Here is a 64,937-nt window from a genome sequence, read left to right on the forward strand (position 1 = left end):
ATAATAATGTCTCTCTCCAGTGACCTAACTTGGTGTATAAAAGCACCTCTCGATTTATGCCATAATTGTGTTTTCTATATGGTTGAATAGATAGAAAAAAAATCAAAGTAAACCAACGGAGGTTTAGGGGTTTTGTTACTAATAAGTTTATCTATCTATCTACCTATCTATCCATCAATATCTCTGATGCCTGTTCCAATTGGAACTCCCTCAAAGGGGTAGCCACAGCAACAGAGTCTCCATAACTGAAGACCTCTGGTGTCACTTCCTAGCCATTACTGCCTCATCTTTAAAAGGCCACTGGCAAAGGGCAACTCTAGTGCAGTGTTTGCAGAGGCTCCTATCTTATCTTCCTAATGACCACTTCTATCTAATGCTTCTATTTACTACTTCTATCTAATGTTTCTACCTAATGTTCCTGCCTAAATGTCCCTGCCTACTACTTCTATCTAATGTTCCTACCATTTTGCCAAAAGGCAGGCTAGCGCAGAGTGCTCACCGCAGAAAAATCTAGAGTTATGAAGAATAAGTTGTGTAAGTCAAGTGTTGTCAAGCATTACAAATGACACAGAGAGATTGTATGTTTGTAGACAGAATTCCAGTAGTCCACATGTTAGTGAGGCAGAAAGAAAAGACAGCTACCTGGGTCAGAGGAGTGCAACTTGACAACCACTAAAATGCTGGCTGATTATGCAGATGTCACTAACCCTCCTGATACCCAGGCAGGTACTTCTGGCAATATACCACCCTGGTCATTGGCTGACTACCAAACTACTACCTTCTAATGGGACAGTACCAAATATCATTACAGTGAAAAACTACAGTATACATGTGCCGGTTAATATAAAATACTATAGTGCACATGCTCTACAATAAATTCTAGTAAATATGAGCAGAAAATAACAAACTAAGTTTCAACACTTACATTTACTGCTGTTCCTAAATTGCTTGTTGATGCGGATGGAGAGCAAGTGAATGCAGTAGTTATTACGGAAGTAGGTCATCTATGTCAAGTGATGAGGTTGGTGAAAAGGAGGAGAATCTTGAGACAAATTCTTCACACAGTACTCCTTCAGACCTACATGGAGCTTTGTGGCAAAATAATCAAAGAAAACTTTGCCTGTTATCCACTGCTTCAGAACAGAATAATAGCTGACAGGCAAAAACTGCTTTCTGTACCTCTTACGAGTCCTGTGATTTTCCAATTGGTAGACTATTATGGTTTAAGCTTGCAGTTGCCTTGAGCACTGCCACCCTCAGGGCAGCATGATGTGACCTTTAGCTGGTTTGAATCCTGGTACAGTCCTCTCTTCACAGAAAATGCAAGTTCTAGAAGGCATCCTTTTTCAAAATAATGTGGTCTTGTCCATGATAAAAATCAGCTTAGGAGAATAACCGCCTTCTTCAATAATAGTCTTGAGGGTTCCATGAAATTTTTGGCAGCTATGACACCAGCAGAAGCAGCCTTAACAGTTATCTTGATGTTGTGGTAATTGAAGCATTTCCTAAGATTCAAATATCAACCAAAACTTGCTTGCAATATCCTCTGTTGCTCCTTCTTCCACTACTAAGTCATCATGTGGACTCTAGGTCTTTCTTTGTATCACATCCATGCTGACTGGAACATTTCTGGAGTTTGGAGCTTGATCCATGTGCTCAACATTCGTTTTATTCTTTCCATATTCAAACTTCAGGAGTGCGAGGTCTTCAATGCACTGATTACTGTTCTACTCTTAGCACTCTCCTTGACCTTTTCTGCACTATCACAAATATATCATAAAGTAGATTTACTAAGTCCAAGGGCATGCTTAATATCAGCTGTTTATTGACCTCTCTCATAACAAGTAAACAAATCCATCTTAACCACATTGGTGATGTCCTTACACTTCTAAGCACCCCTGGTACCAGAACTTCAAAAGATGCTTTGGTAGCATGATGCATGGGGCAAAACGTGCAACATACAGTATACTGCTGCATAAAACACTGTAGCACTCTGTGCCTATAGCTGTATCAAAGCACTGAGGACCACAGAGTAGGAAGCTGCAAATGAGAGTTGAATGAGTTTCAGTACACATGAGTGTGAGGCATGGCTATGTGATGTCACCATGACTTTTTAACATATGTATGGAAGGAGTGATAAGAAAGATGAAAGCAAAAACTAAGGAAAGGGGATGCAGAGATGGAAGGTGGTGGTACAGTATGGTGGCTTGTGATACTGTGTTGTTTGCTGAGAGTGAAGAGAAGTGTCAGATACTTGTGTTTTATGGTGTGCATAAGCATAAGCAATTGATGGTAAATGTGAGGAAAAGTGAAATAATAATCATGTTTGAAAGGAAATATTGAAAGTATCGAATTTTCAAAGACTCTTTGAGTGAAAGAAGAGTGTTACGAAACTGTTATATATATGGTTGTATACATGTGGAGAGAAAGACTGGAAGAAGTGACAGATCATAAATATTTAGGAGCTAACTAGGGTAAGTCTAGTGACATGGAAGGAGAAATAAGGGAGACAGCAGTACAGGGTAGAAGACTCACTGTGTTCCTTAACAGAATAATAAAATGTAGAGGTGTAAATATGAAAGATAAGAAAGGATTAAGGGATGACCCATGCAGCTGAAACATGGAAATGGAATGAGTCACAGAGGTCGAGAATGCAGGCTGTGGAAATAAGCTATCTGAGAGGAGCATATGGTAAGGATAGAAAGCAGAGAGAAATGATGGGTGTGTATGAGAGATTTAGTGTGGCTGGTAATACAAAAGGAATTAATTATGGAGTGGTAGATTGGGTGAAACAAATACTTTGAGGTGGTTTGGTCATGTGGAAAGAATGCAAGGCTGGGAGTTTACATGGAGAGTGTATGATAGTGCAATCAAAGAGGTTGGCATGAAAGGAAGACCACCTGTGACATGGGGCAAGAGTGGAAGAGTTATGGAGAGAAATGATGTAAGAAAGCATGTTATGGTGTATGTGAGGGAGGCATGTAAGGACAAGGATAAGTAGAGACTCTTTTGCTGTAACCATTCCTTTGATGGGAGTTCCACAAGGAATGGGCATCAGAAATATAGGGAGGCAGAATTTTCTCATCCAAGTATCAGACCAAGTTTGAAGTCTGTTAACTCTTTTTGTCAGCTGATGCAATTCTCCTTACTTTTCACTTCCCTTATGGCCTTTGTATCAACTGCAAAGAAATTCAGGTAGGAGCCCATCTATTTAGGCAAGCCATTTATTCAGACCCTGTGGCACTCTGCTGGTCACCGTCCTACGACCCATTTGGAGAAGGCTAGAAAGCTACTCGAAAATACATCCTCTGTTCTTTAAAACCGAAATTATTTATCCACTGAAAGAATTTCCCCCCTTACTCCTGCCTGGTGATCTAGCCTCTTAATCAGCCTCCCATGCAGTATTGTGTACAATGAATTCTGGCAATCCAGATACAATGATCTACCCAGCCCCCTCTTTTCTCTAGAGTTGAGCTCACTTTCTCATAAACCTCATTAAGTGGTTGGTTACACATGATCTACTTGACTTAAAACCATGTAGACTCTCATTTAGATGATTTCTCTTTAGAAAATCATCCACCTGTTTTCAAATAATATTTTCCAAAACCTTAAAAATCACAGTCATTAGTGAGACTGGTCTCTTGAAGTGTCTCTTCCTGATCTCTTATAGGCAGGTATGATGTTTGCCCATTTCCATTCCCCTGGTACTTTGCCTACCTCTAGTAACATCTTGATCAGTATCTAAAGTGGTTTGTCTTACTTATCTGCACACATCTTCAATGTATAAGGTAAAATATGATAAGGACCATAAGACTTGAATTGTTCACACCCTTTTAGAATTGTGTCTTTCCTTCGAGATATCTTCTTGATCTCCAAAATGTCCTCCCCATTCCATCCTCCTGGTGTTGAGGATACTCTTCCTCTGTGAAAACATTTTTGAACTTTGTTTATTTCCTCACATATCCTTACATCAGCCTATACAATTCTTCCCTCTCAATCTCTTAGGACTGATTAGCTGCTCCTTGACTGACAGCTGACTCCTGATGAATTTTAAGAAAAAGTTTTGGATTCTCTCCTGCCTTGTACACATTATTTCTTTTTTAAATTTCTTTGTTCCTCTTTAGTTACTATGCTTTACTCATTTCATGCTTTCCTGTACCTTACAATTGCTGGCTGGCTGGAGTGTCATCGATATTTTTGACACCACATCTCAAAGCTCCTTTCTGTTTTGAAAATCTTTTACTAAACCATTCTTTTCTCATTACTACGATTTCTTCAGTATCTAAACTTGAGGTACCCATGTTTCTACTCTATTGTAACTTTCATTGAACCTCTTGCCACAACATTTTGGTTCTTGGCTACTGAACATTTCCTAATCTACATTACCATAGAAAGTGTTGAGGTACGTCTAGTTTCCTTGATTATATCTCCCTTTTCTGTCCTGTCTAAACTTTGCTCTTTTAACACATAATCAAACTTGAGCATTACATGGTCCTTTCTTCCAGCTTGAGTAGCATATATAATATCCTCAATATCTATGGTAGTATGTGTCAAGATAAGATCTAGTAATGATGGAGTATTGGCCCCTTTCATCCTAGTATGCTCACTTACATGCTAATATAAGAAATCTTACTGCATACAATCCAAAAATTTCTCTTCATAACTCCCTATCACCATGTGAGTCCAAACTCCCACACTTTATCACTAAATAATGGAAATCCCCAACTAACACTACTTTACCTCCATGAGTGAGTGTGCCAGCAGTTTTGATTCAAGAAAACTGGTATTAGTGGAGTGGTTTGTCTGAATGTGAGAACGGGTAATGTGGTAGTTGAGGATACAACTTGGTGAGTGTTCAAACTACAGAGGCATAAGTTTGTTGAGTATTCCTGGGAAATTGTATGGGAGGGTAATCATTGAGAGGGTGAAAGCATGTACAGAGCATCAGATTGGGGAAGAACAGTGTGGTATCAGAAGTGGTAGAGGATGTGTGGATCAGGTGTTTGCTTTGAAGAATGTATGTGAAAAATACTTAGAAAAACAGATGGATTTGTATGCAGCATTTATGGATCTGGAGAAAGCAGATGATAGGGTTGATACAGATGCTTTGTGGAAGGTATTAAGAGTATATGGCATGGGAGGTAAGCTGCTAGGCAGCAGTGAAAAGTTTTCACTGAGGGTGTAAGGCATGTGTACAAGTAGGAAGAAAAGAGAGTGATTGGTTCCCAGTGAAGGTTGGTATGAGGCAGGGGTGTGTGACATCCCCATGATTGTTCAATTTGTTTGTGGATGGGATGGTTAGGAAGGTAAATGCAAGAGCTTTGGAGAGAAGGGCAAGTATGCAGTCTGTTGGGGATGAAATGGCCAGGGAAGTGAGTCAGTGGTTGTTCGATGATGATACCGCTCTGCTGGTTGATTTGAGTGGGAAACTGCAGAAGTTGGTGACTGAGTTTGGGAAAGTGTGTGAAAGGAGACAGTTGAAAGTAATGTGAATAAGAGCAAGGTTATTAGGTTCAGTAACGTTGAGGGACAAGTAAACTGGGATGTAAGTTTGAAATAGAGAAAAACTGGAGGAAGTGAAGTGTTTTAGATACCTGGGAGTGGACCAAGCAGTGGATGGAACCATGGAAGTGGAAGCGAGTCACAATGTGGGGGAAGGGGCGAAGGTTCTGGGAGCAATGAAGAATGTGTGGAAGGAGAACACATTATCTGAGAGAGAAAAAATGGGTATGTTTGAAAGAATAGTAATTCCAACATTATATGGTTGCGAGGCATGGGTTATTGACAAGGGTTGTAAGGAGGATGGTGGATGTGTTGGAAACGAAATGTTTGAGGACAATATGTGGTGTGAGGTGGTTTGATCAAGTAAGTAATGAAAGGATAAGAGCGATGTGTGGAAATAAAAAGTGTGGTTGAGAGCAAAAGAGGGTGTATTGAAATGTTTTGGACATATGGAGAAAATGAGTAAGGAAAGATTGACAATGAGGATATATGTATCAGAAGTGGTGGGAACAAGGAGAAGTGGGAGACCAAACTGGAGGTGGAAGGATGGAGTGAAAGAGATTTTGAGCGATTGGGGTCTACACATACAGAAGAGTGAGAGACGTGCAAGGAATAGAGTGAATTGGAATGATGTGGTATACTGGGGTCAACATGCTGTCAATGGACTGAACCAGAGCAAGTGAAACGTCTGGGGTAAACCATGAAAAGGTCTGTGGGGCCTGGATGTGGATAGGGAGCTGTGGTTTCGGTGCATTGCACATGACAACTAGAGACAGTGTGAATGAATGTGGCCTTTTTTTTTGTCTATTTTCCTGGTGCTATCTCACTGAAGCAGGGGTTGACAATACTGTTTCCTGTGGGGTGGGGTAGCATCAGAAATGGATAAAGGCAAGCATGAATATGTACATGTATAAATATATATATATTTATCAGGTGAGGGTATTCCCTCAAAGGCCCAGTCCTCTGTTCTTAACGCTACCTCGCTAATGCGGGAAATGGCGAATAGTTTGAAAGAAAAGAAAAAAGAAGATTTATTTATTTATTTTGCTTTGTCGCTGTCTCCCGTGTTAGTGAGGTAGCGCAAGGAAACAGACGAAAGAATGGCCCAACCCACCCACATACACATGTATATACATACACGTCCACACACGCAAATATACATACCTATACATCTCAACGTATACATATATATACGCACACAGACATATACATATATACACATGTACACAATTCATACTGTCTGCCTCTATTCATTCCCATGCACCACCTCGCCACACATGAAATAACAACCCCCTCCCCCCTCATGTGTGCGAGGTAGCGCTAGGAAAGGACAACAAAGGCCCCATTCGTTCACACTCAGTCTCTAGCTGTCATGTAATAATGCACCAAAACCACAGCTCCCTTTCCACATCCAGGCCCCACAGAACTTTCCATGGTTTTCCCCAGACGCTTCACATGCCCTGGTTCAATCCATTGACAGCACGTCGACCCCGGTATACCACATCGTCCAATTCACTCTATTCCTTGCACGCCTTTCACCCTCCTGCATGTTCAGGTCCCGATCTCAAAATCTTTTTCACTCCATCTTTCCACCTCCAATTTGGTCTCCCACTTCTTGTTCCACATCCAGGCCCCACAGAACTTTCCATGGTTTACCCCAGACGCTTCACATGCCCTAGTTCAATCCATTGACAGCACGTCGACCCCGGTATACCACATCGTCCAATTCACTCTATTCCTTGCACGCCTTTCACCCTCCTGCATGTTCAGGCCCCGATCTCAAAATCTTTTTCACTCCATCTTTCCACCTCCAATTTGGTCTCCCACTTCTCCTTGTTCCCTCCACCTCTGACACATATATCCTCTTGGTCAATCTTTCCTCACTCATTCTCTCCATGTGACCAAACCATATCAAAACACCCTCTTCTGCTCTCTTAACCACAGTCTTTTTATTACCACACATCTCTCTTACCCTATTAATTACTCGATCAAACCGCCTCATATCACATATTGTCATCAAACATCTCATTTCCAGCAAATCCACTCTCCTGCATACAACTCTATCCATAGCCCATGCCTTGCAACCATATAACACTGCTGGAACCACTATTCCTTCAAACATACCCATTTTTGCTTTCCGAGATAATGTTCTCGACTTCCACACATTCTTCAACACTCCCAGAATTTTCGCCCCCTTACCCACCCTATGATTCACTTCTGTTTCCATGGTTCCATCCACTGCCAGATCCACTCCTAGATATCTAAAACACTTCACTTCCTCCAGTTTTTCTCCATTCAAACTTACCTCTCAATTGACTTCACGCTCAACTCTACTGTACCTAATAACCTTGCTCTTATTCACATTTACTCTCAGCTTTCTTCTTTCAAACACTTTACCAAACTCAGTCACCAGCTTCTGCAGTTTCTCACATGAATCAGCCACCAGCGCTGTATCATCAGCGAACAACAACTGACACTTCCTAAGCTCTCTCATCCGCAACAGACTGCATACTTGCCCCTCTTTCCAAAACTCTTGCATTCACCTCCCTAACAACCCCATCCATAAACAAATTAAACAACCATGGAAACATCACACACCCCTGTCGCTAACCTACATTAACTGAGAACCAATCACTTTCCTCTCTTCCTACACATACACATGCCTTACATCCTCGATAAGAACTTTTCACTGCTTCTAACAACTTGCCTCCCACACCATATATTCTAAATACCTTCCACAGAGCATCTCTATCAACTCTATCATATGCTTTCTCCATATCCATAAACATTTATTTATCTATTTATTTATTTTGCTTTGTCGCTGTCTCTTGTGTTAGCGAGGTAGCGCAAGGAAACAGACAAAAGAATGGCCCAACCCACCCACATACACATGTATATACATACATGTCCACACACAAATATACATTCCTATACATCTCAACGTATACATACATATACAAACTCAGACATATACATATACACACATGTAAGTAATTCATACTGTCTGCCTTTATTCATTCCCATCGCCAACCCGCCACACATGAAATAACAACCCCCTCCCCCCCATATGTGTGCGAGGTAGAGAAAGGAAAAGACAACAAAGGCCACATTTGTTCACATTCAGTCTCTAGCTGTCATGTAATAATGCACCGAAACCACAGCTCCCTTTCCACATCCAGGCCCGATAGAACTTTCCATGGTTTACCCCAGATGCTTCACATGCCCTAGTTCAATCCACTGACAGCATGTCGACCCTGGTATACCATATCATTCCAATTCACTCTATTCCTTGCATGCCTTTCACCCTCCTGCATGTTCAGGCCCCGATCACTCAAAATCTTTTTCCCGCCATCTTTCCACCTCCAATTTGGTCTCCCACTTCTCCTAGTTCCCTCCACCTCTGACACATATATCCTCTTGGTCAATCTTTCCTCACTCATTCTCTCCATGAGACCAAACCATTTCAAAACATCCTCTTCTGCTCTCTCAACCACACTCTTATTATTACCACACATATCTCTCTTACCCTATTATTACTTATTTGATCAAACCACCTCACACCACATATTGTCCACAAACATCTCATTTCCAGCACATCCACCCCCTCCGTACAACTCTATCCATAGCCCATGCCTCGCAACCATATAACATTGTTGGAACCACTATTCCTTCAAACATACCCATTTTTGCTTTCCGAGATAATGTTCTCGACTTCCACACATTCTTCAACGCTCCCAGAACTTTCGCCCCCTCTCCCACCCTATGATTCACTACCGCTTCCATGGTTCCATCCGCTGCCAAATCCACTCCCAGCTATCTAAAACACTTCACTTCCTCCAGTTTTTCTCCATTCAAACTTACCTCCCAATTGACTTGACCCTCAACCCTACTGTACCTAATAACCTTGCTCTTATTCACATTTACTCTCACCTTTCTTTTTTCACATACTTTACCAAACTCAGTCACCAGCTTCTGCAGTTTCTCATATGAATCATCCACCAGCGCTGTATCATCAGCGAACAACAACTGACTCACTTCCCAAGCTCTCTCATCCACAACAGACTGCATACTTGCCCCTCTTTCCAAAACTCTTGCATTCACCTCCCTAACAACCCCATCCATAAACAAATTAAACAACCATGGAGACATCACACACCCCTGCCACAAACCTACATTCACTGAGAACCAGTCACCTTCCTCTCTTCCTACACGTACACATGCCTTACATCCTCGATAAAAACTTTTCACTGCTTCTAACAACTTGCCTCCCACACCATATATTCTTAATACCTTCCACAGAGCATCTCTATCAACTCTATCATATGCCTTCTCCAGATCCATAAATGCTACATACAAATCCATTTGCTTTTCTAAGTATTTATCAAATACATTCTTCAAAGTAAACACCTGATCCACACATCCTCTACCACTTCTGATAACACACTACTCTTCCCTAATCTGATGCTCTGTACATGCCTTCACCTTCTCAATCAATACTCTCCCATATAATTTCCCAGGAATACTCAACAAACTTATACCTCTGTAATTCAAGCACTGACTTTTATCCCCTTTGCCTTTGTACAATGGCACTATGCACGCATTCCGCCAATCCTCAGGCACCTCACCATGAGTCATACAGACATTAAATAACCTTACCAACTAGTCAACAATACAGTCACCCCTTTCTTAATAAATTCCACTGCAATACCATCCAAACCCGCTGCCTTGCTGGCTTTCATCTTCCGCAAAGCTTTTACTACCTCTTCTCTGTTTACCAAATCATTTTCCCTTACCCTCTCATTTTGCACACCACCACGACCAAAATATCCTATATCTGCCACTCTATCATCAAACACATTTAACAAACCTTCAGAATGCTCACTCCATCTCCTCCTCATATCACCACTACTTGTTATCACCTCCCCATTAGCCCCCTTCACTGAAGTTCCCATTTGTTTCCTTGTCTTATGCACTTTATTTACCTCCTTCCACAACATCTTTTTATTCTCCCTAAAATTTAATGATACTCTCTCACCCCAACTCTCATTTGCCCTCTTTTTCACCTCTAGCACCTTTCTCTTGACCTCCTGCCTCTTTCTTTTATACATTCCCCACTCATGTGCATTATTTCCCTGCAAAAATCGTCCAAATGCCTCTCTCTTCTCTTTCACTAATAATCTTACTTCTTCATCCCACCACTCATTACCCTTTCTAATCAACTCACCTCCCACGCTATTCATGCCACAAGCATCTTTTACACAATCCATCACTGCTTCCCTAAATACATCCCATTCCTCCCCCACTCCCCTTACATCCTTTGTTCTCACCTTTTTCCATTATACTCAGTCTCTCCTGGTACTTCCTCACACAAGTCTCCTTCCCAAGCTCACTTACTCTCACCACTCTTTTCACCCCAACATTCTCTCTTCTTTTCTGAAAACCTCTACAAATCTTCACCTTCGCCTCCACAAGATAATTATCAGACATCCCTCCAGTTGCACCTCTTAGCACATTGACATCCAAAAGTCTCTCTTTCGCGCGCCTATCAATTAACACGTAATCCAATAATGCTCTCTGGCCATCTCTCTTACTTACATAGGTATACTTATGTATATCTCTCTTTTTAAACCAGGTATTCCCAATCACCAGTCCTTTTTCAGCACATAAATCTACAAGCTCTTCACCATTTCCATTTACAACACTGAACACCCCATGTAAACCAATTATTCCCTCAACTGCCACATTAATCACCTTTGCATTCAAATCACCCATCACTATAACCCAGTCTTGTGCATCAAAACTACTAACAAACTTATTCAGCTTCTCCCAAAACACTTGCCTCTCGTGATCTTTCTTCTCATGCCCAGGTGCATATGCACCAATAATCACCCATCTCTCTCCATCCACTTTCAGTTCTACCCATATCAATCTAGAGTTTACTCTCTCACACTGTCACATACTCCCACCACTCCTGTTTCAGGAGTAGTGCTACTCCTTCCCTTGCTCTTGTCCTCTCACTAACCCCTGACTTTACTTCCAAGACATTCCCAAACCACTCTTCACCTTTACTCTTTAGCTTCGTTTCACCCACAGCCAGAATATCCAGGTTCCTTTCCTCAAACATACTACCTATCTCTCCTTTTTTCTCATCTTGGTTACATCCACACACATTTAGTCACCCCACATCTGAGCCACACACATTTGAGGATGATGAGCACTCCCCGCGTGACTCCTTCTGTTTCCCCTTTTGGAAAGTTAAAATACAAGGAGGGGAGGGTTTCCAGCCCCCTGCTGCCATCCCCTTTAGTCGCCTTCTATGACACGTGAGGAATGCGTGGGCAGTATTCTTTCTCCCCTATCCCCAGGGATATATATATGTATATGTACATGAGTGGATAGGCCATTCTTCATCTGTTTCCTGGCACTATCTCACTGATGCAGGAAATGGCAATCAAGTATAATAAATGAAATATTAAAACCTTTTTCATCTGATTATGTAACTCCTTAATCCCTACTAAACTGAATTTCTTTTGTTCATACCTGATGACAGTATTTCTCAGATCGTGCGACTGTTGCATCATCAAGTTTTATATTTGGTCAAGGCTGGGAACATATTATGTTTGATGAAGCTATAGCGGGATGGTTAAGCGTTATAGTCTGCCATTGTTAAGAATATACCTTTTTTGATCATGCCATAGCTGCATGGTCAAGTTTATGGTCTGCCACTGCTGAAGCAGCAACATGGTAAGTTAACATTATAGTCTGCTACTGCCAAGAAGAAAACATGCTTGATCATGCTACAGCTGCATGGGTAAAAATATGTACCATGAACTTAATAACACAAAACTTCTGAAATCATTTTGTTTTTAAAAAAAATACAGGATTCATGATCACTAACAATAACGAAGAGGGCCCCTAAACAAGATTTGACTATGAGACACTCTTAAATAATCCAAAATTATAATGGACTAAATGATATGATACACATAACTTTAGTCAAAAGTTCCACTATGCTCTTACATCTTACACGTTTTCCTATTCTATTTGGACTAAATGATAACAATAACTTCACTCAGAAGTTCCAACATGCTCTTACATTCTAATATCTTCCTATTCCATTCTTTATAAACTTTCTTTACACTGTTCAAATTTTCTATACTTTTCCAACATACTATGTATAACATCAAAAACAAAAAATTGTAAAAATGTTTCAAAATACTTTAGTAACTAAAAATCCATTCATACATTCTAGGCATAGAAAAATAAAAATAAAAAGAATACTTATTTTCATCCTGAATAATAATAAAACCAAATTTCTTTTTTTTTTTCTTCAAATTTTGATGCGTTGGCTGAGGTAACACAATGCAGCAGCTACTCTTTTATCTTGCTAATTGGAAAACTATAATACAGGGTTGGTACATGAAGAATACCTTCACAATGATATTTAAACATCCAAATGTATACCATCAAAAACTTACAAATATTCTTACTTGCAGATATTTGTCGGGGATATATTAGTTCATTGTTTTACCGTATAAAAATATTCAGCTTGACTAGATTCTGCTGAACTTCATAATGTTTAGCAGAAAATGTTACTCAATTTGTTACTGTGACAAATTAATATCCTGACATTATTGGAACTCTAGGATTTTGGGTTCTTGAACACAGATATTAAGAAGAGGGTCTAAACCTTCAATATCACTGTTGCCTTACTAAGACTACCTCCATAATTTGAAAGGAGTGTGATATGCTTTGCATTACTTTAAATTCAAACACAAGATATAAAAGGATCTTGTTGTGATGGAGAAAAAGTTACATGACTTACTTCTGGGAAGCATATGACTGCAGTACATGATTATCATGCAAAAACTACAATCATTTGTGGGAGTTGTAGTACATACCTGCCACACTAATGTTTTGCCCAGAAGCATATGTATTAATCTATTTTGGGGAGATGTACTATGCAAACATTCCAACATCTAGTTATCCAAACATTCAGTGATTTGCCTTCTATAAAACTGATTGTAAAACATGATGATGATTCTATTACATATCATGGACTAAGAAAATCCAATATTTCATATCTTCTAAGGGAAAATAATGAATCACTCACTTAAAATGTGATAATGTGCAAAAAAGTTCAAAAAGGTGTATTCACACAGAGATAGCCAGTAACAAAATGTATAATATTTTGAACTGCATTTTAACATGTAGACAGAGAATCTGTCAGCCAACTGGAGAAGGGGTTACAATACTATCCATAGGAAGAACGGTGTGCAACAGTTCTGTAAACTCATCCTCAATTCTAGGTTAGGACACACTCTTTACTCTATCAAAAGCCAACCCATAAGAAGGCCAAATAAAAAAGCAGCCTTACATGTATATTTTGAATGATGAACTTTGACTCATGTTCCGTATGATGGGAAAAAATTAATCAAATGAGATTTGATCATATGCCTACCAAAAATACCCATATATAAAGCTTCATTAACACCAAAAACATTTCTTAATTTCCTTAAAAGGGAAAAGTGTAATAAATAAACCTCAATAAAAAATTCCTTTAATACAAAAAATTTCCACACTTTCAAAAGACAAAGAAGTAAATAACAAAGACCAATGTAACAACAGCACCAGCAGCAATCTTGGCAAAAGTTGACCGCATGTTCAAATACTGAGCATCTTTATGATACTTTTTTGAAATAATGGATAATCCAGTTGCCTTTGTTTCCAAATCTGAAAGAAATGAATGTGATAAGTTTTATATTATAAAACAACAAACAACGAATGTGATACGCATTTCTATGAAAACATATAATGAATGTGTAATATCAGTAATACAGGTTACTGAATACTAAATATTAAGAAAAGCTGCTCTACATACATTCTACATAAAGAAGGATGCAAAAAATAAAGCACTGTAAACAAAATGAGTTTCTTTGAGATGGATGAAACTGGGAGACAGCCTATTCAACTGGCAAACCATGTCTAATGTAGAAAGTGAATCTGCTGAACTCGGGAACTTTGTCAAAGATAATTTGCCCTACCAAACCAACAGAGAGCTGAAGAGGGAAGATGATGTACTTGATCTAGTCTTTGTATTCCAGGAGTTCTTATCAACTAATACATGGAAACATAATATGGCTAGGGTTGATTTTGATCTCAAAACCCACTCCCCTAAAAATGGTACCATTACCCCATCCAAAAAAGAGTGGATTTTATTGGGTTTCATGACACATTAAAAAGTTTCACTCTTGTTGGTTCTTATCATTATTATCATACTTTGTCGCTGTCTCCTGCGTTAGTGAGGTAGCACAAGGAAACAGATGAAAGAATGGCCCAACCCGCCCATATACACACATTTTTTTTCTTTTTTTCTTTTTTTGCTTTGTCGCTGTCTCCCGCGTTTGCGAGGTAGCGCAAGGAAACAGACGAAAGAAATGGCCCAACCCACCCCCATACACATGTATATACATACGTCCACACACGCAAATATACATACCTACACAGCTTTCCATGGTTTACCCCAGACGCTTCACATGCCCTGATTCAATCCACTGACAGCACGTCAACCCTGGTATACCACATCGATCCAATTCACTCTATTCCTTGCCCTCCTTTCACCCTCCTGCATGTTCAGGCCCCGATCACACAAAATCTTTTTCACTCCATCTTTCCACCTCCAATTTGGTCTCCCACTTCTCCTCGTTCCCTCCACCTCTGACACATATATCCTCTTGGTCAATCTTTCCTCACTCATTCTCTCCATGTGACCAAACCATTTAAAAATACCCTCTTCTGCTCTCTCAACCACGCTCTTTTTATTTCCACACATCTCTCTTACCCTTACGTTACTTACTCGATCAAACCACCTCACACCACACACTGTCCTCAAACATCTCATTTCCAACACATCCATCCTCCTCTGCACAACCCTATCTATAGCCCCAGCCTTGCAACCATATAACATCGTTGGAACAATTATTCCTTCAAACATACCCATTTTTGCTTTCCGAGATAATGTTATCGCTTTCCACACATTTTTCAACGCTCCCAGAACTTTTGCCCCCTCCCCGACTCTGTGACTCACTTCCACTTCCATGGTTCCATCCGCTGCCAAATCCACTCCCAGATATCTAAAACACTTCACTTCCTCAAGTTTTTCTCCATTCAAACGTACATCCCAATTGACTTGTCCCTCAACCTTACTGTACCTAATAACATTGCTCTTATTCACATTTACTCTCAGCTTTCTATGTTGTTGGTTTATGCCCTAAGGAATTATAGACATGATTTAAGTGAAAGTTTAAGAACCAAAGACACCTTCATTCCTGCACTTGACACAAACAGTAAAGTCAACAACAGGAATGAATGGTATTCCTCACATATTACAAGAGCTTAACGTGCAAAATTAAATTCTAGAAGTTTAAGGAATCAGGCAATGACCCAAACCTTGCAATGCAAGACAACTCATCTAAAACAGAGGTACAAAGACTCATTAAGCAAACCAAGAGAGAGTATGAAATTAGTACTGCATGAGATAGCACAAGAGATCCCAAAAGATTTTACAGGTTTTAGTGATGGGTGATTTAAATGCGAAGGTAAGTGGGTTGGGTTGTGAGTGGGTTGGGCCATTCTTTCGTCTGTTTCCTTGCGCTACCTCACTAACGCAGGGGACAGCGACAAAGTATAATAATCTTTTTTTTTTTCTTTTTTTTGCTTTGTCGCTGTCTCCCGCGTTTGCGAGGTAGCGCAAGGAAGCAGACAAAAGAAATGGCCCAACCCAACCCCATACACATGTATATACATACGTCCACACATGCAAATATACATACCTACACAGCTTTCCATGGTTTACCCCAGACGCTTCACATGCCCTGATTCAATCCACTGACAGCACGTCAACCCCGGTATACCACATCGATCCAATTCACTCTATTCCTTGCCCTCCTTTCACCCTCCTGCATGTTCAGGCCCCGATCACACAAAATCTTTTTCACTCCATCGTTCCACCTCCAATTTGGTCTCCCACTTCTCCTCGTTCCCACCACCTCCGACACATATATCCTCTTGGTCAATCTTTCCTCACTCATTCTCTCCATGTGCCCAAACCATTTCAAAACACCCTCTTCTGCTCTCTCAACCACGCTCTTTTTATTTCCACACATCTCTCTTACCCTTACGCTACTTACTCGATCAAACCACCTCACACCACACATTGTCCTCAAACATCTCATTTCCAGCACATCCATCCTCCTGCGCACAACTCTATCCATAGCCCACGCCTCGCAACCATACATTGTTGGAACCACTATTCCTTCAAACATACCCATTTTTGCTTTCTGAGATAATGTTCTCGACTTCCACACATTCTTCAAGGCTCCCAGAACTTTCGCCCCCTTCCCCACCCTATGATCCACTTCCGCTTCCATGGTTCCATCCGCTGCCAGATCCACTCCCAGATATCTAAAACACTTTACTTCCTCCAGTTTTTCTCCATTCAAACTTACCTCCCAATTGACTTGACCCCCAACCCTACTGTACCTAATAACCTTGCTCTTATTCACATTTACTATTAACTTTCTTCTTTCACACACTTTACCAAACTCAGTCACCAGCTTCTGCAGTTTCTCACATGAATCAGCCACCAGCGCTGTATCATCAGCGAACAACAACTGACTCACTTCCCAAGCTCTCTCATCCCCAACAGACTTCATACTTGCCCCTCTTTCCAAAACTCTTGCATTCACCTCCCTAACAACCCCATCCATAAACAAATTAAACAACCATGGAGACATCACACACCCTTGCCGCAAACCTACATTCACTGAGAACCAATCACTTTCCTCTCTTCCTACACGTACACATGCCTTACATCCTCGATCATGAAAACTTTTCACTGCTTCTAACAACTTTCCTCCCACACCATATATTCTTAATACCTTCCACAGAGCATCTCTATCAACTCTATCATATGCCTTCTCCAGATCCATAAATGCTACATACAAATCCATTTGCTTTTCTAAGTATTTCTCACATACATTCTTCAAAGCAAACACCTGACCCACACATCCTCTACCACTTCTGAAACCACACTGCTCTTCCCCAATCTGATGCTCTGTACATGCCTTCACCCTCTCAATCAATACCCTCCCATATAATTTACCAGGAATACTCAACAAACTTATACCTCTGTAATTTGAGCACTCACTCTTATCCCCTTTGCCTTTGTGCAATGGCACTATGCACGCATTCCGCCAATCCTCAGGCACCTCACCATGAGTCATACATACATTAAATAACCTTACCAACCAGTCAATAATAACAGTCACCCCCTTTTTTAACAAATTCTACTGCAATACCATCCAAATCTGCTGCCTTGCCGGCTTTCATCTACCGCAAAGCTTTCACTACCTCTTCTCTGTTTACCAAATCATTTTCCCTAACCCTCTCACTTTGCACACCACCTCGACCAAAACACCCTATATCTGCCACTCTATCATCAAACACATTCAACAAACCTTCAAAATACTCACTCCATCTCCTTCTCACATCACCACTACTTGTTATCACCTCCCCATTTGCGCCCTTCACTGAAGTTCCCATTTGCTCCCTTGTCTTACGCACTTTATTTACCTCCTTCCACAACATCTTTTTATTCTCCCTAAAATTTAATGATACTCTCTCACCCCAACTCTCATTTGCCCTCTTTTTCACCTCTTGCACCTTTCTCTTGACCTCCTGTCTCTTTCTTTTATACATCTCCCATTCAATTGCATTTTTTCCCTGCAAAAATCATCCAAATGCCTCTCTCTTCTCTTTCACTAATAATCTTACTTCTTCATCCCACCACTCACTACCCTTTCTAATCAACCCACCTCACACTCTTCTCATGCCACAAGCATCTTTTGTGCAATCCATCACTGATTCCCTAAATACATCCCATTCCTCCCCCACTCCCCTTACTTCCATTGTTCTCACCTTTTTCCATTCTGTACTCAGTCTCTCCTGGTACTTCCTCACACAAGTCTCCTTCCCAAGCTCACTTACTCTCACCACCCTCTTCACCCTGGGGAGAGGGGAGAGAGAATACTTCCCACGCATTCCTCACGTGTCGTAGAAAGCAACTAAAGGGGACAGGAGTGGGGGGCTAAAAACCCTCCCCTTCTTGTATTCTAACTTTCTAAAAGGGGAAACAGAAGGAGTCACATGGGGAGTGCTCATCCTCCTGGAAGTCTCATACAAGTATCTAGGGAAACTGGCTGGGAGGAATGACAAACCAAAGATGAAATATATCTTTCCCTCTGAGTGGTGATGTTTACGTCACATGTAAAAACAAACAGAATAAATGACTACTGGACAATGGATGATGTGAATGAAATGAAGATTTTTGGAATGCTGAAGCCTCATGACCACTTTCTCCAACTCCTGCAAGTTATTCACTTTGTTGACAATACACAACTTACACAAGATGATATGTTGCACAAAATCCTGCCTATTCTTGAACATATAAATATAATGGATTTGTATGTAGCATTTATGGATCTGGAGAAGGCATATGATAGAGTTGATAGAGATGCTCTGTGGAAGGTATTAAGAATATATGGTGTGGGAGGAAAGTTGTTAGAAGCAGTGAAAAGTTTTTATCGAGGATGTAAGGCATGTGTACGTGTAGGAAGAGAGGAAAGTGATTGGTTCTCAGTGAATGTAGGTTTGCGGCAGGGGTGTGTGATGTCTCCATGGTTGTTTAATTTGTTTATGGATGGGGTTGTTAGGGAGGTAAATGCAAGAGTTTTGGAAAGAGGGGCAAGTATGAAGTCTGTTGGGGATGAGAGAGCTTGGGAAGTGAGTCAGTTGTTGTTCGCTGATGATACAGCGCTGGTGGCTGATTCATGTGAGAAACTGCAGAAGCTGGTGACTGAGTTTGGTAAAGTGTGTGGAAGAAGAAAGTTAAGAGTAAATGTGAATAAGAGCGAGGTTATTAGGTACAGTAGGGTTGAGGGTCAAGTCAATTGGGAGGTGAGTTTGAATGGAGAAAAACTGGAGGAAGTGAAGTGTTTTAGATATCTGGGAGTGGATCTGGCAGCGGACGGAACCATGGAAGCGGAAGTGGATCATAGGGTGGGGGAGGGGGCGAAAATTCTGGGGGCCTTAAAGAATGTGTGGAAGTCGAGAACATTATCTCGGAAAACAAAAATGGGTATGTTTGAAGGAATAGTGGTTCCAACAATGTTGTATGGTTGCGAGGCGTGGGCTATGGATAGAGTTGTGCGCATGAAGGTTGGATGTGCTGGAAATGAGATGTTTGAGGACAATGTGTGGTGTGAGGTGGTTTGATCGAGTGAGTAATGTAAGGGTGAGAGAGATGTGTGGAAATAAAAAGAGCGTGGTTGAGAGAGCAGAAGAGGGTGTTTTGAAGTGGTTTGGGCACATGGAGAGGACGAGTGAAGAAAGATTGACCAAGAGGATATATGTGTCGGAGGTGGAGGGAACAAGGAGAAGAGGGAGACCAAATTGGAGGTGGAAAGATGGAGTGAAAAAGATTTTGTGTGATCGGGGCCTGAACATGCAGGAGGGTGAAAGGAGGGCAAGGAATAGAGTGAATTGGAGCGAGGTGGTATACCGGGGTTGACGTGCTGTCAGTGGATTGAATCAAGGCATGTGAAGCGTCTGGGGTAAGCCATGGAAAGCTGTGTAGGTATGTATATTTGCGTGTGTGGACGTATGTATATACATGTGTATGGGGGGGGTTGGGCCATTTCTTTCATCTGTTTCCTTGCGCTACCTCGCAAACGCGGGAGACAGCGACAAAGTATAATAAAAATAAAATAAATAAATAAATATAATATTGCAAATGAAATTCATGACTTTTCAAGATTTATGCATGAATGTGTGAGTTAAATGTTAAGGAGAGATTGTCTTGCATGTGCTCATCCCAATGCAGTACTATGTATGAATGCATAGAGTAAATTCTTTTTTCATACTTGATCACCATTTATCATATTAGTGAGGTAACACCAAGAACGAACAAAGAAAGGCTACATCCATATGCATTCATTCTCCAGCAGTCATATGTAATGCATCAAAACCATAGCACCCAATCCACAACCATGCCCCAGAGACCTTTCCATGATTTACCTGCTTCACATGCTCTGGTTCAGTCCACTGACAGCATGTCGAGCCAATATACCACATCGTTCCAATTTACTCTAACATGTGCATGCCTTTCACCCTTCTGCACAAAATCTTTTTCACTCCACCCTTCTATCTCCAGTTTTGTCTCCCCATTCTCCCTGTTCCCTCCACTTCTGATGCATATATCCTCTTTGTCAACCTTTCCTCACTCATTCTTTCCACCAGCATACCCTCTTTTACTTCTCTGCCATTCTACACTCAATCTCTCCTGGTATTTCTTCACGTAATTCTCTTTCCCAAGCTCACTTACTTTCACTACTCTTTTCTCCCAGACACTGTTTCCTCCTCGAAAACTACAAATCTCCATCCTTACCTCCACAAGACAGTGATCAGACATCCAACCAGCAGCCTCTTTCAGTACATTTACATCCAAAAGTATCTCTTTTATGTACCTATCAATTAATGTGTAATCGAACAATGCCCACTGACTATCTCTTCTACTCACATATGTATACTTGTATATATGCCTCTTTTTAAGACAGGTATTCCCAATTACCCATCCTTTTTCAGTACACAACTCCACAAGTTGCTCAACTCTTCCATTCATAACTCTGAATACCCAATGCACCCCAATCATACCCTCAATTGCCACATTACTTACCTTCACATCTAAATCATCCATCACTAATATCCAGTCTCTTACACATCAAAACTGCTGATAGCCTCACTCAGCTACTCTCTAAACACTTTCTACTCATGATCAGGTGCATGAGCACTAATAATCACTCATTTCTCACCATTCACTTTCAATCTTACCCACATTAATCTAGAACCTACTTCCTTACATTCTATCACATACATGAATATCCTCATATCATGCAAAAGCAGCCATTATCACACTTGCACAAGAAAATTATGAGTGGAAGCAAAAAATTATGCAGCAACATCAAGTGTCAGACATTGCCAAGAGAGCTATGCAACATTGAAAGTAAGGACATGCTAATCCACTCGAGTCCTACTATAATTGCTTGTGGTTATTCCACAATTGAAAAGTCACTGTCAGCAAAACTCTATAACTGGAATTCAATCTGCAACTGAAGAGGCACCGTCAGCAAGGTTGTATATCTGGAATTCAATCTTGATGAATAACTTTCCCTGTTGCTGATTGCAATACAGCTTTTGACTTGCAGGAGCCAATCCCCCCCCCCGAAATGGGTCCTAAGATTATATGATAATTCTCAAAATGATAAAAAGAAAGGAATATAATTGGAGGCCACATAATGAGAACCAAAGAATGAGGTACATGGAAGAATATGGGGTGGAATATAGATGGAGAAGAAAAATAAACACAGAACCACAGCTAAAACAGTACGCACATCACATTTTACACAGCACACATATCCATCTAAAAGTGCCTACTACACAACAGATGCACATTGGCTGTTCCATACCAGTACAGGAAGAGTATCTGTCAAATGAAAAGTACGGGACTAAAAGACCTCAAGTACATGGATAATATCATTCAAGTGTCCAAGGAAGATATACAATAAATCAGAGTACTTGCACCAGTTTGGTTATAAGAGCAATATCTGCATATACCTTTAATGGTTAATTCATGCATTAGATAAAAACCTAATGAAAAGAACTGTGTATGAGAAATATATGAAAAATGCAATCTACTGCATCATTCATTGAGCATAAAATGAAAGTATTGAATTCAATTATCTTGCATCCAAGCATTCATGAATCATATAGTGCCACACAGCATTCACTCCAGCATGGAACACCAGATTTATGAATGCCTTATAAAGTTCCATTTTTGTTTATGGGACATTTGAGACTGTATGTAAGCAGCAAAGTCAATGAAGAGGAAAACTTACAGTATGATAATGCTAGTGTTTGGAAGGGGAGTTTTTTGAACCCTCCCATGTTACTTTTGTGATGTTTACTATCATTTTCTCCTTATGGCCTTTCAACACTCTAATAAACATAGTAAGGTTAAGATAACCACAGCTTCCTCAACAGTCAGCTCCAATTTGTGTGTTAATACTGACAAAAATGAAACGAGAGACTGAACAGTTATACTCATGTGTGTGACAATGCATGTAAGACAAAAATGACTAAAATCACTAAAAACCTTTTTTTACTCCATACTGCCATCGCCAATTCGGTCTCCTCCTTCTTGTCTCCTTCACTTCTGATATATATATCCTTTTGGTGGGGTCAGAAAACTTGAATATCCATCAATACACTATATTTTTTGGTGGCTGAAACTGTGTATCTAACTCCACCAAATAAAAGCTCTTTAAGATGTCGATTGGCTTCTGTCCATATGGGAAAATGAAAGAAAAAGGATTCTGGATGTCTGAACCCTCACTATCACAAAGATTATCATTCAACATTATGGGGAGCAATATGCATAAATATAATGCCCTTAAAACCAGTTCAGGGTTGCCTTTACCATGCTCAATCTGTCACAGCTGCCTAGCCTATGATACTGCATCACATTTGAGCATTATTAGATTAATCCTCAGCATTACGGACATTAATCTACTGTTACAGAGCAGAGGGATATGAATGTCAACCTATGGGCTAAATTTCTCAAGATGAACTCCTCATACACTTTAGGCTCCAGTGGCAGACCACCAATAGCAATGCATTCAAAGAATGAGCAACTGAAAGTGCTTAGAAAACTCAGTAACCTGCTGATAACCATGGTGGGTGGTTGTGCCTTTTCTAAGGTCTTAACTTGTCTGTAGCACCCATTACTATGCCCCCTCCTTGATTATGCCATCCCACTAAGGACTAGTCCATCCAGCAAATATTGTTTCCCTAAATTAGCAAAGCTTATCTCTAAATTCATAAGAAAATATAATGGTCTTCATAATTCTCTGTGTCAATAATCACATAATCAAAAAAAGTTTTACATTTCTTTAAAGCATACTCTGGACTAGCCAAACTGGTAAATAACGTTCTTCCTATACCAAGGATAGTTAAGTCTTAATTCTTACTAAAACAATAACTGATTTTTTACATATTTAGTACACCTTTTCATAAAATGGAAAATTTTTTTTTTTTTTTTCTTAATACTTTGTCGCTGTCTCCCGCGTTTGCGAGGTAGTGCAAGGAAACAGACGAAAGAAATGGCCCAACCCCCCCCCATACACATGTATATACATACGTCCACACACGCAAATATACAAACCTACACAGCTTTCCATGGTTTACCCCAGACGCTTCACATGCCTTGATTCACTCCACTGACAGCACGTCAACCCCGGTATACCACATCGCTCCAATTCACTCTATTCCTTGCCCTCCTTTCACCCTCCTGCATGTTCAGGCCCCGATCACACAAAATCTTTTTCACTCCATCTTTCCACATCCAATTTGGTCTCCCTCTTCTCCTCGTTCCCTCCACCTCCGACACATATATCCTCTTGGTCAATCTTTCCTCACTCATTCTCTCCATGTGCCCAAACCACTTCAAAACACCCTCTTCTGCTCTCTCAACCACGCTCTTTTTATTTCCACACATCTCTCTTACCCTTACGTTACTCACTCGATCAAACCACCTCACACCACACATTGTCCTCAAACATCTCATTTCCAGCACATCCATCCTCCTGCGCACAACTCTATCCATAGCCCACGCCTCGCAACCATACAACATTGTTGGAACCACTATTCCTTCAAACATACCCATTTTTGCTTTCCGAGATAATGTTTTCGACTTCCACACATTCTTCAAGGCCCCCAGAATTTTCGCCCCCTCCCCCACCCTATGATCCACTTCCGCTTCCATGGTTCCATCCGCTGCCAGATCCACTCCCAGATATCTAAAACACTTCACTTCCTCCAGTTTTTCTCCATTCAAACTCACCTCCCAATTGACTTGACCCTCAACCCTACTGTACCTGACAACCTTGCTCTTATTCACATTTACTCTTAACTTTCTTCTTCCACACACTTTACCAAACTCAGTCACCAGCTTCTGCAGTTTCTCACATGAATCAGCCACCAGCGCTGTATCATCAGCGAACAACAACTGACTCACTTCCCAAGCTCTCTCATCCCCAACAGACTTCATACTTGCCCCTCTTTCCAAAACTCTTGCATTCACCTCCCTAACAACACCATCCATAAACAAATTAAACAACCATGGAGACATCACACACCCCTGCCGCAAACCTACATTCACTGAGAACCAATCACTTTCCTCTCTTCCTACACGTACACATGCCTTACATCCTCGATAAAAACTTTTTACTGCTTCTAACAACTTTCCTCCCACACCATATATTCTTAATACCTTCCACAGAGCATCTCTATCAACTCTATCATATGCCTTCTCCAGATCCATAAATGCTACATACAAATCCATTTGCTTTTCTAAGTATTTCTCACATACATTCTTCAAAGCAAACACCTGATCCACACATCCTCTACCACTTCTGAAACCACACTGCTCTTCCCCAATCTGATGCTCTGTACATGCCTTCACCCTCTCAATCAATACCCTCCCATATAATTTACCAGGAATACTCAACAAACTTATACCTCTGTAATTTGAGCACTCACTCTTATCCCCTTTGCCTTTGTACAATGGCACTATGCACGCATTCCGCCAATCCTCAGGCACCTCACCATGAGTCATACATACATTAAATAACCTTACCAACCAGTCAACAATATAGTCACCCCCTTTTTTAATAAATTCCACTGCAATACCATCCAAACCTGCTGCCTTGCCAGCTTTCATCTTCCGCAAAGCTTTCACTACCTCTTCTCTGTTTACCAAATCATTTTCCCTAACCCTCTCACTTTGCACACCACCTCGACCAAAACACCCTATATCTGCCACTCTATCATCAAACACATTCAACAAACCTTCAAAATACTCACTCCATCTCCTTCTCACATCACCACTACTTGTTATCACCTCCCCATTTGCGCCCTTCACTGAAGTTCCCATTTGCTCCCTTGTCTTACGCACTTTATTTACCTCCTTCCACAACATCTTTTTATTCTCCCTAAAATTTAATGATACTCTCTCACCCCAACTCTCATTTGCCCTTTTTTTCACCTCTTGCACCTTTCTCTTGACCTCCTGCCTCTTTCTTTTATACATCTCCCACTCAATTGCATTTTTTCCCTGCAAAAATCGTCCAAATTCCTCTCTCTTCTCTTTCACTAGTACTCTTACTTCTTCATCCCACCACTCACTACCCTTTCTAGTCAACCCACCTCCCACTCTTCTCATGCCACAAGCATCTTTTGCGCAATCCATCACTGATTCCCTAAATACATCCCATTCCTCCCCCACTCCCCTTACTTCCATTGTTCTCACCTTTTTCCATTCTGTACTCAGTCTCTCCTGGTACTTCCTCACACAGGTCTCCTTCCCAAGCTCACTTACTCTCACCACCCTCTTCACCCCAACATTCACTCTTCTTTTCTGAAAACCCATACAAATCTTCACCTTAGCCTCCACAAGATAATGATCAGACATCCCTCCAGTTGCACCTCTCAGCACATTAACATCCAAAAGTCTCTCTTTCGCACGCCTGTCAATTAACACGTAATCCAATAGCGCTCTCTGGCCATCTCTCCTACTTACATAAGTATACTTATGTATATCTCGCTTTTTAAACCAGGTATTCCCAATCATCAGTCCTTTTTCAGCACATAAATCTACAAGCTCTTCACCATTTCCATTTACAACACTGAACACCCCATGTATACCAATTATTCCCTCAACTGCCACATTACTCACCTTTGCATTCAAATCACCCATCACTATAACCCGGTCTCGTGCATCAAAACCACTAACACACTCATTCAGCTGCTCCCAAAACACTTGCCTCTCATGATCTTTCTTCTCATGCCCAGGTGCATATGCACCAATAATCACCCACCTCTCTCCATCAACTTTCAGTTTTACCCATATTAATCGAGAATTTACTTTCTTACACTCTATCACATACTCCCACAACTCCTGTTTCAGGAGTATTGCTACTCCTTCCCTTGCTCTTGTCCTCTCACTAACCCCTGACTTTACTCCCCAGACATTCCCAAACCACTCTTCCCCTTTACCCTTGAGCTTCGTTTCACTCAGAGCCAAAACATCCAGGTTCCTTTCCTCAAACATACTACCTATCTCTCCTTTTTTCACATCTTGGTTACATCCACACACATTTAGGCACCCCACTCTGAGCCTTCGAGGAGGATGAGCACTCCCCGCGTGACTCCTTCTTCTGTTTCCCATTTTAGAAAGTTAATACAAGGAAGGGAGGATTTCTGGCCCCCCGCTCCCGTCCCCTCTAGTTGCTTTCTACGACACGCGAGGAATACGTGGGAAGTATTCTTTCACCCCTATCCCCAGGGATAATATACATATATATATACATATACACATACACACACATACACATACATACACACATATACACACACACATACATATACATACATATGAAAAATGTAAGAAACAATTTAGAAAACTGAAACTTCTAGCTTGAAATGAACGAAAAACTGAATGTCACACAATGGTTCAACCTCTGGCTATGGAAAAAGGAAATGCACAATTTATCCACACAAACGTCAATAGCAGTTCTCATCAATTTAACCACTGTACAAAAGATACAGACTGTATGTGCTACACGGAAAATATTTCACTCTTTTTGCATACTGGAGTATGCCAAAAAATCATCTGGGTTGCAGTTACAGGCTGAGCTTCCCAAATATGAATAATGAAATGCTCCAAAATCTGAAACTTTTTGAGATGCAACATGACATTACATGTGGAAAATCCCACACCTAACCTCACTTGCCCCTGCTGGGCTCTGATGCTCTGTTGGCATCAGTTTGTCACAAGCCATCATTACCGCCAGGCCTATGTGCATTACTCACTGTGTTTTTTGCTTATTCTCTGCTCTGTTGTACAAAGATATTGTTAAAAATGTCAAAAAGGCCTGCAGATAATGAGGTTCCAGTTGTTCATTCACTGAATGATAGTGAAATAGCTGCAATGGTTCTGAATCAAGGTGCTCATGATAAGAGACGATGAAGATGAATTCATTAACACTGCAAAAAAAAGGGTCTATAGACAACATGGGAAAAATGTGTGATGGACTTATTAAAGGACTAGAGCAGCGTGCATTCATAACAGAATAAGAAATCATGTCAGTTAAGAAAATCAAAGAGAGACTTCTAAGAAAAAGAACATTTAAAAAACCATTCAAAAAAGCTGAGGTTGTGACACCTTAGCTTTCTGATGGTCTAATGTTACAAAAACTTTGTTTCATGTGCAAAACTATTAAAATATTACATAAATTACCTTCAGGCTATGTGTAAAAGGTGTGTATGAAACCTAAATGGATTTTGTGTTTAGTCTTGGGTCCCATCCTATCTCATTATCATTCATCCATCATGACATATGTAGTAAACAAGATGGTATCAAAACAAACAGGTTAGAACTGAAACATACCTCAATGTTTTGACCATTCAATGGTCTTCCTCAGGAGATACTGATTCCAGCATTCAGCGGTACCATATTCCCCAGCAAGTGATGGTCACCCAGTCAGACGTCTTACAAAAATCATACCTCTAGCATTCACATGACATAAAGAAGTACGAATCATCAACAAATGGGATGATATTCAATTATGAATTTTACACAGCTACAGTATGTGTAGATCCCTTGCCTGAAAGAGCTGTTCCTCGTTGCAAAACATCATCAATATTGTCCATCATGATCCTTTGAACATCATTCAAATCTTCTCTAAGTTGATGCAAATGACGGCGGCCTCGCTGGTCACTGTACTGGCGACGAAGTTTTTGTATGTATGTATCTGTGAGAGTAAGTTTAACAGTTATTCTTATATATAAATACATACACTGAAATAGGGGAGAAAGAATTCTACCTCCGTATTCCCCACGTGTCATAGAAGGTGACTAAAGGGGAAAGGAGTGAGGGCTGGAAATCCTCCCCTTCTGGTATCTAAATTTCTAAAAGAGGAAACAGATGGAGTCAAGTGGGGAGTGCTCATATGCCTTGTAGGCTCAGATTGGGGAGTCGGAATGTATAAGGATATAACCAAGATGAGAAGACAGGAGAGATAGGTATGTTTGAGGAAAGAAACCTGGATGTTCTGGCTCTGAGTGAAGCAAAACTCAAGAGAAAATGGGAAGAATGGTTTGGATCGTTTTAGGAGTAAAGTAAGGGGTTGGTGAGAACAAGAGCTAAGGAAAGAGCAGCACTACTCCTGAAGCAGGAGTTGTGGGAGTGTGTGTGTGATACAGTATAAGGAGCAAAGTCTAGACTGATATGGGTAAAAGGGGATGGCAAGAGATGGCTAATTATTGGTGCTCCTGAAAGAAAGATCATGAGGCAAGTGTTTTGGGAGCAGAAGAGTGAGTGTGTCAGCAGTATTGGTGCACGAGACTGGGTACTGATGATGGGTGATTTGAATGTGAAGGTGAGTAACGTGGCAGTTGGGGTATAACTGGTGCGCATGGGGTATTCAGTATTGTGAATGGAAATGGTGAAAAGCTTGTTGATTAGTGTGCTGAATAAAAAATGATGATTGGGAATACCTGGTTTAAGAAGAGATATTCACAAGTGTATGAATGTGAGTAGGAGAGATGGTCAAAGAGATTATTAGATTAGGTATTAATTGATAGGACTCCTGTGATGTAGCAGTTAGTATTCTTGACTGATGCAATCACAGGCTGCCCTGAGTCGAGCACATATGATCAAATCCTGGTTGCGGCAGTTGGTCTACAGTCAACCCAGCAGTTCGTCCATCCCTAAGGGTTGTCAATGAAATGGGAACCTGACTCAAGTAAGCAGAAATGGGTATGTTTAAAGGATTAACAGTTCCAACAATATTATATGGTTGCAAGGCAAGGGCTATTGGCAGGATTGTACAAAGGAGGGTGGATGTTGGAAATGAAATGTGGTGTGAGGAGGTTTGATTGCCTAAGTAATGTAAGGATAAAAGAGACGTGTGGTAATAAAAGGAGTGCAGTTGAGAGAGCAGAAGAATGTGTGTTGAATGGTTTGGACATATGGAAAGAATGAGTAAGGAAAGGCTGAAAAGAGGAAATATATGTCAGAGGTGGAGGGAAGAAGTTGGAGACCAAACTGGAGGGGTAAGGATGGAATGAAAAAGATTTTGAGCAATTGGGGCCTGAACATACAGGAGGGTGAGAGGCATGCATGGAACAGAGTTAACTGGAATGATGTGGTAGACTAGGGTAGACGTGCTGTCAATGGACTGAACCAGGGCATATGAAACGTCTGGGGTAAACCATGGAAACGGCTGTGGGGCTTGGATGTGGAGAGTGAGCAGTGGTCTTAATGCATTATACTTAACACCTTGAGACTGAGTGTGAACGAATGTGGCTTTTTCTGTTTGTTTTCCTGGTGATACCTCGCTGAAGCAGGGGGTAACGATACTGTTTCCTGTGGGGCAGGGTAGAGCCAGGAATGGAAAAAGGCAAGCATGAATATGTACATGTGTACATATGCATATGTCTGTGTATGTGTATATGTATGTATATTCCTATGAGCCCACGGGGAAAATGAAACATGATGAGTTCCCAAGGGCACTTTTGTGTAATAATCACATCATCAGGGGAGAAACAAGAGAGAAATATACGTCAGTTGATATACAACGAAGAGAAGTAGCTAGGATGCCATTTGGTAAACATGTGATTGTCCAAGACAGACAACGAGCGTATAATTAACTTATCATGTGGACAAGAAGGTGAATTGTTTACAAATTTTATCAACAATAAAGTTATCCAATTTGTATAGACCGTCACTAATATCAAGATTAAAATTCTTTGTGTATTCAATAATAGAAGATTCAATGATATTTCTCGTGGCACTGGAGTTGAGTTAATAACTGAGATGGCATTACTCCAGTCAATATAATGATCATAGTTTTTAACTAGTTTAGGAAAGAGGGGCAAGTATGAAGTCTGTTGGGGATGAGAGAGCTTGGGAAGTGAGTCAGTTGTTGTTCGCTGATGATACAGCGCTGGTGGCTGATTCATGTGAGAAACTGCAGAAGCTGGTGACTGAGTTTGGAAAAGTGTGTGGAAGAAGAAAGTTAAGAGTAAATGTGAATAAGAGCAAGGTTATTAGGTACAGTAGGGTTGAGGGTCAAGTCAATTGGGAGGTGAGTTTGAATGGAGAAAAACTGGAGGAAGTGAAGTGTTTTAGATATCTGGGAGTGGATCTGGCAGCGGATGGAACCATGGAAGCGGAAGTGGATCATAAGGTGGGGGAGGGGGCGAAAATCCTGGGGGCCTTGAAGAATGTGTGGAAGTCGAGAACATTATCTCGGAAAGCAAAAATGGGTATGTTTGAAGGAATAGTGGTTCCAACAATGTTGTATGGTTGCGAGGCGTGGGCTATGGATAGAGTTGTGCGCAGGAGGATGGATGTGCTGGAAATGAGATGTTTGAGGACAATGTGTGGTGTGAGGTGGTTTGATCAAGTGAGTAACGTAAGGGTAAGAGAGATGTGTGGAAATAGAAAGAGCGTGGTTGAGAGAGCAGAAGAGGGTGTTTTGAAGTGGTTTGGGCACATGGAGAGGATGAGTGAGGAAAGATTGACCAAGAGGATATATGTGTCGGAGGTGGAGGGAACAAGGAGAAGAGGGAGACCAAATTGGAGGTGGAAAGATGGAGTGAAAAAGATTTTGTGTGATCGGGGCCTGAACATGCAGGAGGGTGAAAGGAGGGCAAGGAATAGAGTGAATTGGAGCGATGTGGTATACCGGGGTTGACGTGCTGTCAGTGGATTGAAGCAGGGCATGTGAAGCGTCTGGGGTAAGCCATGGAAAGCTGTGTAGGTATGTATATTTGCGTGTGTGGACGTATGTATATACATGTGTATGGGGGGTTGGGGGGTTGGGCCATTTCTTTCGTCTGTTTCCTTGCGCTACCTCGCAAACGCGGGAGACAGCGACAAAGTATAATTAAAAAAATAAAAAAAATAAGTTTTTAACGTGATTAAACAAGGCATTTGATTCTTGTCCCGTTCTTATGCTATATCTATGTTGCTTAAGTCTAACAGAAAGATCCTTAACAGTCTGCCCAACATAAAACTTATCGCAATTTCTACATGGCACTTTATAGATGCAACCAGGAGAATTTTCTGGTGAGTTCCTGATTTAGATATTCTTTATAGTATCATTTATGGATCTGGAGAAGGCATTTGACAGAGTTGATAGAGATGCTCTGTGGAAGGTATTAAGAATATATGGTGTGGGAGGCAAGTCGTTAGAAGCAGTGAAAAGTTTTTATCGAGGATGTAAGGCATGTGTACGTGTAGGAAGAGAGGAAAGTGACTGGTTCTCAGTGACTGTACGTTTGAGGCAGGGGTGTGTGATGTCTCCATGGTTGTTTAATTTGTTTATGGATGGGGTTGTTAGGGAGGTGAATGCAAGAGTTTTGGAAAGAGGGGCAAGTATGCAGTCTGTTGTGGATGAGAGAGCTTGGGAAGTGAGTCAGTTGTTGTTCGCTGATGATACAGCGCTGGTGGCTGATTCATGTGAGAAACTGCAGAAGCTGGTGACTGAGTTTGGTAAAGTGTGTGAAAGAAGAAAGTTAAGAGTAAATGTCAATAAGAGCAAGGTTATTAGGTACAGTAGGGTTGAGGGTCAAGTCAATTGGGAGGTAAGTTTGAATGGAGAAAAACTGGAGGAAGTAAAGTGTTTTAGATATCTGGGAGTGGATCTGGCAGTGGATGGAACCATGGAAGCAGAAGTGAATCATAGGGTGGGGGAAGGGGCGAAAATTCTGGGAGCCTTGAAGAATGTTTGGAAGTCGAGAACATTATCTCTGAAAGCAAAAATGGGTATGTTTGAAGGAATAGTGGTTCCAACAATGTTGTATGGTTGCGAGTCATGGGCTATCGATAGAGTTGTGTGCAGGAGGATGGATGTGCTGGAAATGAGATGTTTAAGGACAATATGTAGTGTGAGGTGGTTTGATCGAGTAAGTAATGTAAGGGTAAGAGAGATGTGTGGAAATAAAAAGTGTGTGGTTGAAAGAGCAGAAGAGGGTGTTTTGAAATGGTTTGGTCACATGGAGAGAATGAGTGAGGAAAGATTGACCAAGAGGATATATGTGTCAGAGGTGGAGGGAACGAGGAGAAGTGGGAGACCAAATTGGAGGTGGAAAGATGGAGTGAAAAAGATTTTGAGATCGGGGCCTGAACATGCAGGAGGGTGAAAGGCATGCAAGGAATAGAGAGAATTGAAATGATGTGGTATACCGGGGTCGACGTGCTGTCCATGGATTGAATCAGGGCATGTGAAGCATCTGGGGTAAACCATGGAAAGTTCTGTGGGGCCTGGATGTGGAAAGGGAGCTGTGGTTTCGGTGCATTATTACATGACAGCTAGAGACTGAGTGTGATCGAATGGGGCCTTTGTTGCCTTTTCCTAGCGCTACCTCGCACACATGAGGGGGAGGGGGTTGTTATTCCATGTGTGGCGAGGTGGCGATGGGAATAAATAAAGGCAGACTATGAATTATGTACATGTGAATATATGTATATGTCTGTGTGTGTATATATATATGTGTACATTGAGATGTATAGGTATGTATATTTGCGTGTGTGGACGTGTATGTATATACATGTGTATGTGGGTGGGTTGGACCATTCTTTCGTCTGTTTCCTTGCGCTACCTCGCTAATGCGGGAGACAGCGACAAAGCAAAATAATAATAATAATAATCATTGTTGCTAAAGGCAATATTTATATCAAAGGATTTAAGCAACATGGGAAGTAAAGTAAAATTATTATTAAAAGTGAGAACTAAAAGATTCTTGGTGTCAGTGGGAGGTTTGGGCTCAACTCTATAAAATGATTTCTTTGCTAACTTCAAGGGATTTATCAATGAAAGATCTAGGGTACTTTAACTTAGATCCAATAGAATACATCTTCTCAAACTCATCATCAATATACTCTGGACTGCAAATATGTAATGACCTAAGGAACATAGATTGAAATGATGATAATTTAACTCTGTCATGTTGAGATGAGGAATGATGGATACATAAGCATACATTGGTAGGTTTTCTGTATATGCTAAACAAATTTGTTTCCTTGCCTATGGATCATGCAATCTAAAAATGGTAACAATATTATTTTCATTTTCTACAGTAAATTTGATGGAAGGTACTAAATTGTTAAGGGAAGAAATATTTGTAAATTTTTATTTATTGGCCAAACACAAAGAACATGATCTACATACCTAAACCAAATTGCATTAGAAGGTTAGATATCCTTTAGAAATTCTGTTTCAAAAAATTCCATATAAAGATTACTTAGAACAGGTGAAAGAGGGTTACTCATTGTCATACCAATTTTTTGAGCATAATGATCTCCATTGAATTGAAATACACAGTCTTTTATACACAGTTTTATCAATTCCATGAAAACAGACTTTGAAACAGGTAAATGAATATCATTTAAAACATCAAATAAATATTCTAAAAGGTCAACTGAAACTTTTATGAAAAGTGAGGAAACATCAAAGCTAACAAGTTTGAAATCAAAATTAACATTGATATTGTTAAGCTTGCTAACTAAATGTACATTGTTCACGAGATTAGAATTTGATATCTTACCCGCTAAAGGGCTTAATAAAGAAACAAATCATTTTGACAATTTATATGTGATGGAACCTACCAAACTCACTATAGGTTTTGCTGGAAAATTTTGTTTATATGTTTTGATAAGTTCATACATACAAGGCAATGAAGGGAACAAAGATGACAGACTTTTGATAAGAGAACCATTACCTTTCAACAACTTCAGTTCTTTATGGAAATGGGAATTAACTGCTTCGAGGGGATTCTTACAGAGCTTAAAATACGTTGTGTCATCATTCAAAAGATCATTCATTTTAGATAAATAACTACTTTTGTCCATACTCACAACAGTGTTAACCTTATCTGCTTTAGTAATATGTATATCACTGTCTTTTTTCGAGGGAATAATAGCTCCTATAAATCTTTTATTTAATACACAAAGAATTATAATCTTTTGCATGTTAATGTGCTGAGAGGTGCAACTTGAGGGATGTCTGATTATTAGCTTGTGGAGGCAAAGGTGAAGATATGTAGAGGTTTTCAGAAAAGAAGAGAGAATGTTGGGGTGAACAGGGTGAAGAGCGTGGTGAGAGCAAGTGAGCTTGGGAAGGAGACTTGCATAAGGAAGTACCAGGAGAGACTGAGTAGAGAATGGAAGAAGGTGAGAACAAAGGAGGTAAGGGGAGTGGGGGAGGAATGGGATGTATTTAGGGAAGCAGTGATGGCTTGCGCAAGAGATGCTTGTGGCATGAGAAGCATGGGAGGTGGGCAGATTAGAAAGGGTAGTGAGTGGTGGGAGGAAGAAGTAAGATTGTCAGTGAAAGAGAAGAGAGAGGCATTTGGACGATTTTTGCAGGGAAATAATGCAAATGACTGGGAGATGTATAAAAGAAAGAGGCAGGAGGTCAAGAGAAAGGTGCAAGAGGTGAAAAAGAGGGCAAATGAGAGTTGGGGTGAGAGAGTATCATTAAATTTTTGGGAGAATAAAAAGATGTTTTGGAAGGAGGTAAATAAAGCACGTAAGACAAGGGAACAAATGGGAACATCAATGAAGGGGGCAAATGGGGAGGTGATAACAAGTAGTGGTGATGTGAGAAGGAGATGGAGTGAGTATTTTGAAGGCATGTTGAATGCGTTTGATGACAAAGTGGCAGATATAGGGTGTTTTGGTCGAGATGGTGTGCAAAGTGAGAGAGTTAGGGAGAACGATTTGGTAAACGGAGAAGAGGTAGTAAAAGATTTGCAGAAGATGAAAGCCCGCAAGGCAGCAGGTTTGGATGGTATTGCAGTGGAATTTATTAAAAAAGGGGGTGGCTGTATTGTTGACTGGTTGGTAAGGATATTTAATGTATGTATGACTCATGGTGAGGTGCCTGAGGATTGGCGGAATGCTTGCATAGTGCCATTGTCCAAAGGCAAAGGGGATAAAAGTGAGTGCTCAAAGTACAGAGGTATAAATTTGTTGAGTATTCCAGGGAAATTATATGGGAGGGTATTGATTGAGAGGGTGAAGGCATGTACAGAGCATCAGATTGGGGAAGAGCAGTGTGGTTTCAGAAGTGGTAGAGGATGTGTGGATCAGGTGTTTGCTTTGAAGAATGTATGTGAGAAATACTTAGAAAAGCAAATGGATTTGTATGTAGCATTTATGGATCTGGAGAAGGCATATGATAAGAGTTGATAGAGATGCTCTGTAGAAGGTATTAAGAATATATGGCATGGGAGGCAAGTTGTTAGAAGCAGTGAAAAGTTTTTATCAAGGATGTAAGCCATGTGTACGAGTAGGAAGAGAGGAAAGCGATTGGTTCTCAGTGAACGTTGGTTTGCAGCAGAAGTGCGTGATGTCTCCACGGTTGTTTAATTTGTTTATGGATAGGGTTGTTAGGGAGGTGAATGCAAGAGTTTTGGAGAGAGGGGCAAGTGCAGAGTCTGTTGTGGATGAGAGAGCTTGGGAAGTAAGTCAGCTGTTGTTCGCTGATGATAGAGCGCTGGAGGATGATTCGGGTGAGAAACTGCAGAAGCTGGTGACTGAGTTTGGTAAAGTGTGTGAAAGAAGAATGCTGAGAGTAAATGTGAATAAGAGCAAGGTTATTAGGTACAGTAGGGTTGAGGGACAAGTCAATTGGGAGGTAAGTTTGAATGGAAAAAAACTGGAGGAAGTGAAATGTTTCAGATATCTGGGAGTGGATTTGGCAGCCATGGAACCATGGAAGCAGAAGTGAATCATAGGGTGGGGGAGGGGGCAAAAATTCTGGGAGCGTTGGAAAATGTATGGAAGTCGAGAACGTTATCTTGGAGAGCAAAAATGGGTATGTTTGAGGTAGTGGTTCCAACAATGTTATATGGTTGCGAGGTGTGGGCTACGGATAGAGTTGTGCGGACGAGGGTGGATGTGCTGGAAATGAGATGTTTGAGGACAATATGTGGTGTGAGGTGGTTTGATCAAATAAGTAATGAAAGGGTAAGAGAGATGTGTGGTAATAAAAAGAGTGTGGTTGAGAGGCTCAGATTGGGGTGTCTAAATGTGTATGGATGTAACCAAGATGAGAAAAAAGGAGAGATAGGTAGTATTTTGAGGAAAGGAACCTGGATGTTTTGGCTCTAAGTGAAACGAAGCTCAAGGAGAAAGGGGATGAGTGGTTTGGGAATGTTTTGGGAGTAAAGCCAGGGGTTGGTGAGAAGACAAGAGCAAAGGAAGAAGTAGCACTACTGAAACAGGAGTTGTAGGAGGATGTGATAGAGTGTAAGAAAGTACACTCTCAATTGATATGGGTAAAACTAAAAGTGGATGGTGAGAGATGGGTGATTATTGGTGCCTATCCATCTGGGCATGAGAAGAAAGATCATGAGAGACAAGTGTTTTGAGAGCAGCTGAGTGTGTTAGTAGTTTTGATGCACGAAACTGGGTTATAGTGATGGGTGATTTGAATGCAAAGGTGAGTAATGTGGCAAGGTGAGTAATGTGGCAGTTGAGGGAATAATTGTTGTACATGGGGTGTTCAGTGTTGTAAATGGAAATGGTGAAGAGCTTATATGTTTGTGTGCTGAAAAAGGACTGGTGATTGGGAATACTGGTTTAAAATGAGATATACATAAGTATACGTATGTAAGTAGGAGAGATGGCCAGAGAGCGTTATTGGATTACGTGCTAATTGATAAGCGCATGAAAGAGAGACTTTTGGATGTTAATGTGCTGAGAGGTGCAACTGGAGGGATGTCTGATCATTATCTTATAGAGGCGAAGGTGAAGATTTGTAGAGGTTTTCAGAAAAGAAGAGAGAATGTTGGGGTGAAGAGAGTGGTGAGAGTGAGCAAGCTTGGGAAGGAGACTTGTGTGAGGAGGTACCAGGAGAGACTGAGTGCAGAATGGAAAAAGGTGAGAGCAAAGGACGTAAGGGGAGTGGGGGAGGAATGGGATGTATTTAGGGAAGCAGTGATGGCTAGCACAAAAGATGTTTGTTGCATGAGAAGCGTGGGAGGTGAGCAGGTTTTACATACCTATCAATTAATATATAATATAATATTGCTCACTGACCATTTCTCCAACACAAACATGTATACTTGTGTACATCCCTCTTTTTAAGTCTAGTATTCCCAATCACCAGTCTTCTTTTCAGCACACAACTCCACAAGCTCTTCACCATTTCCATTCATAACAATGAATATCCTGTGCACTCCAATTATACCCTCAACTGCTACATCACTTCCTTCACATATAAATTACCCCTCACTTACACCCAGTCTCAAACATCAAAACTGCTGATGCACTCACTCAGCTGCTCCTATAACACTTGCCTCTCATGTTCTTTCTTCTCATGACCAAGTGCATAAACACCAATAATCACCCATCTCTTGCCATCCACTTTCAGTTTTACCCACATCAATCAAGAATCTACATCCTTGCATTCTATCACACACTCCCAAACCCGTTTCAGTAGTGCTACTCCTTCCTTAGCTCTTGTCCTCTCACCAACCCGACTTTACTCATGACACATTTCCAAGGCATTCTTCCCCTTTACCCTTGAGCTTTTTGTTTCACTCAGAACCAAAACATCAGTTTTTTCCTCAAACATACCACCTACCTCTCCCCTCTTCTTATCTTGGTTACATCATCACACTTTCATACACCCCAGTCTGAGCCTTCGAGGAGGAGGAGCACTCCCCACTTGGCTCCTTCTTTCTCCTCTTTTAGAAATTGAGATACATGAAGGGGAGGGTTTCCAGTTCTTGGCTCCCACCCCCTTTAGTCGCCTTCTATGACATACAGGGAATTTGGGGGTACAATTATTTCTTCCCTACCTCATTAAAGTATGGTTAATGATAATGTTAAATGTCAAGTTATAGGCAGTGGAACAGCATCTCTGATAAATGACATATACGAACCAAAAGAGAAAAGTATACATAATTTACCAAAATGTGAGAGGACAGCATAGCAATAATCATATACAATTTGAGGCAAAGTACACCAGTAAGTAATGAGTCTTCCATTAAGGGAGGGGTACTCCATGAATCAATTTCTAGAAAACAACTCAATATATGGTAACCTACCAAATTCAATGCAGGAATATGGCCTAGTAGCTTGTGATACTTTCCGACCATGTTGCGTTGTGAACTCTGAAGACATTTCTTCCAAGAAAGAAAAAGCAGTCTTTTTGCTATAACCCCGCTCACACAGCACTAAGTGGCAGGCTTCATTCTCAATTAAATAGCTGAAAAGTTATAAAGGGATTTTAATGAGTAAAAACAAAATTCAACTCAAATACTTTCTACCAAAATTACAAAAAATTTGGTTCTGAAGAAGTAAAAATCTCCTTCCTTTGTGTCAAATCCCTATGAATGGTAAGAGATAACCTAATTTCACCTAAGTTGGCTCTACCCCCAAGTGGAGCCACATATTTTCTTGCCACTCTTATGGTTTTGACCTAAAAAGTCTTTCTTTGAGTTAAGGTTACATGATAGGCAAGAGTATGCCTAGTTTCACCTTTGGTTAGAACCCATTAAACACTTACCAGTGAGGTAGGAATCCGAGAAAATTCACTCTATTTTGATAATCACCTAACTTTTATCAAAAGCAAATCAGCAGTCTCCCTGAGTATGATGTCCCCTTGCCATTTGAGTCAAAGGCCTAAGTTTCCTGTGCTGTCTGCCCAAAGACAATCACAGCTAACAATGAAAAAGATTTTCAAAAAGAAAAGAGAAGAAAAGGAAAAAATGAAAATAAAGCTTAGGTAGCACAGTTATGGAAGCAAAAGGTTTTTCATTTTTAAAACCTATATTTCTCTCCTTTGATAAAAAGCCCTGAGATGATGAAATGATAGAATGCCTACAGGATGAAGGACAGCTCAAGAGAAAATTCTTCAAACCTTCAGTGCACAATTGATTTTTTCAGCATGCCAACACATTTTTCCCCTTATAAAAAAGTGTTTTTTTTATTTTCTTTTATTTATCAAAAAGGGGTGACTGAGTTGTTGATTGATTGGTAAGGATATTCAATGTATGTATGGTTTATGGTGAAGTGACTGACGATTGGCGGAATGCCATTGTACAAAGGCAAAGGGGATAAAGGTGAATGTTCAAATCACAGAGGTATGTTGAGTATTCCTGGGAAATTGTATGGGATGGTATTGATCGAGAGGGTAAAGGGAGGTACACAGAATCAGATTGGGGAAAAGCAGTGTGGTTTCAGAAGTGGTAAATGGATATGTGGATCAGGTGTTTGCTTTGAAGAATGTATGTGAGAAATACTTAGAAAAACATGGATTTGTATGTAGCATTTATGGATCTAGAGAAGGCATATGGCGGTTGATAGAGATGCTCTGTGGAAGATATTAAGATTATATGGTGTGGGAGGTAAGTTGCCAGAAGCAGTGAAAAGATTTTACCAAGAATGTAAGGCAAGTGTTCGAGTAGGAAGAGAGGAAACTGACTGGTTCCCAGTGAACGTCGGTTTGCGGCAGGGGTGCGTGATGTCTCCATGGTTGTTCAATTTGTTTATGGATGACGTTGTTAAGGAGGTGAATGCAAGAGTTTTGGAAAGAGGAGCAAGTTTGCAGTCTGTGAGGGCTTGGGAAGTGAGTCAGTCATTGTTTGCTGATGATACAGCACTGGTCACTGATTCAGGTGAGAAACTGCAAAAGCCGATGACTCAGTGTGGTAAAGTGTGTGCAAGAAGAAAGCTGAGAGTAAATGTGAATAAGAGCAAGGTTACTGGGTTCAGTAGGGTTGAGGGATAAGTTAATTGGGAGGTAAGTTTGAACGGAGAAAAACGAGAGAAATTGAAATGTTTTAGATATCTGGGAGTGGATTTAGCAACAGATGGAACCATGGAAGCAGAAGTGAGTCACAGGGTAGGGGGAGGGGGTGAAGGTCCTGGGAGCATTGAAGAATGTGTGGAAGGCAAGAACGTTACCTCGGAGAACAAAAATAGGTATGTTTGAAGGAATAGTGATCCAACAATGTTATATGGTTGTGAGGCATGGGCTATAAATAGGGTTGTGTGGAGGAGGGTGGATGTGGTGGAAATGAGATGTTTGAGGACAATAAGTGGTGTGAGGTGGTTAGATCGAGTAAGTAATGAAAGGGTAAGAGAGATGTGTGGTAATAAAAAGAGAGTGGTTGAGAGAGCAGAAGAGGGTGTGTTGAAATGGTTTGGTCACATGGAGACAGTGACTGAGGAAAGACTGACAAAGAGGATATGTGTCAGAAGAAGAGGGAACAAGGAAAAGCGGGAGACCAAAATGGAGGTGGAAGGATGGAGTGAAAAAGATTTTGAGCAATCGGGGCCTGAACATATAGGAGGGTGAAAGGCGTGCAAGGGATAGAGTGAATTGGAACGATGTGGTATACCGGGATTGATGTGCTGTCAATGGATTGAACCAGGGCATGTGAAGCATCTGGAGTAAACCATAGAAAGTTTTAAGGGGCCTGGATGTGGAAAGAGAGCTGTGCAGTGCAGATCAGCAGTGGAAAGACCAAACAAAATTCTTGGATTTATTGGAAGGGCTTTTGAATTTAGTATAGGGTTGATAAATATCTGGTTTAAAGTCCATGAATAAAATTATTTGCATCTTCTTAGTTGCACTGACACTGCAGATTTTTCTTTGAATTATCCACATGCCTTCCACTTTTTACCACACTAATCTGAGTTTCTGATGTCTTCCACTATTGCAACCATCCTTATAGGGACTTAATGGTCTGGAGTTTGAATTCCTTTGTATCATTTAAGACCAACACTATGATTAGAGGTTCATTCTTATTCTTAAGTTAAAGAAATGGTCATGGCTTATAGTATCAAATTACTACTATGATAGATATTACTGAAATGATACTAAGGATGAGATGTGAAAATAAACAGATAATTCAATGGAGTCAGTAAACTTTTGATTTTTTCTTGAATTAAACTCAGGTATAAAACATGAAATTCTAGGTTTTAGTATCATCTTAAAATAGACTTTGTGATCTTTACAAATGAGACTTTCTATGGGTAATGTTCTCATGGTAAAGACAAGGACAAATGCTTTTAATATCTATTGATATTCTCAATATGAGATCCACCCTCCTTGTGCATCAAACACCCTGTTCAACCTCCTCATCATAACATCCACAATATTCATGCAGATATATGTACTTGTACAGTACAAGATATTCTGCCAAACTTCTTATGCCATGTTCTCAATGCCTTGGTGGCTTCTCACCTCCAATTCCCACTCATGACACACAGATGTTGTATTAAGTTCATGTCACAACCCCTGCTGGCCACTTAATCACCTCAATTTCTGGATGGAACTTGATCCAATGTTGAACTATCTCAGCGTTGTATGGGAATCCAGTGCTGCACGAGCTTCATGATACTGGGGCTGGAACAGCCATGGCACAAACAAAAGACAATAATACACCTCTAAAATTCTACCATATTCTGTCCACACTGGTTAGGTGTCTGTTAATTTTGACCAACTCACCTGGCTCACAGGCCCTCATCCATCCCTAAAATGCAATGCAAATTTGACCACTTGCATCATTTTCTGTAATATTCTGAGGAAGATCTCTCGTGTCTCTTGACATCCAAAATTCTCCAACCTCTGCAGCCTTGGGTGAACAGCATTCATTATCTTTACATATTACCAGCTTCTAAAATTCATGGTTGAAGGCAAAATCCTCAAGTGCAAACCCCCTATGATCCTCCAGATCACAGCATCGAATGTTGTCATTGTGCAGGTGTTGTCATGTAGTCATAAGATGCCAGAGCAGCTGTAGGTCAATGGTCAGTTGCAATGATGACATCACAAGATGATCATGCATGGTTACTATGATGGCTTTGTCATCCCAATGAGTACTGAAATGAGACCATTCACTGTGGGCTCACATTGCAAATGATCCCTTGCCCTGCCACCTATCTACCCACCAGTAAACAGTTGGCTCAGAAAAGCCAGTACTGTTGGCAATCTCTAACAATTCCTGTAAAGTTCGCAATGATATGAGGAGTGTTGTCATGTCTGGCTGCCATTTCTGTTAAGATTAGACAGAAAAAATATTTTTTTTTTTTTATATTTTATTATACTTTGTCGCCGTCTCCCGCGTTTGCGAGGTAGCGCAAGGAAACAGACGAAAGAAATGGCCCAACCCCCCGCCCATACACATGTATATACATACGTCCACACACGCAAATATACATACCTACACAGCTTTCCATGGTTTACCCCAGAAGCTTCACATGCCTTGATTCAATCCACTGACAGCACGTCAACCCCGGTATACCACATCGATCCAATTCACTCTATTCCTTGCCCTCCTTTCACCCTCCTGCATGTTCAGGCCCCGATCACACAAAATCTTTTTCACTCCATCTTTCCACCTCCAATTTGGTCTCCCTCTCCTCCTCGTTCCCTCCACCTCCGACACATATATCCTCTTGGTCAATCTTTCCTCACTCATTCTCTCCATGTGCCCAAACCACTTCAAAACAACCTCTTCTGCTCTCTCAACCACGCTCTTTTTATTTCCACACATCTCTCTTACCCTTACGTTACTCACTCGATCAAACCACCTCACACCACACATTGTCCTCAAACATCTCATTTCCAGCACATCCATCCTCCTGCGCACAACTCTATCCATAGCCCACGCCTCGCAACCATACAACATTGTTGGAACCACTATTCCTTCAAACATACCCATTTTTGCTTTCCGAGATAATGTTCTCGACTTCCACACATTCTTCAAGGCCCCCAGAATTTTCGCCCCCTCCCCCACCCTATGATCCACTTCCGCCTCCATGGTTCCATCCGCTGCCAGATCCACTCCCAGATATCTAAAACACTTCACTTCCTCCAGTTTTTCTCCATTCAAACTCACCTCCCAATAATAATAATCTATAAAATGCAACTAACATCATTGTGTTTCTGTTTCATACCAGCATATACATTGATAAAATTTCAATTAATTAATAACTATATCCTGTTATTCGGCATAGGATTCTATCTGCACTTAAAAAAATCAGAGATAATTCCAAGCAAGGAAAAGTGAAGTTGAGTAATCCAGAACATATGGGTGTATGAGCTAATCGTAACACTGAAACACTCCGGTTCCAATTGTCAATAACCTCAACAGCCAAAAAGTATGAATGTGTGACTAAAGAATGATGTTTTGCCTCTTGATGGTGAAGACTATTGTTTGGTAACTCAGTCCCATGTGGCACTTTGACAGCTTCTCATTATAAATCAAACCAGCTTGGAATAAAACAGTAACAGGAGGAATGAAACAGCAACAGGCCTGTTGTCAGCAACCTACATATTCCCTGCATGTCATAGAAGGTGACTAAAGGGGGCGGAGGCTGGAAACCTTCCCCTTCACGTATCTCAATTTCTAAAAGACGAAACAGGAGTCAAGAGGGGAGTGCTCATCCTCCTTGAAGACTCAGATTGGGGTGTATGAATTTGTGTGGATGTAACCAAGATGAGAAGAAAGGAGAAATTTTTTTTTTTTTTTTTTTATACTTTGTCGCTGTCTCCCGCGTTTGCGAGGTAGCGCAAGGAAACAGACGAAAGAAATGGCCCAACCCCAACCCCCCATACACATGTATATACATACGTCCACACACGCAAATATACATACCTACACAGCTTTCCATGGTTTACCCCAGACGCTTCACATGCCTTGATTCAATCCACTGACAGCACGTCAGCCCCAGTATACCACATCGCTCCAATTCACTCTGTTCCCTGCCCTCCTTTCACCCTCCTGCATGTTCAGGCCCCGATCACACAAAATCTTTTTCACTCCATCTTTCCACCTCCAATTTGGTCTCCCTCTTCTCCTTGTTCCCTCCACCTCCGACACATATATCCTCTTGGTCAATCTTTCCTCACTCATCCTCTCCATGTGCCCAAACCACTTCAAAACACCCTCTTCTGCTCTCTCAACCACGCTCTTTTTATTTCCACACATCTCTCTTACCCTTACGTTACTCACTCGATCAAACCACCTCACACCACACATTGTCCTCAAACATCTCATTTCCAGCACATCCATCCTCCTGCGCACAACTCTATCCATAACCCACGCCTCGCAACCATACAACATTGTTGGAACCACTATTCCTTCAAACATACCCATTTTTGCTTTCCGAGATAATGTTCTCGACTTCCACACATTCTTCAAGGCCCCCAGAATTTTCGCCCCCTCCCCCACCCTATGATCCACTTCCGCTTCCATGGTTCCATCCGCTGCCAGATCCACTCCCAGATATCTAAAACACTTCACTTCCTCCAGTTTTTCTCCATTCAAACTCACCTCCCAATTGACTTGACCCTCAACCCTACTGTACCTAATAACCTCGCTCTTATTCACATTTACTCTTAACTTTCTTCTTCCACACACTTTACCAAACTCAGTCACCAGGTTCTGCAGTTTCTCACATGAATCAGCCACCAGCGCTGTATCATCAGCGAACAACAACTGACTCACTTCCCAAGCTCTCTCATCCCCAACAGACTTCATACTTGCCCCTCTTTCCAAAACTCTTACATTTACCTCCCTAACAACCCCATCCATAAACAAATTAAACAACCATGGAGACATCACACACCCCTGCCGCAAACCTACATTCACTGAGAACCAATCACTTTCCTCTCTTCCTACACGTACACATGCCTTACATCCTCGATAAAAACTTTTCACTGCTTCTAACAACTTGCCTCCCACACCATATATTCTTAATACCTTCCACAGAGCATCTCTATCAACTCTATCATATGCCTTCTCCAGATCCATAAATGCTACATACAAATCCATTTGCTTTTCTAAGTATTTCTCACATACATTCTTCAAAGCAAACACCTGATCCACACATCCTCTACCACTTCTGAAACCACACTGCTCTTCCCCAATCTGATGCTCTGTACATGCCTTCACCCTCTCAATCAATACCCTCCCATATAACTTACCAGGAACACTCAACAAACTTATACCTCTGTAATTTGAGCACTCACTCTTATCCCCTTTGCCTTTGTACAATGGCACTATGCACGCATTCCGCCAATCCTCAGGCACCTCACCATGAGTCATACATACATTAAATAACCTTACCAACCAGTCAACAATACAGTCACCCCCTTTTTTAATAAATTCCACTGCAATACCATCCAAACCTGCTGCCTTGCCGGCTTTCATCTTCCGCAAAGCTTTCACTACCTCTTCTCTTGAGAAGGAGACCTGTGTGAGGAAGTACCAGGAGAGACTGAGTACAGAATGGAAAAAGGTGAGAACAATGGAAGTAAGGGGAGTGGGGGAGGAATGGGATGTATTTAGGGAATCAGTGATGGATTGCGCAAAAGATGCTTGTGGCATGAGAAGAGTGGGAGGTGGGTTGATTAGAAAGGGTAGTGAGTGGTGGGATGAAGAAGTAAGAGTATTAGTGAAAGAGAAGAGAGAGGCATTTGGACGATTTTTGCAGGGAAAAAATGCAATTGAGTGGGAGATGTATAAAAGAAAGAGACAGGAGGTCAAGAGAAAGGTGCAAGAGGTGAAAAAAAGGGCAAATGAGAGTTGGGGTGAGAGAGTATCATTAAATTTTAGGGAGAATAAAAAGATGTTCTGGAAGGAGGTAAATAAAGTGCGTAAGACAAGGGAGCAAATGGGAACTTCAGTGAAGGGCGCAAATGGGGAGGTGATAACAAGTAGTGGTGATGTGAGAAGGAGATGGAGTGAGTATTTCGAAGGTTTGTTGAATGTGTTTGATGATAGAGTGGCAGATATAGGGTGTTTTGGTCGAGGTGGTGTGCAAAGTGAGAGGGTTAGGGAAAATGATTTGGAAAGGAGAAATAGGTAGTATATTTGAGGAAAGAAACCTGGATGTTCTGGCTCTGAGTGAAACGAAGCTCAAGGGGAAAGGGGAAAAATGGCTTGGAAACATCTTGGGAGTAAAGTCTGGGGTTGGTGAGAGGACAAGAGATAAGGAAGGAATAGCACTATTCCTGAAGCTGGAGTTGTGGGAGTGTGACAGAGTGCAAGGGAGTAAATTCTAGTGATGTGGGTAAAACTGAAAGTGGATGAAGAGAGAGGGATGAATATTGGTGCTTATGCACCTGTTCATGAGAAGAAAGATCATGAGAGGCAAGTGTTTTGGGAGCAGATGACAGAGTATGTCAGAAGTTTTGATGCATGAGACCAGGTGATGGGTGATTTAAATGCAAAGGTGAGTAATGTGGCAGTTGAGTGTATAATTGTTATACATAAGGTATTCAATGTTGTAAATAGAAATGGTGAAGAGCTTCTAGTTTTGTGTGCTGAAAAAAGACAGGTGATTGGGAATACCTGGTTTAAAAAGAGAGGTATACACAAGTATAATACATACAGTAAACCCTAAATTTAACCGACCACGATATAACGGATTTCAGATTAAATGGACAAATAATAATACAGTACATTAATGGTAATCTGATAAATAAAAAAATTCAAAAATCTCTAACACCAAACCAAGCTCATTTCATATTGCACTTGTTTATGGTAGTGTGGGGTAGACTTGCTTTATTTCAGTATCAGTCTACCTCAAGCTATCGTGCGGTCTGGTTATATACAGAGTGTTGCTGTTATTTCAGAACTGTGACTTTATCACTGCAATCCTTACAGTTCAAAATGGCATCAATTGACTGTAAAAGGTGCATTGAAAGCACGTAGTCCGTTCTCACTTCATCATAAAGAAGTATCCTTTCACAGGAGATGGGTGGCATTACCTTTAGCTCAATATGACTCTCGCCTCCAACTGCCCAGTGGGCTAGCAAGCGTTCCTACTCAGGCAGGTGCCCAACTATTGTACCACACAATAAATCCTACAACCCCTCATGAGATTTTGGTAACTAAATGTAAAAACTGTTACAACAAAAACAAAGCTAAAAACAAGAAAACGAAAAAGAGAATGAAATTAAAATTCCACAAGGCATAAGGCAAATATACACACAAATCACTACTCAGCAAAAATAAACTTCCTTTACATGCGAGCAGAACAAAAATGACACATTAGTGTGTCCACTTTTCACAAGAGCCACCACAAACATTATCTTGCAAGTGTGCAGGGCAGTGTATAACATGGTGAGGACACCACTGCCTGAGGCTGAGTGTCTTCATAATTGGGGCCAAAGCCCTTGCTGGTGGGTATTCCCCTTGACCTAAGGGTATCATGGGGATCAGCAAAACCTGGGGGTGTACGTGACATTAGTTTTGCAAAGACAGGTGGCCACTGCCGTCCAGCTACACTGTCTATGTGGCTTCATCTCCACTACCACACCCAACTAGTCCTATACCTTTGAAGCAATGTTCTGCACGAAGACAGGGGTGCCCACGTAAATCTGGGGCAGCATAGGGGTGTCACCTGCTGGGCCACCCTGGCTCTCTGCTATGACCTGCTCCCTGTTTTGCAGGGCAGTTGTTCTCCATCACCGGTTTATCAGATAATGTTGCCAGGCTGCCAGGACACCATCTAGCAAGTGTCTTCCCGCTGCCAGCTATGTGGATGACTTATTCCCCTCTCTTAGTGGGATGCTGAGATATTGGAAATTAGCCTGGGTCGCTGTGCTGTTGTGCAAGCTACCTCCAAAACTCGTGTTGCACCTCAACACCCGTTTGGCTACCTTTACCGCTGCTTTGGCACGTCCATTGGACTGGGGGAAGTTGGCTGAGGAGATGCAAACCACGATTCCCCATTTTTTGTAGAAAACTATCATTTCCACACTGTCTAGATTGGTTACCCTGTCTGAGACGATTTCCTAGGGTGCACCCTCACCTCCTGAAGAAGGTAAGCAGTCTTGCAATAACTTTGGATTTGCCCGCATAGGTTCAAATCCTACTCACTGTGCCATGTAAAAGGTACAATAAAAGCAAGTAGTCCGATCTCACTGTAACATAAAGAAGTATGCTGTCACAGGAGAGGGGTATCATCACATTTATCTCAGTTTGACACCCAACTCCAACTGCATGCTGAGCGTTCCCATGCTGCTGGGTGCCTGCCATTCAACTATCATACCAACACACTAAACCCTACAGTAACAGAAGAAATAAAAGAAAGTGTGTGAACATAAATGTGGTACAGAAATAAGGTTACATACGATATAAAGGATTTTCAGCATTAACGGACATCCAATACCCCCTATCAGTAAGATGAATGGTGGGTTTGCTCTATGTGAGTAGGGGAGATGGTCAAAGAGCACTATTAGATTACGTGTAAATTGATAGATGTGTAAAAGAGAGACTTCTGTATGTAAATATGCTGAGAGGGGCAGCTGGTGGGATGTCTGATCATTATCTTGCGGAGACAAAGGTGAGGATATGTAGAGGTTTTCGAAAGAGAAGAGAAAATAACATGGAGAAGAAAGTGGTGAGAATAAGTGAGCGTCAAAAGGAGACGTGTGAGAAAGTTACTAGGAAAGATTGAGTGTACAATTACAAAAGGTGAGAGCAAATGATGTGAGGGGTATAGGTGAGGAATGGAATGTATTTAGGGAAGCAGTAATGCCATGTGCAAGAGATACATGTGGCATGAAAAAGGTGGGAGGTGGGCAGATTAGAAAGGGTAGTGAGTGGTGGGATGAAAAAGTAAAGTTGTCAGTGAAAGAGAAAAGGGAGGCGTTTGGACGAAACTTACAAGGAAGGAGTGCAAATGACTGGGAGATGTATAAGAGAAAGTGGCAGGAGGTCCAGAGGAAGGTGCAAGGGGTGAAAAGGAGGGCAAATGAGAGTTGGAATGAGAGTATCATTAAACTTTAGGGAGAATAAAAAGGCGTTTTGGAAGAAGGTAAATAATATGCATAAGACAAGAGAGCAAATGAGAGCATCAGTGAATGGGGCAAGGGGAAAAGTGATAAGAGGTAGTGATGAAGTGAGGAGGAGATGGAGTGAGTATTTTTAAGATATGTTGAATGTGTTAGATGACAGAGTGCCAGATGTAGGGTAAAGACAACACTAACACCATGGAAGTGTGAGGTGCCTTAAGTACAGCAAAGACCGCACTGACACCAGGGAAGTGTGAGGTGACTTAAGTAGGGCAAAAGACCACACTGACACCATGGAAGTGAGAGGTACCTCGAGTAGGGTAAAGACCACTCTGACACGATGGAAGTGTGAGGTGCCTTAAATAAGGTAATGACCACAATGACACCATGGAAGTGTGAGGTGACTAAGTAGGGCAAAGACCACACTAACACCATCGAAGTGGGAGGTAACTTAAGTAGGGTAAAGACTACACTAACACTGGAATTGTGAGGTGACTTAAGTAGGGTAAACAACACATCGACACCATGGAAGTGTGTGGTAACGTAAGTCAGATAAAAACCACAATAACACCATGGAAGTGTGAGGTGACTTTTAAGTAGGGTAAGGACCACACTGACACCATGGAAGTGTGAGGTGACTTAAGTAGGGTAAAGACCACACTGGCACCATGGAAGTGTGGGGTGACTTAAGAAGGGCAAAGACCATACTGACACCATGGAAGTGTGAGATGAGTTAAGTAGGGTAAAAACCACACTAACACCATGGAAGTGAGGTGACTTAAGTAGGGAAAAGGCCACACTAACACCATCAAAGTGTGAGGTGACTTAAGTAGGGTAAAGACCACACTAACACCATGGAAGTGTGAGGTGACATAAGTAGGGTAAAGACCACACTGACACCATGGAAGTGTGAGGTGACTTATATAGGGTAAAGACCACAATGACACAATGGAAGTGTGAGGTGACTTAAGTAAAGACCACACTGACATCATGGAAGTGTGGGGTGACTTAAGTAAAGACCACACTAACTCCATGGAAGTGTGAGATAACTTAAGTAGGGTAAAGACCACACTAACACCATCGAAGTGTGAAGTGACTTAAGTAGGGTAAAGACCACACTAGCACCATGGAAGTGTCAGGTGACTTAAGAGGGGTAAAGACCACACTGAAGCCATCGAAGTGTGAGGTGACAAGTAGGGTAAAGACCACACTAGCACCATAGAAGTGTGAGGTGACTTAAGTAAGGCAAAGACTACACTTACACCATGGAAGTGTGAGGTGACTTAAGTAGGGCAAAGAGCACACTAACACCATGGAAGTGTGAGGTGACATAAGGGTAAAGACCACATGAAAGTGTGAGGTGACTTAAATAGGGTAAAGACCACACTAGCACCATGGAAGTGTCAGGTGACTTAAGAAGGGTAAAGACCACACTGACACCATCGAAGAGTGAAGTGACTTAAGTAGGGTAAAGACCACACTAACACCATAGAAGTGTGAGGTGACTTAAGTAGGGCAAAGACTACACTTACACCATGGAAGTGTGAGGTGACTTAAGTACGGTAAAGACCACACTAACACCATGGGAGTGTCAGGTGACTTAAGTAGGGTAAAGACCACAATGACACCTTGGAAGTGTGAGATGACTTAAACAAAGACCACACTGACTCCATGGAAAAGTGAGGTGACTTAAGTATGGTAAAGACCACACTGACACCATGGAAGTGTGAGGTGACTTAAATAGGGTAAAGACCATAATGACACCTTGGAAGTGTGAGATGACTTAAGTAAAGACTACACTGACACCATGGAAGTGAGGGGTGACTTAAGTAGGGTAAAGGCCACAGCAACACCATGGGAATGCGAGGTGACATAAGTAGGGTAAAGACCACAATGACACCATGGAAGTGTGAGGTGACTTAAGCAGGGTAAAGAGCACAATGACACCTTGGAAGTGTGAGATGACTTAAGTAAAGACTACACTGACACCATGGAAGTGAGGGGTGACTTAAGCAGGGTAAAGAGCACAATGACACCTTGGAAGTGTGAGATGACTTAAGTAAAGACTACACTGACACCATGGAAGTGTGAGGTGACTTAAATAGGGTAAAGACCACAATGACACCTTGGAAGTGTGAGATGATTTAAGTAAAGACTACACTGACACCATGGAAGTGAGGAGTGACTTAAGTAGGGTAAAGGCCACAGCAACACCATGGGAATGCGAGGTGACATAAGTAGGGTAAAGACCACAATGACACCTTGGAAGTGTGAGATGACTTAAGTAAAGACCACAATGACACCATGGAAGTGTGAGGTGATTTAAGTAAAGACCACACTGACACCATAGAAGTGTGAGGTGACTTAAGTGGGGTAAAGACCACACTAAGACATGGAAGTGTGAGGTGACCTAAGTAGGGTAAAGACCACACTAACACCATCGAAGATAGAGGTGGCATAAGTAGGGTAAAGACCACACTAACACCATCGAAGTATGAGGTGATTTAAAGAGGGCAAAGACCGCACTAACACCATAGGAGTGTTGGGTGACTTAAGTAAAGACAACACGTACACCATGGAAGTGTGAGGTGATTTACATAAAGATCACACTGACACCACAGAAGTGTGAGGTGACAAGTGGGGTAAAGACCACACTAACACCATGGAAGTGTGAGGTGACTTAAGTAGGGCAAAGACCACACTAACACCATGGAAGTGGAGGTGACTTAAATATGGCAAAGACTACACAGACACCATGGAAGTGTAAGGTGACTTAAGTAGGGCAAAGACCACACAACCACCATGGAAGTGTAAGGTGACTTAAGTAGGGCAAAGACCAAACTGACACCATGGAAGCGTGAAGTGACTTAAGTAGGGTAAAGACAACACTGACACTATGGAAGTGTGAGGTGACTTAATTAGGGTAAAGACCTCATTGACACCATGGAAGTGTGAGGTGGCTTAAGTAGGGTAAAGACCACACTGACACCATGGAAGTGTGGGGTGACTTAAGTCAGGCAAAGTAGGGTAAAGACAACACTGACACTATGGAAGTGTGAGGTGGCTTAAGTAGGGTGAAGACCACACTGACACCATGGAAATGTAAGGTAGCTTAAGTAGGGTGAAGACCACACTGACACCATGGAAGTGTGAGGTGACTTAAGTCAGGCAAAGAGCACACTAACACCATGGAAGAGTGAGATGACTTAAGGGTAAAGACCACAGTGACACCATGGAAGTGTGAGGTGACTTAAGGGTAAAGACCACACTAAGACCATGGAAGTGTGAGGTAGCTTAAGTAGGGTGAAGACCACAATGACACCATGGAAGTGTGAGGTGACTTAAGAAGGGCAAAGAGCACACTAAGACCATGGAAGTGTGAGGTGACTTAAGGGCAAAGGCCACACTAAGACCATGGAATTGTGAGGTGACTTAAGTAGGGCAGAGACCACACTAACACCATCGAAATGTGGGGTGACTTAAGTAGGGTAAAGACCACACTAACACCATGGAAGTGTGAGGTGACTTAAGTAGGGCACAGACCACACTAACACCATCGAAGTGTGAGGTGACTTTAAGTAAGGTAAAGACCACACTAACACCATGGTGAGGTGACAAGTAGGGTAAAAACCACATTAACACCATGGAAGTGTGAGGTGACATAAGTAGGGTAAAGGCCACACTAACACCATGGAAGTGTGAGGTGACTTAACGTAAAGACCACATTAACATCAACGAAGTGTGAGATGATTTAAGTAGGGCAAAGACCACACTAACAACATGGAAATGTGAGGTGACGTAAGTACGGTAAAGACCAAACTAACACCATGGAAGTGTGAAGTGACTTAGGATAAAGACCACACTGACACCATGGACGTGTGAGGTTACTTAGTATAGACCAAACTGACACCACCGAAGTGTGAAAAGACTTTCAGTAGGATAAAGACCACACTAACACCATGGAAGTGTGAGGTGACTTAAGTAGGGCACAGACCACACTAACACCATCGAAGTGTGAGGTGACTTTAAGTAAGGTAAAGACCACACTAACACCATGGTGAGGTGACAAGTAGGGTAAAAACCACATTAACACCATGGAAGTGTGAGGTGACGTAAGTAGGGTAAAGGCCACACTAACACCATGGAAGTGTGAGGTGACTTAACGTAAAGACCACATTAACATCAACGAAGTGTGAGATGATTTAAGTAGGGCAAAGACCACACTAACAACATGGAAATGTGAGGTGACGTAAGTACGGTAAAGACCAAACTAACACCATGGAAGTGTGAAGTGACTTAGGATAAAGACCACACTGACACCATGGACGTGTGAGGTTACTTAGTATAGACCAAACTGACACCACCGAAGTGTGAAAAGACTTTCAGTAGGATAAAGACCACAATGACACCATGGAACTGTGAGGTGACTTAAGCAGGGTAAAGACCACACTGACATCATGGAAGTGTGAGATGACCTAAGTAGGGTAAAGAACTAAGACCATGAAATTTTTTTTTTTTTTTTTTTTTTTTTTGCCAGTCTCCCGCGTTTGCGAGGTAGTGCAAGGAAACAGACGAAAGAAATGGCCCAACCCACCCCCATACACATGTATATACATACGTCCACACACGCAAATATACATATCTATACAGCTTTCCATGGTTTACCCCAGACGCTTCACATGCCCTGATTCAATCCACTGACAGCACGTCAACCCCGGTATACCACATCGCTCCAATTCACTCTATTCCTTGCCCTCCTTTCACCCTCCTGCATGTTCAGGCCCCGATCACACAAAATCTTTTTCACTCCATCTTTCCACCTCCAATTTGGTCTCCCTCTTCTCCTCGTTCCCTCCACCTCCGACACATATATCCTCTTGGTCAATCTTTCCTCACTCATTCTCTCCATGTGCCCAAACCATTTCAAAACACCCTCTTCTGCTCTCTCAACCACGCTCTTTTTATTTCCACACATCTCTCTTACCCTTACGCTACTTACTCGATCAAACCACCTCACACCACACATTGTCCTCAAACATCTCATTTCCAGCACATCCATCCTCCTGCGCACCACTCTATCCATAGCCCACGCCACGCAACCATACAACATTGTTGGAACCACTATTCCTTCAAACATACCCATTTTTGCTTTCCGAGATAATGTTCTCGACTTCCACACATTCTTCAAGGCTCCCAGAATTTTCGCCCCCTCCCCCATCCTATGATCCACTTCCGCTTCCATGGTTCCATCTGCTGCCAGATCCACTCTCAGATATCTAAAACACTTTACTTCCTCCGGTTTTTCTCCATTCAAACTCACCTCCCAATTGACTTGACCCTCAACCCTACTATACCTAATAACCTTGCTCTTATTCACATTTACTCTTAACTTTCTTCTTTCACACACTTTACCAAACTCAGTCACCAGCTTCTGCAGTTTCTCACATGAATCAGCCACCAGCGCTGTATCATCAGCGAACAACAACTGACTCACTTCCCAAGCTCTCTAATCCCCAACAGACTTCATACTTGCCCCTCTTTCCAAAACTCTTGCATTCACCTCCCTAACAACCCCATCCATAAACAAATTAAACAACCATGGAGACATCACACACCCCTGCCGCAAACCTACATTCACTGAGAACCAATCACTTTCCTCTCTTCCTACACGTACACATGCCTTACATCCTCGATCATAAAAACTTTTCACTGCTTCTAACAACTTGCCTCCCACACCATATATTCTTAATACCTTCCACAGAGCATCTCTATCAACTCTATCATATGCCTTCTCCAGATCCATAAATGCTACATACAAATCCATTTGCTTTTCTAAGTATTTCTCACATACATTCTTCAAAGCAAACACCTGATCCACACATCCTCTACCACTTCTGAAACCACACTGCTCTTCCCCAATCTGATGCTCTGTACATGCCTTCACCCTCTCAATCAATACCCTCCCATATAATTTACCAGGAATACTCAACAAACTTATACCTCTGTAATTTGAGCACTCACTCTTATCCCCTTTGCCTTTGTACAATGGCACTATGCACGCATTCTGCCAATCCTCAGGCACCTCACCGTGAGTCATACATACATTAAATAACCTTACCAACCAGTCAACAATACAGTCACCCCCTTTTTTAATAAATTCCACTGCAATACCATCCAAACCTGCTGCCTTGCCGGCTTTCATCTTCCGCAAAGCTTTTACTACCTCTTCTCTGTTTACCAAATCATTTTCCCTAACCCTCTCACTTTGCACACCACCTCGACCAAAACACCCTATATCTGCCACTCTATCATCAAACACATTCAACAAACCTTCAAAATACTCACTCCATCTCCTTCTCACATCACCACTACTTGTTATCACCTCCCCATTTGCGCCCTTCATTGAAGTTCCCATTTGCTCCCTTGTCTTACGCACTTTATTTACCTCCTTCCAGAACATCTTTTTATTCTCCCTAAAATTTAATGATACTCTCTCACCCCAACTCTCATTTGCCCTTTTTTTCACCTCTGAAAAATAGGTGACTTAAGTAAAGACCACACTAACACCATCGAAGTGTGAGGTGACTTAAGTAGGGTAAAGACCACACTAACACCATGAAAATGTGAGGCAACCTAAGTAGGATAAAGACAACACTGACACCATGAAAGTGTGAGGTGACTTAAGTAGGGTAAAGACCACACTGACACCATGGAAGTGTGAGGTAACCTAAGTAGGGTAAAGACCACACTGACACCATGGAAGTATGAGGTGACTTAAGTAAAGACCACACTGACACCATGGAAGTGTGAGATGACTTAAGTAGGGTAAAAACCACACTAACACCATGGAAGTGTGAGGTGACTTAAGTAAAAACCACACTAACACCATGGAAGTGTGAGGTGACTTAAGGAAAGACCACACTAACACCATCGAAGTGTGAGGTGACTTAAGTAGGGTAAAAACCACACTAGCACCATGGAAGTGTGAAGTGACTGAAGTAGGGTAAAGACCACAATGACACCATGGAAGTGTGAGGTGACTTAAGTAGGGTAAAGACCACACTGACATCATGGAAGTGTGAGGTAATTTAAGTATGGTAAAGACCACACTTACACCATGGAAGTGTGAGGTAACTTAAGTAGGGTAAAGACCACACTAACACCATGGAAGTGTGAGGTGACTTAAGTAAAGATCACACTGACACCATGGAAGTGTGAGGTGACTTAAGCTGGGTAAAGAGCACAAGTAATATAATGCTTAACTGTGACATAGTTTGCCTGGTGCCAGATTCAACATTAGCATCTTAAAATGGAACTTTGTGCCTTAATGGCAAGTGTATTCCTAAGTTGATAAGAGGGAAAGTGCATACGGTAATAACCTAACCTAACCTTATACAGACAGGATCTACCTATATTTACAAATCAACAATCTGTGGCTTTTTTGTTCTGCTACTTTCTTGGATCTAAAGCAGTTACCATTTCTTTTCTTGGAAGTGAAAAGAAATAATAATTACGGGAAAAATGAAGGTATAGTCGAGGTGCATGAGTGTGGTTTCATTATCATGGCATGTACGATTTCTAGTATGATGATATGCACAGGAAACTCTATTATTTGAATGGCTAAATATACAGGTAGTAATACTGAACACCATCAATTAAAGTAGATTTTGAATTTCAAAGAATAGATACTGTCGCAGACAGCATTTAATTCATAAGGTCGATGACTAATTATAATTCATACAGGGCTCTAACACTGCCCTCCGCGGACCCAGATGGTCTACTGTATGTTCATTACAAAACATCTACGTCGTATTCTGACAAACCATAATACATCTTGTACTCTTATTTCCTACAATATTATCCGCAAAATATATGACATTACAATATTAATGGTTATTGCTGATGGCGGAGTAATTGATAATGGCAGAGGCAGAAGGCGGGAAAGCCAATGTCCCAACTTGCCTCCTCATTCCCTACCCATAATTGTATGCTGTGCTTCCTCTCTCTCTCTCTCTCTCTCTCTCTCTCTCTCTGGAGTAATAGTGCTACATTTTAAACAAATATTGTCATCTGCTTCAGTATTTATTCTCTGAAACTTAAAACTGAATGAATTACCCATATTCGTCAAATTACTACCTGTATATTTGGCCATTCAAATAATACAGTTTCCTGTGCATATCATACACGAAATCGTACATACCACGACAATGAAACCTTCAGATTTGTGCTCTAAGACAATACTGATGTATCAGTAACCATTTTCCCTTGGAAGAAATGCAACAGGAGAGAGAGAGAGAGAGAGAGAGAGAGAGAGAGAGAGAGAGAGAGAGAGAGAGAGAGAGAGAGAGCACAAGGTGGTCAGAAGACCATTTTATCCAGCAATACATATAGTGTTTCTATCTGGATGTAATCAAATGCTGACACACTCACTCAACTGCTTCCAAAACACTTGCCTTTCATGATCTTTCTTTGCATGGCCTGAAGGACAAACACAAATAATCGCCCATCTCTTGCAATCCACTTTCATTTTTACCCACACATTAATCTGGAGCTCACTTCCTTGTGCTCATTCATACATTCTCACAACTTTTTCAGTAGGAGTGCTACCCTTTTCACAGCTTTTGCATTAATACCCATCTTTGACTACATTTTCAAACGACTCTTCCCATCTACCCTTGAGCTTTGTTTCACCCAGAGCCAGGTTCCTTTCCTCAAAAATACTTTCTATCTCTCCATTCTTCTCATCTTGGCTACACCCACAAATGTTTAGACACCCTAGCCTGAGCTTTCGAGGAGAATGGCCACTCCTTGTTAGGCTCTTTCTTCAGTTCCATCTTTTAGAAGATGAAATTCATGGAAAAACAATACTTAAAATATTTTTTCTCACACTTAAGGAATATTTTTCTGAAGAGCTAAGAAGCACAAGGGTTAAAGTTGGTTATGCTCAAAACCACAATTTGTGGTTTATCTCAGAATGAGGCATCTTGGCTAAATTCAATGGAGCAAAGAAAATTTTTCTGTGTACAGCCTCTTTCTAATCATCAACCATTTCCCACTTTTAAAACACTACATTGAAAAGATACAATAACAAACATGATGGGCACCCTTTCTTCCACTCTATCCCAGAAACCCATCAGGAACATAAAATCTCCCTCTCAAAAGCTGGGGGAGTTGGACAAGTGCTGTAATTATTCCTCTTCTGAATAACTATTCCATATTCACAGGGGTTACATTTACCCAGTATGAAGCACTGCTCACTTTGAGGTGGCTCTTTCTGTACCTCTTTCTTAGCCAGAGTGGAATAAAAAACCTTGTGCTTCATCCAATCTCATGGTATAACCTCTTTTAAACAATCACTTTCCATGATGATGCTGCACTCTTCCATCAATACAGGTTTCATTTCAGCCACATCTCTCATATGTAGCTACCACTAAGGTTTAGATGCATGACACACAACAGGTAGCTCTTTCCCACAATTACTTTCCTTAAAAAAGCAACACTAAGGATTTTTCTGACCTCTTTTGTCTTTCACTCTTCCCATACTTTTCCATCTCTTAGAGATCATCAAGGAAAAGGATAGCTACAGAGAAAAGTGATACCAGAACAAATGATGCAAAAGGCTTTTGATTCCAAAACATCTAAGGACCTTCAATTAACCCCTGAATTCTTTTCCTCTCATCTAAGTGGCTAAATTTATGTTATGTTTCTGTCAGTACCATTTTAGTGAGCATAAAGTTAAAATACTATACGATACATGCATTTCTGAAAGCCACATAAGTCCATAATCTGTACAATGGGCAGGCACAAGGACTACCAATATTCACATTCTATTGGTAGTCATCTAATTTTATCTGAATCACTCTGAAATTTTTTCAAATACTTACTGGAAGACAAAAGATCCTGTTTCTATTGAACACCTGTTGGGGCTGTTGGGTGTAAGTTTTTTGAAGAGCATTTTGGCCTGGTTCTGATATTCCACAAGGCTGCGACCTGACTGAAATAAACAGCCAAATTAACAAGTTACATAATAACCGTTATCACTTATATATTTTCCTTATCTTCCTCTTTGCCAAAAGCATAACACAACATATGATGCTTCATACCAATACATGTCTACATCAAACATTCATATCTTACCTTTGAATACCATTGAACACAATGTGGGTGCACACGAGGGTGATCCAAGCAGAACACACCTGTTGCAAGTTTTAAGGGCCTTGAGTTTCCAAACTTTGATGTTATGTGGCTCAAGATCTGTTTCCCTACTTCCACACTTTTCCCAATTTGCCTATAGCTTTCCTAATTCTACAAATTTTATACCCTTCTTCCTGCCAAGAGACTGTGACATCCTCTCACCTGCAAGTCGAGATCTTGGGGATGTCAACATTCACCATAGGGAATGGATGAATCTCTTCCATATGAATGGTGGAGGGACTGAAGCCCTCATGTTCTCCATTCTCAATGATCTGGAGCAAATTACCTCCCATCCTACCCATATTACTGAACACTGTGATCACTTTCCTAATATTCTGGATTTGTTTTTTCAACTCTAGTACATCCTGCTGTAAATACATGATCTCGCCCCGAATTGGTTCATCTGATCACACCCTCATAAATGTATCTATTCTTATGGCATCTCTCCCTCCGGCAGCCCCTTCTAAGCATAAATAGTAGCACCTCAATAACTTATGTAACTTCTTTTTTTTTTACTTCCCTTAGGTAAATTACTGTCTCATATGTAGTGATGCTTCTGTCTCCACCAAAGGATAGCATAAGTTATTCTTGTGGGCATTGAAGCATTTATCCCCTCTTCCTCCAAGACAACCTCTTCATCCAATCCATCGTCCAACCATTCCTGATCTGAGGCCACTCGGACAAGGGATCAGGAATATTGGGCTTGGAAAACCTTGCCTTCCTCTGGCTCCCATTCAGCTTTTATCACTGCTGGTAACTGCTGCAAGCATATAATCCGTGAGGCGAAGCATTCTATATTCAAAGAAAGTGCAATAACCTTTCCTTGTCATCCACTGATAGGTCTTTCTAATATTAAGCTAAGGGCATCACTAACAAACTGTAGCTTTACCTTGCCTTAACTTTTCCACTCTGTTGGTACTATGGCTGTCTCTTGCCATAGACAAAGCAACTCTGGTTCCTATTTGTCCTCTAACTCAACCTGGATGACTGTAACACTCCTTCACCCCCTGATGCTCCTCTTACTAATCCTATGCCCCTTCCTGTAATGTCTTCTGGTATTTCTTCACACAAGTCTCCTTTCCAAGCTCACTTACTCTCACCACTCTCTTCTCCCTCACACTGTCTCCTCATTTTGGAAAACCCCTACAAAACTTAACCCTTGCCTCCACAAGAAAGAGATCAGACATACCTTAACTTTTCCATTCTGTTGGTACTATGGCTGTCTCTTGCCATAGACAAAGCAACTCTGGTTCCTATTTGTCCTCTAACTCAACCTGGATGACTGTAACACTCCTTCACCCCCTGATGCTCCTCTTACTAATCCTATGCCCCTTCCTGTAATGTCTTCTGGTATTTCTTCACACAAGTCTCCTTTCCAAGCTCACTTACTCTCACCACTCTCTTCTCCCTCACACTGTCTCCTCGTTTTGGAAAACCCCTACAAAACTTAACTCTTGCCTCAACAAGAAAGGGATCAGACATATCACCAGCTGCCCATCTCAGCACATTTATATCTAAAAGTCTCTTTTACATGCCTATCAATTAAAATGTAATCTAATAATGCTCAAAAACCATCTCTCCTACTCTCATATGTATACTTCTGTATGTCCCTCTTTTGAAACCAGGTATTTCCAATCACCAGTTTCCAAATCACCAGTCTTTTTACAGCATACAACTCCACAAGCTCTTCACCATTTCCATTCATAACACTGAATACCCAATGTGCACCAATTATACCCTCAATTGCCACAATACTTACCTTAGTATTTAAATCACCCATCATTAGTACCTGGTCTCGTGCACCAAAACTGCTGATACATTCACTCAACTGCCCTAAAAACACTTGCCTATCTTGATCTTTCTTCTCATGGGCAGGTGCATAACCATCCATCTCTCACTATCCACTTTCAGTTTTACCCACATCATTTTAGAATTTACTTCCTTACACTCTATCACACACTCCCACAACTCCTGCTTCAGTAGTGCTACTCCTTGCTTACTCTTGTCCTCTTACCAACCCCTGACTTTACTCCCAGCATGTTTCCAAATGATGCTTCCCCTTTACCCTTAAGCTTCATTTCACTCAGAGTCAGAACATCCAGGTTTCTTTCCTCAAACATACTACCTATCTCTCCTCTCTTCTCATTTTGGTTACATCCACACACATTAAGACACTCCAATCTGAGCCTTCAAGGAGGATCAGCACTCCCCGCTTAACTTTTCCTATCTCCACTTTTAGAAATTGAAATAAAAGAAGGGGAAGATTTCCAGCCCCCTCCCCCTCCGGCCCACTTTAGTTGTCGTCTACAACACACAGGGAATATATGAGGTCACATTCGTCCACACTCATACCCTGGCTGTCGTGTGTAATTCACCTAAACCACACCTCCCTTTCCATGTCCAGTTCCTGCACAACTTACCATGGTTTGCCCCAGATGCTTCACATGCCCTGGTTCAATCCACTGACAGCACGTCAACCCCGGTATACCACATCGTTCCAATTCACTCTATTTCTTGCATGCCTTTCACCCTCTTGTATGTTCAGGCCCCAATCACTCAAAATTTTAAATGGGGATAGGGGAGAAAGAATACTTCTCACATTTTCCCTGTGTTTCGTAGAAGGCGACTAAAAGGGGAGGGAGCGGAGGGCTGGAAATCCTTCTCTGTTGTTTTTTTTTAATTTTCCAAAAGAGGAATAGAGAAGGGGGCCAAATGAGGATATTCCCTCAAAGGCTCAGTCCTCTGTTCTTAACGCAACCCCGCTAATGCAGGAAATGGCAATTAGTATGAAAAAAAATCATATATCATTATCATTTTACTTTGTCACTGTCTCCCGCATTAGCGAGGTAGCGCAAGGAAACAGATGAAAGAATGGCCCAACCCACCCACACACACATGTATATACATACATGTCCACACACGCAAATATACATACCTATACATCTCAACATATACATATATATGCTCACACAGACATATACATATATACACACGTGCATAATTCATACTGTCTGCCTTTATTCATTCCCATCGCCACCTCGCCACACATGAAATAACAACTCCCTCCCCCGGCATGTGCGCGAGGTAGCGCTAGGAAATGGCAACAAAGGCCACATTCGTTCACACTCAGTCTCTAGCCGTCATGTATAATGCACCGAAACCACAGCTCCCTTTCCACATCCAGGCCCGACAGAACTTTCCATGGTTTACCCCAAACGCTTCACATGCCCTGGTTCAGTCCATTGACAGCACGTCGACCCTGGTATACCACATCGTTCCAATTCACTCTATTCCTTGCACGCCTTTCACCCTCCTGCATGTTCAGGCTCCAATCACTCAAAACCTTTTTCACTCTATCTTTCCACCTCCAATTTGGTCTCCCACTTCTCCTCGTTCCCTCCACCTCTGACACATACATCCTCTTGGTCAATCTTTCCTCACTCATTCTCTCCATGTGACCAGACCATTTCAAAACACCCTCTTCTGCTCTCTTAACCACACTCTTTTTATTACCACACATCTCTCTTACCCTATTATTACTTACTCGATCAAACCACCTCTAACCACATATTGTCCTGAAACATCTCATTTCCAGCACATCCACCCTCCTCCGCATAACTCTATCTATAGCCCACGCCTCGCAACCATATGACATTGTTGGAACCACTATTCCTTCAGACATACCCATTTTTGCTTTCCAAGATAATGTTCTCGACTTCCACATGTTCTTCAACGCTCCCAGAACTTTCACCCCCTCCCCCACCCTATGATTCACTTCTGCTTCCATGGTTCCATCCACTGCCAAATCCACTCCCAGATATCTAAAACACTTCATATATGTATGTATATATACATATTGGAAAGGATCACAATTTTGCGGGTGATCAAGATATTCCTATGAGTCCACGGGGAAAATGAAACATGATGAGTTCCCATGTGCACTTTCGTGTAATAATCACATCATCAGGGGAGATACAAGAGAGAAATCTAATCAGATTGAAATACCTTAAGAGATAAAGCTTTGACACATTGGTAAACATGCAATTTGTCCAAGACATACAACGATCCGTATCAAAACTTATCAATTACACACATTTTATCAACAATAAAGTTATGTCTTTTGGAATAACCATCAGCTCGCACAAACTTTCGACGATTAGAGTCAACTTACCATGATAGAATATATGACATAGAGAGTCAACTAGCGAACTCAAACTGATCATTATCAATCAGTGGTAATAGCACGACTTAGAGGGACATACACAGAACTGAGCACACGGCTATTCCTCAGTACAATCACCTATGTACAATAGCGTTTTATAATATTTCATAACAGCGATTAACACAAATCATTATAGATTCAGAGATCTCCTCTATTCTGACTCTCTATTCACAGTAGTTATGTCTTTAAGTTACTAACATATAAGATCTCTTCAACAGTTCACTGAGCTACCTCAATCCTATCACAATTTATCACCATCATTTCCACCTACTGGCTTATCTTACTCAATAATCGCAGTCTACCTAGACGATCATTAATAATTTTCTGTTGAAAGTCACCCGAGATATAAAGATATCATCTTTAAGAATTACTGTTCTATTTATATATTGTAAGTAGCCAAACTTTCAAATTATCACGTATATTACTGAAACTTTGGATGAAAGTGGAGACATTAGTTATCAAAAGGATTGACACACGATACCACCTTATGTGTTTGTCGACACAGACGGTGAACGTTTAGCGTGCTTATTCGTCGAAGACGATGTGATGATATATTACGAGTATAGCTAACGCACAGGTGGAGAATGTGAACTTATGAACACACATCGCAAGACATGATCTATTAATTATTCGGACTTCGCATCTCGACTTGTTCGTCTCACTCTCAGTACATGAAGTCTATCGAAAGCTTCTGACGACGAGCCACAATTGAGGGTAAGGCATGGACGGTACGAGTATATGATAACATGACGGAGATGAGTGAGTCAGAGAAGGGAAGAGACTTTATTAATGAACCCTGGGTGGTCGTCTCCAATCCAACAGCTGTAGATGTAGTATTTTTGGATATAAGATTTATGTAGTGGTGGGGGAGGAATGGGTGGTTTTAGGGAATCAGTGATGTTTGCGAAAAAGATGCTTGTGGCTAGGAAAAGAGTGGAGTGGGTTGATTTGAAAGGGTAGTGAGTCTGTGTGCGAGAGGACAATGAAAGAGGATAAGTCGAAAATTC

The 64,937-nt window shown here is 41.3% G+C and overlaps 1 protein-coding gene across 1 annotated transcript; it reads right to left on the reverse strand.

Annotated features, from left to right (window-relative positions):
• Positions 1-14,049: 14,049 nt before the first annotated feature.
• LOC139746314 (vesicle-trafficking protein SEC22b-B-like) lies at positions 14,050-60,468 on the reverse strand. Its single transcript, XM_071657445.1, has 4 exons — positions 59,399-60,468; positions 38,803-38,963; positions 28,341-28,487; positions 14,050-14,235 (listed from the first exon to the last, which is right to left on the reverse strand). The coding sequence occupies exons 1-4, from the start codon at positions 59,467-59,469 to the stop codon at positions 14,087-14,089; spliced, it is 528 nt and encodes a 175-aa protein (XP_071513546.1). The 5' UTR covers positions 59,470-60,468; the 3' UTR covers positions 14,050-14,086.
• Between the last annotated feature and the right edge of the window lie 4,469 nt (positions 60,469-64,937).

The sequence above is a fragment of the Panulirus ornatus genome, chromosome 4 (assembly GCF_036320965.1).
Source record: "Panulirus ornatus isolate Po-2019 chromosome 4, ASM3632096v1, whole genome shotgun sequence".
Taxonomy (NCBI): Eukaryota; Metazoa; Arthropoda; class Malacostraca; order Decapoda; family Palinuridae; genus Panulirus; species Panulirus ornatus.

Excerpts from the sequence above, each read along its gene's own strand:
- LOC139746314 (XM_071657445.1), bottom strand. The coding sequence starts at position 59,469 with ATGCTCTTCAAAAAACTTACACCCAACAGCCCCAACAGGTGTTCAATA. Across the intron at positions 38,964-59,398 it reads ACAGGATCTTTTGTCTTCCA|CTATTTAATTGAGAATGAAG; the intron begins GTAAGTATTTGA and ends ATAACTTTTCAG. Across the intron at positions 14,236-28,340 it reads ACGAGGAACAGCTCTTTCAG|ATTTGGAAACAAAGGCAACT; the intron begins GCAAGGGATCTA and ends CATTTCTTTCAG.